At 41.3% G+C, this 72089-nt stretch overlaps 1 long non-coding RNA gene across 1 annotated transcript; it reads left to right on the top strand.

The window, feature by feature from the left end:
• Positions 1 to 22400: 22400 nt before the first annotated feature.
• Positions 22401 to 59403, top strand: LOC138443750 (uncharacterized). The gene is made up of 3 exons (XR_011258292.1): positions 22401 to 22511; positions 55274 to 55398; positions 59091 to 59403. It is a non-coding gene; the product is annotated as an uncharacterized lncRNA (long non-coding RNA).
• The last annotated feature ends 12686 nt before the right edge of the window (positions 59404 to 72089 follow it).

The following is a 72089-nucleotide window of genomic DNA, read 5'->3' on the forward strand; positions in this document are numbered from 1 at the left end:
TGAATATATTTATGACACAGATGTTTCAGAGATGGATATACCTATGGCTAAAATAAGTTAAGGTTCAGTATCAATTCTATTGCCATTATTGCTTTCATTGCTATAAGCTCAGAAGTAATACTAAATTTAATATTACTATTATCTAATACTAATATGGAGAAGGCGATGGCACCCCACTCCACTGCTCTTGCCTGGAAAATCTCATGAGTGGAGGAGCCTGGTAGGCTGCAGTCCATGGGGTTGCTAAGGGTCAGACACGACTGAGTGACTTCACTTTCACTTTTCACTTTCATGCATTGGAGAAGGAAATGGCAACCCACTCCAGTATTCTTGCCTGGAGAATCCTATGGACAGAGGAGCCCGGCAGGCTACAGTCCATGGAGTTGTAAGAGTTAGGCATGACTTAGTGACCAGACCACTACCATTATCCAGGCAGACTCTGGGGCCAGTCTACCTGAATTCAAGTCCCAATTCTATCACTTCTTAGCTCTGTGACCTTGAACAAGTAGTCAATGTCTCTGGGCTTCCTTTTTCAAATGTGAATTAGGAATACTAGTAAAACTTACCTTACAGGGTCATTTTAAGATTTGAACACCGTTAATAAACCTCATAAACCCATCCCTGGCATACAGTAACTTTCTCTTCAAGTATTTAAGCAAAGCACTAAATAAGGTAGATGGAGAAGAAAGAAATTTGCTAGAGTGTAGTCCCCGGTTGTGTTCATTCCTTGGGCCTGTTTTCTGCCCCCGCCCCCATCACATGATGATCTACCATCAAAATTATTTTTAGTCATATATTCGGTGACAATTCCTCCTTTGTTTCTGTTGAAAGCAAACAGTTGGAAGCCAGCTGACTTGAGGAAGGAATTGTTACCCAATCATCAAAATCATTTACTTTTTCAGTTCCCACCCTAATGTCTCTAACTTCTCTTCGATTGGTGACCCTGAAGTTTTTATACCCCTAGAGCGTCCTAGTAAAGCTCTAAATGAAAAAGTGATAAGGCTTCTCTTTCTCCAGTGGCAAAGGCAGATTGTGAAATGGATTATTTTGTGTATTAGCAAAAATGCTGCAGTTTGCTCCAGGGCTGGGGGCTTAGCCAAGTCCTGGGCTCCCAAGAAGGTCAGTTATAAGTAAGAGTTTACCTCCAAGTCAAATATCTTCATATTGGCCCCAGAGAACTCCCTGGGTATGTGGCCTGGACAGCCTTACGACTCCCAGTGTCAGGCTGTCCTGTCAGAGGTCCTCTGGCAGCTGCAGCCAGGGACTCAGGTCAGTCTACCCCAAGGGAAATGGGAGTGACCGAATTTCTCAGTAGCCTGGAGACTTTAGATACCAACAATCTGATGCAAAGAACTGACTCATTGGAAAAAAGCCTGATGCTGGGAAAGATTGAAGGCAGGAGGAGAAGGGGATGACAGAGGATAAGATGGTTGGATGGCATCACCGACTCGATGGACATGAGTTTGAGCAAGTTTCAGGAGTTGCTGATGGACAGGGAAGCCTGGCGTGCTGCAATCCATGGGGTCGCAAAGAGTCGGACACGACTGAGACTGAACTGAACTGAATCTGGTCTGCAGTTTGGAGCAGGAGGAGCCAAAGCAAGAAGCCATTTTCTCCAGATCCAAGAAAAATGGGATGCTCCTCAGAAAGAGGAGTCAGGTAGACTTGACTCCTAAACCAGGTACAGTCAAACCCACCTCCTATCCCCCCAACCCCCCCTGCCCCCCTCCCCCCCGCTGCTGCTACCTGTAAGAGGATTTTTCCTCTGACTCTTCCTCGCACAGTAGGAAAGGAGCTTTGACATATTAGCAAAAATGCTGCTGTTTGCTCCAGGGCTGGGAGTTTAGCCAAGTCCTGGGCTCACAGGATGAGCGCCCTAGGATAGTTGACAAACTTCTGAACTTAAGAGAGCTAATCTGACATTGGCCAATGCTCTCCTGGTGGGGCCCTCAGGTTCTGGGGTCACCCCCCACCCCGGAGCTGCATGAAGCCCAGAAGGGAAAATCCCGGCTCTGGTTGGAGGAGTCATCGGCCTGGACCAGTTGGTGGGTTTGCATCAGAGATACGGCTCTTCCCATTCACCTATTAAAGGAAAATTCTCAAAGACACAAACCTCCTTTTTGTATTGTCTGGAAATAGGATTTTATCCCTACACATATTTTTACACCTACAAGTGAACCCAGTTGAACAGCCAGATATTTTTTTAAATTATGAGTTATGTTTAAAATTCCAGATCAGATCCTGCCAGAAAGTGCGTCTATGCCTTCATGAGGTGTGGGTGGGTGTACGCAGGGTGTGCGCACGCATGGCCCATGCAGTCAGGTGCCCATTTGGGGGTCTTATTACCCAAGTAATACATCTAACCTGTTTCCAACCTCATGTCAGTAACACACACCAAATACCCATTCGGAATCACCTGATACAGGGTGCTCTGAGGCTATTAAGTTATATGTTGCCCACTTGGAGGAAAGGGGGCTAGTGAGTAGGCAGGGAAGAAGTGCACAGAGAATCAGGGAATATGTTGAAATTTGGTGTAGATGTAAGAGGCTTTGTTTAAGCTCCACAGGCTTTAATTTTATAAAGGCATTCTGTAATCAAAAGCCAAGATTTAGAATGGCTAAAACTTTACCATAGAAAGAACCTATGAGAAAAGATAAAAGATATAAAGTTAGACTTCAAAAGGCCCTAGAAATTATTTATAGAAACAGCACCAGACAATGAGAGCTGACAAAATTATTTTCTAATGTTAGAGGGGCTGGTATCAGGAGTGAACTTTCCATCTGATTAAAATTAATTATTGCTGGCATTAAATCCAGTTGGAATCACCCAGCACGATTTATCTTCTGTCTCATGCTGCTACCCATATGCCCAGCATTGTAGAGCAGAAACATTCACTTTCAATCTGATAAACAGTACTTTGTAAATATTTAGAGATGGGAGCTCTGGATCGCCGAACAATTCTGACAGGGAACATGTGGAAAGGAGCCGGTTATTCATGTTCCTGACAGAGACTCTGAGGTGTGGGGCTGCAAAGCATTTGTGAAGCCAGGTAGGTTTTTCCCAAAAGTCTTGTTCAGAATTAACGGCACGTAGAGGAGTGTGGCTGGGCGCTCTAGCATAAGCTGTGCTTTCCAGAAGTGCACACACCACTTTGGAGTAAGACATTTTGCTGTCTGGCTAGTACTGTATACGTTTTGATAAACTGGCATGTTTATTAAGTCAGCTTTTTCTGGAACACTTGATTCATGAAAGAAACCATACCCAGTGTGACCTTATTCGGAAGGGGGTCTTTAAAATGAGGTCATTAGGGTGGGTCCTCATACAGTATGGATGGTGTCCTTATAAAGGGGAGAAATTTGGGTACAGAGACATGTGCAGAGGAAGTCAGTGAGAAGACATGGAGAGAAGAGAGCCGTCTACATGCCAAGGAGAGAGGCCTGGAACAGTTCCCCCCTTACAGTCTCCAGACAGAACCTTAATCTGAGACTCTGGTCTCCAGAACTGGGAGATGATACATTTTTGTTGTTTCCGCGCCCCACTCTGTGGTACTTTGTTTTACAAAAGTCTTAGCAAACCAACAGAGAAGGAAACCATACCTAGTGCTCTTTGGGGGCTTCTATTTGGGGAATCTGAGTCCCCTAAGAGACAGGCCTTCTGCCTCCCTCTCCAGGTAGGAGCACCATGGAGGAAATCCCGTTCCTCCCTCCCTCCTGTGAGAGCAGCTCATCGGATCACTGACTGTGCATGGCCCAGCCGCTTGTGTCTTGCTGTCTCTGAGACTGCTAAGCCCTAAGACTCAGCCTCCTTTTTTGTCCACCCTGCTTCCCTGTAGCAAGTAGCCCAAGCCAGGCTGCACATTCCCTGAAGCGGAACTGCCACTTTCCTCTGAGGCTTTACTTGGGCTCCAGTGGAGGAAAGGAGTAAGAGGGCCGGGATCTGTCTCATGCTCAAGCTGGCTCTGTGTCCATCATCTGCAGAGACAAAAGTCAGTAACTCGATGTTGGTTGTCTCAGTCCCGCGTGAGGATACTCTGTGGGCCAGGGCTCTGGGATTCTGCATAAATCCCTTATAGTTTACTTGTTTGAATATCACTTTGTGGGGTTCTCTGACTCTTTTGGTGACTAGACTTGGGCTGTCTGCTCTCCCTGCTTGTTTCTGTGCAGTGTGCTCTCCCTCCCTTCCCCCATCAACCCTGCAGGCTATGGAGACTTCTAGAGGAACATAAATTTTGGACTGTATGATGCAACGGAAAAACTGAACGAACATTTTGGCCAACCAATAGTTGTAATTGTAACATTCAGTTACCGATTGGATGCAAGTTGGAGTTTTCTCTTCATGCAGAGTCAGACACACCGAGCAACTACGCACACACACGTGGACGTTTGACGTCACTCCCCAAAAGAGGAAACTTCTTAGATTAGTGTCCCCTCTGTAATTGTTGACAGTATTTCAAGACAGACGTCTTAAAATACAGAAAAATCATTCTTTCACGATTTCTAGGTCATTTCTGATGGACTTTTTTTTTTTTTAATTAACATGTCGCCTGTCCTGTGTATATTCTGCCCCATTCTATAGTCTATAGCTTTAAACTTAACACCTGTCAGGAGCAAGGATGAACATCTTAGAACACTAATTGACAGCTTATCTGATCATTGTTTAAAATTATTTCTATTCAATTGAATCGCCAGTCTATGTCTATAGTGAATTGAATCGCCAGTCTATGTCTGACGCAGGATGCAGCATGCTTGGGGCTGGTGCATGGGGATGACCCAGAAAGATGTTATGGGGAGGGAGGTGGGAGGGGGGTTCATGTTTGGGAATGCATGTAAGAATTAAAGATTTTAAAATTTAAAAAATAAAAAACTAAAAATTAAAAAAAAAAAGTTAAAAAAAAAATTATTTCTACATCTTCAATGTATCTCCCTATATGTTTATCATGTGTAATTTATTAGGGTGGAAGAGTTTCTACTCAGCCAAGTCAGGGATTAAATGAACTATGCTGAAAACAGTGTCAATTGTCATTAGAAACAAAGAGCAAAGGGGAGAGATAAGCGAGAAATATAGGGCAAGGAAGCAAATTCATTTTTATTAAGGTGCCCAGAAAAGATGCTCTAAGGAGTTAGAGAGATTGCTTTGCTTGTTCCCTTGAAACTGTGGATCAGAGCCTAGACATGTAATCAGAGGATGCGGGAGTGAGGGGGGAGAAGGATGTTAGCAGACTTGGGAGACAGAGAGACAAAAGTGTTTGTATTTATTAATATTTTCTCCTGATTTAACATGGACAGATAAAACTAAATACCAGGACTTTTCCAAACAGTCACCAATTCCTGTAGCTAAATACTAGACTTAATTGTATTTTAAAATAGCATTTATTTAGATTACAGGTCTGTGGCACTTTATCCTCTATCAAGAATACTTTACATGGAAAAATTAGGGTTTCACCAGTTATGTACCCAGCTGATAACGGGTTACGGAGAAGGCAATGACACCCCACTCCAGTACTCTTGTCTGGAAAATCCATAGACGGAGGAGCCTGGTAGGCTGCAGTCCATGGGGTCGCTAAGAGTCAGACACGACTGAGTGACTTCACTTTTCACTTTCATGCACTGGAGAAGGAAATGGCAACCCACTCCAGTATTCTTGCCTGGAGAATCCCAGGGACGGGGAAGCCTGGTGGGCTGCCATCTATGGGATTGCACAGAGTCGGACACAACTGAAGCGACTTAGCAGCAAGCAGCAGATACAGGTTAATAGCTTCCGAATGGAAACAATGGATGGATGGTTTGGAAAGAGCAGTTTCAGCTTTTTTAACTAACTGGTGAGAAGGAAACGTTGTTTACCTTTGAATAGCAAAAGAATCCATGCCCAAAGAAGGGATACAGTTGAGAGTTGTTATTAGAGGCTGGGTTCAGCTCAGTTCAGTTGCTCAGTCATGTCCAACCCCATGGACTGCAGCACGCCAGGCTTCCCTGTTCATCACCAACTCCCAGAGCTTACTCAAACTCATGTCCATTGAGTTGGTGATGCCATCCAACCATCTCTGTCGTCCCCTTCTCCTCCTGATTTTAATCTTTCCAATAAGTCAGTTTTTCGCATCAGGTGACCAAATTATTGGAGTTTCAGTTTTTGCATCAGTCATTCCAATGAATATTCAGGACTGGTTTCCTTTGGGATGGACTGGTTGGATCTCCTTGCAGTCCAAGGGACTCTCAAGAGTCTTCTCCAACACCACAGTTCAAAAGCATCAATTCTTCGGCACTCAGCTTTCCTTATAGTCCAACTCTCACATCCATACACAACTACTGGAAAAACCATGGCTTTGACAAGATGGAACTTTGTTGGCAAAATAATATCTCTGCTTTTTAATATGCTGTCTAGGTTGGTCATAGCTTTTCTTCCAAGGAGCAAGCGTCTTTTAATTTCATGGCTGCAATCACCATCTGCAGTGATTTGGGAGCCCCCCAAAATAAAATCTCTCATTGTTTTCCCATCTATTTGCCATGAAATGATGGGACTGGATGTCATGATCTTAGTTTTCTGAATGCTGAGTTTTAAGCCAACTTTTTCACTTTCCTCTTTCACTTTCATCAAGAGGCTCTTTAGTTCTTCTTCACTTTCTGCCGTAAGGGTGGTGTCATCTGCATATCTAAGGTTATTGATATTTCTCCCCACAATCTTGATTCCAGCTTGTGCTTCATCCAGCCTGGCATTTTGCATGATGTATTCTGCATATAAGTTAAATAAGCAGGGTGACCATATACAGCCTTAACATACTCCTTTCTCGATTTGGAACCAGTCTGTTGTTCCATGTCCAGTTCTAACTGTTGCTTCTTGACCTGCATATAGATTTCTCAGGAGGCAGGTAAGGTGGTCTGGTATTCCCATCTCTCTTAGAATTTTCCACAATTTGTTGTGATCCACACAAAGGCTTTGGCATAATCAATAAAGCAGAAGTAGATGTTTTTCTGGAACTCTCTTGCTTTTTTGATGATCCAATGGCTGCTGATCCAAGAGGCTGGGTGCGCAATTCATTTCTGACGTGGGTATGCATTTTCTGGTTTTAACCATGGTGGCTGACAAGAGAGGCAGAGGGATACTGGACAAGCCTGTGCTCACTCTGACTCCTGAAGAATATGGCAAGGTAAGGTGTGGAAACTAAGGAAGAGCAGCTGCTTTTTCCATCATTGGCACCTGAAGAGAACGTCTCAGGGGGTGAGGGTTGATGCATGATGACAAGTTAAACCTGCTGTTCCAGCATAAATCACGCCAGTACCTATTGAGAAGTATTGGAGACTCTTGAGAAGCAGATACGAGCAGTTCTTGTTGAAAGCTTCAGCACCAACTCAAAGCTATGGCTGTTAACATCGTCTTGAGTGCTTTTTGAGAAGTGCCTAAAGGATCTCATCTTCCTAGGAGCAAAAGGTACATCTCATCTTTACGATTTTGTACCATAGTTTATTGGAATGTTACCCACTCCCTCATTTCATTTTTCTCATTTTTATTGTCTCTAAAGATTCTACTATGTTTCATCTTTTTCCCCCATGAAATTTCTTGACACACCCAGGCAGTAATGATTTTGACGTAAAACTTAGTGCTTATATTACCCCTAGTTGGTATGAGTTTTGCTCCATTATGATACTGGATTGAAGAAAAAAAACAAACAAACACTGATTAATGAATTCATCCACATTGCTGCAAATGTCAGTACTTCATTCTTTTTATGGCTGAGTAGTATTTCATTATATAAACCACATCTTCTTAATGCAGTCATCTTTTGATGCACACTTGGGTTGTTTCCATGTCTTGGCTATTATAATTAGTGCTGCTAGGAATGCTGCGATGCATCTATCTTTTCAAATTAATGTTTTCATTTTTTTCATACATATACCCAGGAGTGAGGTTGCTGGATCATATGGTAACTCTATTTTTAGTTTTAAGGAACCTCCATACTGCTTTCCACAGTGGCTGCACCAATTTACATTCCCACCAACCATGTAGGAGGGTTCCCTTTTCTCCACACCCTGAGTGAGTGAGTGAAGTGAGTGAAAGTCACTCAGTCATGTCTGACTCTTTGCGACCCTGTAGACTATACAGTCCACGGAATTCTCCAGGCCAGAATACTGGAGTGGGTAACCTTTCCCTTCTCCAGGGGATCTTCCCAACTCAGGGATCGAACCCAGGTCTCTTGTATTGCAGGCGGATTCTTTACCAGCTGAGCTATCAGGGAAGCCCTTCTCCACAGCCTCCCCAGTGTTTATTGTTTGTAGATTTTTTGATGGTGGCCATTCTAACCAGTATGAGGTGATAACCTCAGTGTAGTTTTGATTTGCATTTCTCTAATAATTAACGATGTTGAACATCTCTTCATATGCCTGTTAGCCATCTGTATGTTTCTTGGGAAAATGTCTATTTAGATCTTCTGCCCATATTTTGATTGGGCATCACTTTTTTATATTAAATAATTTGGAATCGCATTGGCCAGGATAATACACAAAAAGTCAACCCAGTTCTTACTGAAAATTTCCACCAGCACCATTACTCAAATGCCCCAGAAGTCCTACAAAACTAATATAATGTCTTTTGTCCTCACTGGGTAATGCTGAGGTGCTTCTTATCAAGACCCACATGGTCTTTTGATAACAATCAGCTTGGAAAAGAAGGAGGCATAACTTTGTATCATGTCACTCCATTCAGTTGCTGGCAATTCCTAGAGGGTAACTGAGCTGTGAGACTTCATCAGCCAACACTAGAAAATTGAAGAAATGAGTGTCCAAGATCCTGAAAGTAGGAACCGGGTGACACACCACTGCATCCACTATGCCACACAAAAGTGACTACCATTCATATGACTTGATTTTTAGGAGATGATATAAACCCTGGTGTTGTTCAGTTGCTGTCATATCTAACTCTTTGCGACCCTGTGGACTACAGCATGCCAGGCTTCTCTGTCCTTTACCGTTTTCTAAAGTTTGCTCAAACTCATGTCCACTGTGTCAATGATGCCATCCAACCATCTCATCTTCTGTCCCCCCACTCTCCTTCTGCCCTCAGTTTCTTCCAGCATCAGGATCTTTCCCAATGAGTCATTTCTTTGCATCACGTGGCCAATGTATTGGAGCTTCAGTTTCAGCATCAGTCCTTCCAATGAATATTCAGGCCTGATTTCCTTTTAAGATTGACTGGTTTGATCTCCTTGAAGTCCAAGGGACTCTCAAGAGTCTTCCCTAGTGTCACAATTCAAAAGCAGGAATTCTTTGGTTCTCAGCCTTCTTTATGGTCCAACTCTCACTTCCATACATGACTACTAGAAAAACCATTGTTTTGACTATATAGACCTTTGTCCGCAAAGTGATGGCTCTTCTTTGTAATACACTGTCTTGGTTTGTCACTGCTCTCCTTCCAGGGAGCAAACACTTTTTAATTTCATGGCTGCAGTCACCATCCACAGTGATTTTGGAACCCACGAAAATAAAATCTGTCACTGTTTCCACTTTTTCCCCCCAACTATTTGCATGAAGTAATGGGACTGGATGCCATGATCTTAGTTTTTTGAATGTTGAATTTTAAGCCAGCTTTTTCACTCTCCTCTTTCACCTTCATCAAGAGGCTTTTAAATTCTTCTTCACTTTCTGCCATTATGTTGGTATCATCTGCATACCAGAGGCTGTTGATATGTCTCCCAGCAATCTTGGGATTGAATCCAGCTTGGGATTCATCCATCCTGGCAATTTGCATAATGTACTCTGCATAGGAGTTAAATAAGCAGGGTGATGATCTACAGCCTTGACAAGCTCCTTTCTCAATTTTGAACTAGTTCATTGTTCTATGTCTGGTTCTGACTTTGCTTCTTGACCTGCATACAGGTTTCTCAGGAGACAGGTAGGGTGGTCTGGCATTCCTATCTCTAAGAATTTTCCACAATTTGTTGTGACCCACCTTGGACTGCAAGGAGATCCAAACAGTCCTTCCTGAAGGAGATCAGCCCTGGGATTTCTTTGGAAGGAATGATGCTAAAGCTGAAACTCCAGTACTTTGGCCACTTCATGAGAAGAGTTGACTCATTGGAAAAGACTCTGATGCTGGGAGGGATTGGGGGCCAGAGGAGAAGGGGATGACAGAGGATGAGATGGCTGTATGGCATCACTGACTCAATGGATGTGAATCTGAGTGAACTCTGGGAGTTGGTGATGGACAGGGAGGCCTGGCGTGCTGCAATTCATGTGGTCCCAAAGAGTCAGACATGATTGAGCGACTGAACTGAACTGAACTGGACTGAACACAGTCAAATGCTTTAGCATAGTCAGTGAAGCAGAATTAGATATTTTTCTGGAATTTCCTTGCTTTCTCTATGATCCAATGGATATTCGCCATTTGATCTCTGGTTTCTCTGACTTTTCTAAATCCAGCTTGTACATCTGAAAGTTCTTGGCTCACATACTGACTAGTAAAGAGTTACCTCGATCTGTTTTTAACAGAATATTCATGGACTACCCCTGTTGCTTTAATTAAACAGTCTCCCAAACCTTTGTGGTCTCCCCCCTCTAGAGCCAAAGGAAGAGTTCACCCATCCCTTACTTACTGAATTTGCCTTGATTCTCCATGGACAAGAAAGGAGGGGTGGGTGGTGGTGTCAATTATGTGGACAGTGAAACTCATGGGATATTTCTCTTTTCCATCAGGTCTATACTCAAAATGAGAAAATAGAAGGGTTCTGCCTCTGTGCTGGGAACTTGTGCACATCTTACTCCCTCATGGTGTCATAATGCAGTGCATTTGTTTCAAATCTGATTAAAATCCAGGAGTAAACAATGCATATTAATTGATCCATGCATTTCAATGAACAATAAATTTGAGTCCTTAGATTGATTTTCCTGAACAAGCCAATAAAGTGAGTAAACCTTGCATTATTTATCACTGGTCATCCACTGTATGTTTAAGTCAACAGAACTGGTGTGCTTTCCATGGGAAAGCAACAGGCTTGTTTGGGAAAGATCAGGATACAGCATCAGATTTTTATTCTGATTCTTTCAAAACTTGACAGAAAGGCCATCGACAACTTTCTGTCTTCTTTCTTGTCAGATGAGTACATATGTGTACAAGGAAAGACAGTCCATCTGTAACCTTAGAAAGAATACAGTAGACCATGAAACCAAGTGTATTTTTACCAGTTGGATGAGTCATTTCCCCCATGAGGTTAATTATCATTAATGACTTTAATTAAGGAGGCATGCAAAGTATTTATCTTGGAAAGTGTGGATCCATGTGGTTTGCACTATTGGATTTTCGCTCTCCGCTGTGATTGCATTCTTTCAAAACACCTTATTAATGTTAAATCTCTTTAGTGCTATATGCTAAGTTGTGATGCCTGAGGGCATATTTTACAGTGACATTGACCAGGTTTAGCCTGACATTTAACAAACTGTGGAGATAGAATTATTCTTGTTCATTGGAGGCTTCCAAGTTGGAATTTGTAAGATAAATGAGTCAGTTGCATCTATTCTCTAGCAATTAACTGATAATTGGGGCATTTAATCAGAATACTGACTTGAAGGACTCTAGCTTGATTAGATGCTGTTGGCAGGAAAAGAAGATTCAACTACTTGTTCATCTCATTCAAGTACTACATTCACACCCTAAATCCAGATCAAGCCCAAATCTAGCCTATGAATATTTTACAGGAAAATGGATACTTTGCCAACAAAGGTCCATCTAGTCAAAGCTATGGATTTTCCAGTAGTCATGTATGAATGTGAGAGTTGGACTATAAAGAAACCTGAGTGCCAAAGAATTGATGCTTTTGAACTATGGTGTTGGAGAAGACTCTTGAGAGTCCCTTGGCCTGTAGGGAGATCAAACCAGTCCATCCCAAAGGAAATCAGTCCTGAATATTCATTGGAAGGACTGATGCTGAAGCTGAAACTACAATAGTTGGTCACCTGATGTGAAGAACTGACTCATTAGAAAAGACACGTATGCTGGGAAAGATTGAGGGCAGGAGGAGAAGGGGATGACAGAGGATGAAATGGTTGGATGGCATCACCGACTCAATGGAAGAGTTTGAGTAGGCTCCGGGAGTTGGTGATGGACAGGGAAGCCTGGTGTCCTGTAGTCCATGGGGTCGCAAAGAGTCAGACGTGACTGAGCGACTGAACTGAACTGAGATGACAGATAGGCTGGTTTGGAGGACTTGAGATATCTTAATTAAGTTGCTTAAAATTAATGATAAAAAGAAAAAACTTAAAAGCAGCTAAAGCAAAAAAAATATCATTTTCAGAAAATCAAAGACTAAAAATTACAACAGATTCAGTCATCAGAAACAGTGCAAGCCAGGAAACAATGGAGCATCATCTTTGAAGTACGTAAAATAAATACTGGACATCTAGAATTCTTTAGCCAACAAAAATATTTATCAAAAGCAAAGGTGAAGCAGAGACTTTCAAACATATAGAGGCTAAGAATTGCACCACAAGTCAGCATTCTGGAAATGTTGAAGGAAGTCCTTCTGGCAGAAGAAAACCAAAACCAGATGGAAATCTGAATTTATACAGAAGTATGAGGCACACCTGTAAATGCAACAAGTTTTTTTCATTTTTAATTATTTTAAATGATAACTGACCATCTAAGACCAGAATCATAACAAATATATTGTGAGATTTATAACATCTGTAGAAGTAAAATGTATGAGAACAAATAACGCCCAAAGGCCTGGAGGGGGAAATGGTAGTATGTTGGTGTAAGGTTCTTATGCTCTACATGAAGAGGTATGCCATCACTTGAAGTTGAACTGTGACTAATTACAGATATGTATTATAATCCCTAAGAAGGTGAAAGTGAAGTTGCTCAGTCGTATCCGACTCTTTACCACCCCATGGACTGTAGCCTACAACGCTCCTCTGTCCACGGGATTTTCCAGGCAAGAGTACTGGAGTGGGTTGCCATTTCCTTCTCCAGAGGATCTTCCCAACCCAGGGTTCGAACCTGGGTCTCCCACATTGTAGGCAGATGCTTTACCATCTGAGCCACCAGGGAAGTTCGTATAATCCCTAGAGGGACCACTAAATAAGCCAACAAATCTAACTAAATAAATAACATAAATAAAAACTGCAAAGGAAGAAGTAAAATTGCATTTGTAGACATCATGATTATGTATGGAGAAAAATCCACCAAGTCATCAAACTACTAAAATGAATAGTTAAAAATAATTATGCTTCTTCATATTAGCAATGCATAATTATATATTGAAAATATTTATGACATTTTAAAAAATATGAAATACTTGGAAATAAATTTGACAAAAGATACAAGATCTGTACATTGAAACTAAAAGAGAAAAATTACTGAAAGACACTAAAAAAGTTCTAAATGTGAAAGAAAAACTCAATAGCCTGGACATCATCAAAATTAAAACTTCTGTTTTTTGAAAGACAACCTAAGACATTCATGAAATGACAATTCAAGAACTGAGAGAAAATATTTGAAAATCATATATTTGATATAAGACTTGTATCTAGAATATACATTAAACATTTTTTTTAAACACTCAAGAGCAAAAGTAAGAACACCAGCAGCCCAGTTTGTACAATGGCCATAAGATTTGAATAGGCACTTCATCAGAGAAGATGAGATGATGGTAAATAAGTACATGAAAGGACTCAACATCATGAGTCAACAGGGAAATGAAAATGAAAACCACAGTGTGATACCACCATGTACCTATTAAAATGGCTAAAATTAAAAAGACTTACTGCCAGTTGTGGGCAAGAATACGGAATAGTTAAAATGCTCATCTATTGCTGGTGTAAATGTAAAATGATACAACTACTTTCAGAAAACACTTTGTCAATTTCTTAAAAGCATACACTTACCACACAATCTAGCCATTCTATTCCTGTGTATTTACCTAAATGAAACGAATGCAAATGTCCGCACAAAAACTTGTAGCAAATATTCATAGTGGGTTTATTTGTAATACAAATGTAAAAGAACCCAAATGTCCACCAACATTCCATAGGTGAATGAATAAACAAATTTCTGGTATTATTAATGTAACAGATACTTTTCAGCATTAAAAACAAATAAGCTATTGATATATGAAACATCATGGATGAATCTAGAAATAAATATGCTGAGGAAAAGAAGTCATACAGAAAAAAGTATATAGCATATATGATTCCAATTACATAAAAGCCTAGAAATGAAAAACTATCTATAGTGACGGAACGGAGAAGGCAATGGCACCCCACTCCAGTACTCTTGCCTGGAAAATCCCATGGGCAGAGGAGCCTGGTAGGCTGCAGTCCATGGGGTCGCGAAGAGTCGGATATGACTGAGCGACTTCACTTTCACTTTTCACTTTCATGCATTGGAGAAGAAAATGACAACCCACTCCAGTGTTCTTACCTGGAGAATCCCAGGGATGGGGGAGCCTGGTGGGCTGCCGTCTATGGGGTCGCACAGAGTCTGACACGACTGAAGCAACTTAGCAGCAGCAGCAGCATAGTGACAGAAAGCAAATCAGCGGTGCCTGGAGTAGGGGGAGGAGCAGGAGGGAGAGATTACAGAAAGACATGAGAAAATTTGGGAGGTGACAGACATGTTCATTATCTTGACTACAGTGATGGTTACAAGAGTGTAAATATGTCAAAACACCAAATTGCGTACTTTTTGTACAACTTGATATATGTCAATTATACTTCAATAAACTGTAAAAAGAAGGAAAAAATCAAATGAGATATAATTTCAATCTCATCAGACTTGCAAAATCCAAAAAGATCTTAACAGTATCAAGTGTTGTCAAGGATCTGATTGTACACTGCAGAAGGCAGTATAAAATTCGCACAGCCTCTTTGGAAAGCAGTTTGGCAATATCATGTTGAAAATGAACAGATGAACGTACTTTCAACTTTGCATTTCTGCTTTCAAGTAATTACCCTGCAAAACTATTATGCATGTGCACTTTAAGGTGCATAAGGATATTCATTGCAGCATTGTTTCTGATAGAAAAAAAAAGAAACAACTTGAATGTCCATCAGTAGGGGAACAATAAACGTATTTACGCATATATTGGCTTCCCTGGTGGCTCAGTCGGTAGAGAAACTGCCTGAAATGCAGGAGACCTGGGTTTAATCCCTGTGTCAGGAAGATCCCTTGGAAAGGGAACTGGCAATCCACTGCAGTGTTATTCTGGAAAATCCCATGGACAGAAGAGCCTAGAGAGCTACAGACCATGGGGTCACAAATGAGTCAGACACAACTTAGTGACTTAACCCCACCACCACACCTATATTATAATGTTTGTTTATTATACAGTATAAGCAAGTTGTGGCATTGTCAAATAATGAAAAACAGCAGTGTTTCTTTTTCTTCCTGAGTTCATGTGAAAACTACCTGGGGATCTTTAGATATAGAGTAGGGTTTGGGATTCCGCCTTTTGAAGTCCCCTAGTGATGCTACTACTTCTGAGCCATGGTATGTCGTGCTACAAAACAGTGCCGCATGAATGAACTAGAGGTATATGTATCAATATGGATAAGTCTAAAAACGTAGAGAAGAAAAAAAGCAAATTGCTGAAAGATTTGCATAGGATGATAGCTATAGTGTAAAAAGTTTAAAAACTCAGAGCAGTATTATACGTTGTCCATGGGTATGGATGTTCATAAAACATTTTAAAGATTTAAAACCATGGACGTGGAGGATAAGCAACAGGGAAAGCTGATTGCAGAAGAGAAGGATAGGGAACAAATAGTGCTGGAGAGGGAAAGGAGAGCCTCCATTTAACCATCATGCTCTATTTTGCTTCTTTAAAAAAAAAAAAAAAACCTGGAGATAAAATCTAAAACAGTAACATTTGCTCCTTGCTGGATGTGTATACAAATGTTTAATAAGATTCTGAGAACTTTGACATATTTTGAGCTTAGAAAAATAAATACAAAAGGAAATCAATACCTATAATCTATTTCATAGTTCAACTTCCATGTTAATAGTGCTAGAAATTGACACATTCAAAGCTGAAATGGTTATGTCACCACTGGGTCTTGAAGTCAGAGAGCCTCCCTGACACCTCACAGAAGGAGGGAGAATCTCCTTTGGGTTAAATGTAGCATCTTGATAGAGACTTCGCACTCTTCCCTCTTAGTGGCTTTAGTCTCCCTAAGCAAATGCCGCTTTGTAATCAGATTTTCTTTCTTTGGACACCAGACTGTGCTCTAGTGTAGGAGGTTGATGGGATGTATATGGCTGATGAACTTGGTTATAATATGTATTTTGAACATTGGTGGTAATGCTGTACTTGAAGTGTAAGCATGGGAATGGCTGTAGCATGATTGCAAAAGGTGAGTTATCTTCCTTCAGTCACCTATGATGTGGCAAGACCATCTAGACTCCATGACTGGCTGCTCTTCTTTAGAGACGCACCGCATTAGCTGGCCCCCTGAACGGAAGGGCCCCAGAGCTGTGTGAGGAGTTAAGACAGTCACTTGGTCTGTCCCTACTGCTATCACAGCTTCTGAGACCTCAACACTCAGACAGCTTCTTCTCCCAAGTGAATGAAGACGGACCCAACTTCCCAGGAGTCCAAAGGCCATGAGATCATCCCAGACTTCACTGTTAGATTGCACCCAGCCCTGCCTGTATTGGTGAAAAACCTTAGCCCTTTTATTTAATATGAACCTTCTTTTTGATCACAGGAGGACAGCAGGTAGCATTAAACTGTGCTTGTTTTGGGCGTGTATTCTGAGTCTCTTCTTTCGTGTAGCGGAAAAAGATTGCACAGTATGTCCAACTAGAAAACGGCACAGCAATGATGAGTGGGCCTCAGAGTGTGACCCACCTTTCCACCAGTATTCTTGCCTGGAGAATCCTATGGACAGAGGAGCCTGGCAGGCTAAGTCCATGGGGTCACAAAGAGTCAGACACAACTGAGGGACCTTTCACTCTCTGACAGGTTACTGTGAGCAGTGTCAAGGTGAACTGGGAATCTGCAGCCTGGGGCCCTGGCAGATCCACAGAAGCGTTTCCTCTAGGGGTAGAACTTGGCTTCTTTCCCGCTAGCCACCTGTGGAGGTGGGAATCCATGGCACTTATTGTTTGGGAAACTGGAATGATGCCACTGTACCCTGAGGCCAGAGATCTTATCACCATTCTGGCAAAGAAAGGAGAATGCTCTTGTGTATTTAGCCCAGGAAGGGGACTGGGGAAACAGAAGAAGGGTTGTCAGTGGGGTTCACTGAGCCCCAAAGTTCCACAGTGCTTAATACACAGCTCGTTCCACTTCACACAACTGAGCCCTTTTTCTACAATGACAAGTGCTGTCACTTGGACTAGGTCAGAAAGATTCTGGTATCAACTGTTGGGCCATTTCTGAAACTGCTTCTCCAGTCTGGATCACTGGGCCAGATTCCCCCTTCCCTGTGATAACTTCTCTCTAAAGACGCTGTTGTCCTTCCTGGCTCCTGTTGGGGCCAACCGCGTCCATCAGACACGGCCATGTGGTCTGATTCCCAACAGTGAGCAGCATTCATTTCTTTTGCTTTCCCCAGGATGCTCTCAGTCCTCCTGTAAATGAGTGGCCATAGAAGGAAATGTTTAGTGGGGGAACAGAGTCCAAATCTGCTTCCCAGGGGCCTCAGGACTCAGTTCCCATCAAATGGGGCCTCTGTATTATAAGCATATTGACTTTTTAAAACATGTTCTTCAATTTGATTATCATGAACTCTGAGCTGGATGGTATTATATGTAGATATTTCAAATGAGGCTCAGTGAAAAATAAGAGAAGCAGTGAGTTGAGTTCAGTCCCTCCATTGTGTTTGACTTTGTGACCGCATGGACCACAGCATGCCAGGCTTCCCTGTCCATCACCAACTCCTGGAACTTGTTCAAACTCATGTCCATCAAGTTGGTGATGCCATCCAACCATCTTATCCTCTGTTGCCCCCTTCTCCTGCCCTTAATCTTTCTCAGCTTCAGGGTCTTTTTCAATGAGTCAGCTCTTCGAATTAGGTGGTCAAAATATTGGAGCTTTAGCTTCAGTCCTTCCGATGAACATTCAGGACTGATTTCCTTTAGGACTAAGAAACGGTAGTTTAGGGGAAAAGGAAATTTGTTGTTGAAGGTAAGGTGACCAAGTTCTGAAATAGAAGAATTTAAAATGTAACCACGAAAGGTGGGCATTTTAGGTTGTGAGTCTTTGAGGAGAGTCAGGCTTCCGTGGTGGCAATAAAGAATCTGCCTGCAATGCAGGAGACCTGGGTTCGATCCCTGGGTGGGGAAGATCCCGTGGAGAAGGAAATGGCAACCCACTCCAGTATTCTTGCCTGGAGAATTCCATGGACAGAGGAGCCTGGTGGGCTACAGTTCATGGAGTCACAGAGTTGGACACAGTTGAGCAAGTAACACTTAACACAGTAGCCCAAGCAAAGAACTCAAAAACAGTGTGAGCTTGGACACATGGGGAGAGAGCCAGGAGACTGACTTTCTGGAATGGAGCTCATGTTGGAAGAGAATCCTAATAGGTGGGGTGAAGCCTGTCTCCAGGAGTCTTCAAAGTCAGGAGGTGTGGTAGGCCAGTACGATTCAGTGTAGATTATTATATACAGAAAGGTCTGCCTAGTGTAAAAAATGATGTGGAATTGATGACACTGGAGAGTAGAGGAGAGAAAGACTATGGGGAGAATATATTAGAAGTTACAACAGTAATTTAAGCAAGCAAAGTCTGGTTTAAGGTGGGAATGGAGAAAAAAAGGACAAATCTTAGGCATTTCATAGTAACAGCTAGAGGATAATGAGGATGTAAAAGTCCAAACTGATGTGAACTGGTAGAGATGGGACAATTCAAAAGGAGTGCCAGCCACTTTGGAAGGAAAACAGCTTCTCTTTGGGACATATTGAACTTAAGGTGACAGGACAGTTTAAAATCCATCAAAAGATAAATTGTTAAAGACTCTATTAATTTTAAAGTTGAAGTTCAGCTTTTAAGAAGAGCAATTTAAGGTTGAATTCTTTATTTTACCCTAAAATGTCTGGGATTTCCATAGGTAGACATAAGTGAAATGGTCTCAATTAGAGACCAGTGGAAATTAGAAATAAGAGGAGTAGTCACTGGCCTCTAGGATGATTACGTTAAATGTCATTAAGACCAGAAGACGGGGTTTTAACATGGAGAGAGGTAGCTTGTTCATGTCTTATTCAGCCACATCACGTTTTACTCAGAAGTATGGATTCAACAGGTAAAAAGAAAAAAAAAGTGTCTGAGGTCTCTAGGTGTTGAAGGTTTGGGGTGAAATTTCAGTAAAAGAATTTACTTTTTAAAATCCCCAGTTTTTTTCCATTCTAATGGTTATTCCATATGTATAATTTTTTTTAATTCATCTATTTTTATTGAAGAATAACTGCTTTACAGAATTTTGCTGTTTTCTGTCAAACCTCAACATGTATCAGCCATAGGTATACATATATCCCCTCCCTTTTGAACCTCCCTCCCATCTCCCTCCTCATCCCACCCCTCCAGGTTGATACAGAGCCCCAGTTTGAGTTTCCTGAGCCATACAGCAAATTCCCATTGGCTATCTATTTTACATATGGTCATGCAAGTTTCCAGGTTACTCTTTCCATACATCTCACCCTCTCCTTCCCTCTCCCCATGTCCATGAATCTGTACTCTATGTTTCTCCATTGCTGCCCTGTAAATAAATGCTTCAGTACCACTTTTTAAGATTCTGTATATATGTTAGAATATGGTATTTATCTTTCTCTTTCTGAGTCACTTCACTCGGGATAATAGGTTCTAAGTTCACCCACCTCATTAGAACTGACCCAAATGTGTTCCTTTTTATGGCTGAGTAATATTCCATTGTGTATATGTATCAAATTATCCATTTATCTGTCGATGGACATCTAGGTTGCTTCCATGTTCTTGCTATTGTAAATAGTGTTGCAGTGAACAATGGGATACATGTGTCTCTTTCAATTTTGGTTTCCTCAGGGTATATGCCTAGGAGTGGGATTGTTGGGTCATATGGTGGTTTTATTCTTAGTGTTTTAAAGAATCTCCATACCATCTTCCATTGTGGCTATATCAATTTACATTCCCACCAACAGTGCAAGAGCATTCCTTTTCTCCACAGCCTCTCCAGATTTTTTTGTTTGTAGATTTTTTGATGAGGGCCATTCTGACTGGTGTGAGGTGATTTCTCATTGTAGTTTTGATTTGCATTTCTCTAGTAATGAGCAGTGTTGAGCATCTTTTCATGTGTTTGTTAGCCATCTGTATATCTTTGGAGAAATGTCTGTTTAGGTCTTTTTCCCACTTTTTTGGCATTGAGTTGTATGAGCTGCTTGTATATTTTGGAAATTAATCCTTTGTCAGTTGTTTTGTATGCTATTACTTTCTCCCATTCTGAGGGTTCTCTTTTCACCTTGCTTATAGTTTCCTTTGCTGTGCAAAAGATTTTAAGTTTAATCAGGTGCCACTTGCTTACTTTTGTATTTGGCACCCCATTCCAGTGCTATAAAACACTATAAAACACTGATGAAAGAAATCAAAGAGGACACTAATAGATGGAGAAATATACCATGTTCATGGATCGGAAGAATCAATATAGTGAAGATGAGTATACTACCCAAAGCAATTTACAAATTCAATGCAATCCCTATCAAGCTACCAGCCATATTTTTCACAGAACTAGAACAAATAATTTCAAGATTTGTATGGAAATACAAAAAACCTCGAATTGCCAAAGCAATCTTGAGAAATAAGAATGGAACTGGAGGAATCAACTTGCCTGACTTCAGGCTCTACTACAAAGCCACAGTCATCAAAACAGTATGGTACTGGCACAAAGACAGACATATAGATCAATGGAACAAAATAGAAAGCCCAGAGATAAATCCACACACATATGGACACCTTATCTTTGACAAAGGAGGCAAGAATATACAATGGAGTAAAGACAATCTCTTTAACAAGTGGTGCTGGGAAAACTGGTCAACCACTTGTAAAAGAATGAAACTGGATCACTTTCTAACACCGCACACAAAAATAAACTCAAAATGGATTAAAGATCTAAATGTAAGACCAGAAACTATAAAACTCCTAGAGGAGAATATAGGCAAAACACTCTCCGACATAAATCACAGCAGGATCCTCTATGATCCACCTCCCAGAATTTTGGAAATAAAAGCAAAAATAAACAAATGGGATCTAATTAAAATTAAAAGCTTCTGCACAACAAAGGAAACTATAAGCAAGGTGAAAAGACAGCCTTCTGAATGGGAGAAAATAATAGCAAATGAAGCAACTGACAAACAACTAATCTCAAAAATATACAAGCAACTCATGCAGCTCAATTCCAGAAAAATAAACGACCCAATCAAAAAATGGGCCAAAGAACTAAATAGACATTTCTCTAAAGAAGACATACGGATGGCTAACAAACACATGAAAAGATGCTCAACATCACTCATTATTAGATAAATGCAAATCAAAACCACAATGAGGTACCACTTCACACCAGTCAGAATGGCTGCGATCCAAAAATCTGCAAGCAATAAATGCTGGAGAGGGTGTGGAGAAAAGGGAACCCTCCTACACTGTTGGTGGGAATGCAAACTAGTACAGCCACTATGGAGAACAGTGTGGAGATTCCTTAAAAAATTGCAAATAGAACTACCGTATGACTCAGCAATCCCACTGCTGGGCATACACACCGAGGAAACCAGAATGGAAAGAGACACATGTACCCCAATGTTCATCACAGCACTGTTTATAATAGCCAGGACATGGAAACAACCTAGATGTCCATCAGCAGATGAATGGATAAGAAAGCTGTGGTACATATACACTATGGAGTATTACTCAGCCGTTAAAAAGAATTCATTTGAATCAGTTCTGATGAGATGGATGAAACTGGAGCCGATTATACAGAGTGAAGTAAGCCAGAAAGAAAAACACCAATACAGTATACTAACACATATATATGGAATTTAGAAAGATGGCAATGACGACCCTGTATGCAAGACAGCAAAAAAGACACAGATGTGTATAACGGACTTTTGGACTCAGAGGGAGAGGGAGAGGGTGGAATGATTTGGGAGAATGGCATTCTAACATGTATACTATCATGTAAAAATTGAATCGCCAGTCTATGTCTGATGCAGGATACAGCATGCTTGGGGCTGGTGCATGGGGATGACCCAGAGAGATGTTATGGGGAGGGAGGTGGGAAGGGGGGGGGGGGTTCATGTTTGGGAGCGCATGTAAGAATTAAAGATTTTAAAATTTAAAAAATAAAAAACTAAAAAAAAAAAATAAAAAATAAAAAAAATAAAAACTAAAAAAAAAATAAAATAAAAGGAAGGACTGGAAGAGAAAAAAATAAATAAATAAACTTTTTTTTTTGCAATAGAAAAATAAAAAAAGAAAATCCCATGGATGGAGGAGCCTGGTAAGCTGCAGTCCATGGAGTTGCATAGAGTCAGACACGACTGAAGTGACTTAGCAGCAGCAGCAGCGGAAGGTGGGTCATAGAGGATCTTGCTTTGATTTATGTTATCAACTGTTCTGCCTCTGTTTTCCTCTAAGAGTTTTATAGTTTCTGGTTTTACATGTAGGTCTTTAATCCATTTTGAGTTTATCTTTGTGCATGGTGTTGGGAAGTGTTCTAATTTCATCCTTTTACATGTAGCTGTCCTGTTTTCCCAACACCATTTATTGAAGAGGCTGTCTTTACCCCATTGTATATTCTTGCCTCCTTTGTCAAAAATAAGGTACGCATAGGTGCATGGGTTTATCTCTGGGCTTTCTATTTTGTTCCATTGGTATATATATCTTTTTTTGGACCATACTGTCTTGAAGACTGTAGCTTTGTAGTATAATCTGAAGTCAGGAAGGTTGATTTCTTCAACTCCATTCTTCTTTCTCAAGACTGTTTTGACTATTTGGGATCTTTTGTGTTTCCATATGACTTGTGATATTTTTTGTTCTAGTTCTGTGAAAAATGCCATTGGTAATTTGATAGGGATCACATTGAATCGGTAGATTGTGTTTGGTAGTATAGTCATTTTCACAATATTGATCTTTCCTACCCAGGAACATGGAATATCTTTCCATCTGTTTATGTCATCTTTGATTTCTTTCATTAGTATCTTGTAATTTTCTGTGCACAGTTCTTTTGTCTCCTTAGGTAAATTTATTCCAGATATTTAATTCTTTTTGTTGCAATTGTGAATGGGATTGATTCCTTAATTTCTCTTTCTGATTTTTCATTGTTAGTATATAGAAATGCAAGTGATTTCTGTGTATTGATTTTGTATCCTGCATCTTTGCTAAATTCACTGATTAGCTGTAGTAATTTTCTGATACTATCTTTAGGGTTTTCTATGTACAATATCATGTCATCTGCAAGCAGTGAAAGATTTACTTCTTCTTTCCTGATCTGGATTCCTTTTATTTCTTTTTCTTCTCTGATCGCTGTAGCTAGGACTTCCAGAATTATGTTGAATAATAGTGGTGCAAGTGGACACCCTTGTCTTGTTCCTGATGTTAGGGGGAATGCTTTCAGTTCTTCACCATTGAGAATAATGTTTGCTGTAGGCTTATCATATATGGCCTTTATTATGTTGAGGTAGGTTCCTTCTATGCCCATTTTTTGAAGAGTTTTAATCATAAATGGGTGTTGAATTTTGTCAAAGGCTTTTTCTGCATCTATTGAGATTATCCTATGGTTTTTATCTTTCAATTTCTTAATATGGTGTATCACATAGTTTGATTTGCATATATTGAAGAATCCTTGCATCGCTGGAATAAACCCAACTTGATCATGGTATATGAGCTTTTTGATGCATTGCTGAATTCTGTTTGCTAAAATTTTGTTGAGGATTTTTGCATCTGTGTTTATCAGTGATATTGGCCTGTGGATTTCTTTTTTTGTGTTGTTTTTGTCTGGTTTTGGTATCAGGGTGATGGTGGCCTCATAGAATGAATTTGGAAGTGTTCCTTCCTCTGCAATTTTTGGAAAGAGTTTTAGAAGGCTAGGCATTAGCACTTCTCTAAATGCTTGATAGAATTCTTCTGTGAAGCCATCTGGTCCTGGGCTTTTGTTTTTTGGGAGATTTTTGATCACAGCTTCAATTTCAGAGCTTGTAATTGGGTTATTCATAATTTCTGTCTTCCTGGTTCTGTCTTGGAAGATTGAACTTTTCTAAGAATCTGTCCATTTCTTACAGGTTATCTACTTTATTGCCATATAATTTTTCATAATAGAATCATAATCCTTTGTATTTCTGCCTTGTCTGTTGTAACCTCTCCTTTTTCATTTCTAATTTTGTTGATTCGATTCTTCTCTCTTTTTTCTTGATGAGTCTGGCTAAAGGTCTGTCAATTTTATCTTCTCAAAGAACCAGGTTTTAGCTTTGTTAACCTTTACTGTTGCTTCTTTCATTTCTTTTTCATTTATTTCTGCTTGGATCTTTATGATTTCTTTCCTTCTACTAATTTTGGGGGGGTTTTGTTCTTCTTTTTCCAGTTGTTTTAGGGGTAAAGTTAGGTTGTCTATTCGATGTTTTTCTTGTTTCTTGAGGTAGGATTGTGTTGCTATAAACTTCCCTCTTAGAACTGCTTTTGCTGCATCCCATAGGTTTTGAGTTGTGTTTTCATTGTTATTTGTTTCTAGAAATTTTTTTATTTCCCTTTTGACTTCCTCAGTAACCTGTTGGTTATTTAGAAATGTGTTGTTTAATCTCTGTGTGTTTGTGTTTCTTACAGTTTTTTTCTTGTCATTGATATCTAGTCTCATAGCATTGTGGTCAGAGAAGATGCTTGATAGGATTTCAGTTTTCTTGAATTTAAATTTAAATTTTGATTTATGACCCAAGATGTGGTCTATCCTGGAGAATGTTCCATGTGCACTTGAGAAGAAGGTGTATTCTTTAGCATTTGGATGGAATGTCCTGAAGATACCAATGAGATCCATCTCATCTAATGTATCATTTAAGACTTGTGTTTCCTTATTAATTTTCTGCTTTGGTGATCTGTCCATTGGTATGAGTGGGATGTTTAAGTCTCCTACTATTACTGTGTTACTGTCAATTTCTCCTTTTATGTCTGTTAGTGTTTGTTTTCTGTATTGAGGTTCTCCTATGTTGGGCGAATAGATATTTGCAATTGTTATGTCTTCCTCTTGATTTGATCCCTTGATCATTCTGTAATGTCCTTCTGTATCTCTTGTAATCTTCTTTATTTTAAGGTCTATTTTGTCTGATATGAGGAGTGCTACTCCAGCTTTCTTTTGCTTCCCATTTACATGGAATATTTTCCCATCCTCTCACTTTCAGTCTATGTGTGTCTTGAGGTCTGAAGTGGGTTTCTTGTAGACAGGATATATATGGGTCTTGTTTTTTTTATCCATTCAGCCAGTCTGTGTCTTTTGGTTAAAATCCCAAAATTTTAATGGGAAACTTGGGCCAGAAGTTTGAGTTGGTTCAATAATGTAAAGAAGAGGAAAACTGTTATTACAGTCACAACTGTGTTCTGGAAAATTCTTCTGACTTGGTGGACAGCTTGTAGGTTTTAGTCATGCAAAGATTATTCTGGAGCTTTAGAAGTTCACATAGCTCTATTTTAGAAGGAGAAGAATCTGGAGTTTAGGACTTAGAGTCAAGAGCACCTGGATTGTGTGGGTTTGAGGAGCCAGGGGGTGGCGTTAGTCTGAAGCATCTCTGCATGGAGTGGCCAGTGTGAAATCTTGGTGGAGGGGAGGCTGGAAGGAATGTCAAATGTTCAACTTAAAACTGCTTGAAATCTGATGTTAAAAATACCTCTTTTTTTGGAGTAGACAAAGACATTTAAGATAGGACTATAAATGTATGAACCACAGAGGAAAAAAACATAAATTTGACTTTATCAAAATAGAGATTTGGACCTCTATGAGACACAGATCAAAGCTGCAAGCCAAACATGTCTAGATCTCAAAAGGGTAGGGGGATCTCAACTACTATGTGAGTTATATCAAGCTTTACTTGGGCTGTTCTGATAGGGCTAGTTGGGTTTGGATAAGCATTTGACAACTTTGTATCAGGGCCTGAAGGATTTTTTTTTTTTTAATAAACTCTGGGTCTGTTATGTTGTATTCACCAACACCATCCAATGATAAGTCCACTCATTAAATTCTTTTTTTTCCCCATTCCTTTTTAGGTACTCATATAACCAATATAATCTCTGTCTGTCTCTCCTTCTCCTTCCCTTTCTTTTCTATCTCCTCTATACATCCTTCCCCTTAGTTTCTACTTCTTCACAAATTTTCTATATTTATTGGCTTCAGTATCATTTTATGTAAAACATTTCTACTCTTCCTCAAAAGGCCACTAATAATGCAATTCAGTTCAGTTCAGTCACTCAGTCGTGTCCGACCCTTTGCAACCCCATGAACTGCAGCACGCCAGGCCTCCCTGTCCATCACCAACTCAGAGTTTACTCAAACTCATGTCCATTGAGATGGTGATGCCATCTAACCATCTCATCCTCTGTTGTCCCCTTCTCCTCCTGCCTCCAATCCCTCCCAGCATCAGAGTCTTTTCCAATGAGTCAACTCTTCACATGAGGTGGCCAAAGTACTGGAGTTTCAGCCTCAGCATCAGTCCTTCCAATGAACACCCAGGACTGATTTCCTTTAGGATGGACTGGTTGGATCTCCTTGCTGTCCAAGGGACTCTCAAGAGTCTTCTCCAACACCAAAGTTCAAAAGCATCAATTCTTTGGCACTCAGCTTTCTTCATAATCCAACGCTCACATCCATACATGACCACTGGAAACACCATAGCTTTGACTAGACGGACCTTTGTTGGCAAAGTAATGTCTCTGCTTTTTCATATGCTGTCTAGTTTGGTCATAACTTTCCTTCCAAGGAGTAAGCATCTTTTAATTTCATGGTTGCAATCACCATCTACAGTGATTTTGGAGCCCCCCAAAATAAAATATGACACTGTTTCCCCATCTATTTCCCATGAAGTTATGGGACCAGATACATTGATCTTAGTTTTCTGAATGTTGAGCTTTTAAGCCAACTTTTTCACTCTCTTCTCTCACTTTCATCAAGAGGCTCTTTAGTTCTTTTTCACTTTCTGCCGTAAGGGTGGTGTCATCTGCATATCTGAGGTTATTGATATTTCTGCCGACAATCTTGATTCCAGCTTGTGCTTCTTCCAGCCCAGCATTTCTCATGATGTACTCTGCGTAGAAGTTAAATAAGCAGGGTGACAATATACAGCCTTGATGTACTCCTCTTCCTATTTGGAACCAGTCTGTTGTTCCATGTCCAGTCCTAACTGTTGCTTCCTGACCTGCATACAGGTATCTCAAGAGGCAGGTCAGGTGGTCTGGTATTCCCATCTCTTTCCACAGAATTTTCCACAGTTTATTGCGATCCACATAGTCAAAGGCTTTGGCATAGTCAATAAAGCAGAAATAGATGTTTTTCTGGAACCCTCTTGCTTTTTTGATGATCCAGCGAATGTTGGCAATTTGGTCTCTGGTTCCTCTGCCTTTTCTAAAACCACATTGAACATCTGGAAGTTCACAGTTCACGTATTGCTGAAGCCTGGCTTGGAGAATTTTGAGCATTACTTTACTAGTATGTGAGATGTGTGCAACTGTGCAGTAGTTTGAGCAATAAAAGCTAAATTAAGATTTGTTTTAAAATATTAGGCTTTTTTGTTTTTACCTGCCACACCCCCCAACAGTGAAATCCAGACTTCAGATAATTTGTTTAAATGGTAGCACTATATGCAGGTCAGGAATCAACAGTTAGAACTAGACATGGAACAACAGACTGGTTCCAAATAGGAAAAGGAGTACGTCAAGGCTGTATATTGTCACCCTGCTTATTTCACTTATATGCGGAGTACATCATGAGAAACACTGGACTGGAGGAAGCACAAGCTGGAATCAAGATTGCTGGGAGAAATATCAATAACCTCAGATATGCAGATGACACCACCCTTATGGCAGAAAGTGAAGAGGAACTAAAAAGCCTCTTGATGACAGTGAAAGAGGAGAGTGAAAAAGTTGGCTTAAAGCTCAACATTCAGAAAACGAAGATCATGGCATCTGGTCCCATCACTTCATGGGAAATAGATGGGGAAACAGTGGAAACAGTGTCAGACTTTATTTTGGGGGGCTCCAAAATCACTGCAGATGGTGCTTGCAGCCATGAAATTAAAAGACACTTACTCCTTGGAAGAATAGTTATGACCAACCTAGATAGCGTATTGAAAAGCAGAGACGTTACTTTGTCAACAAATGTCCATCTAGTCAAGGCTATGGTTTTTCCAGTGATCATGTAAGGATGTGAGAGTTGGACTGTGAAGAAAGCTGAGCACTGAAGAATTGATGCTTTTGAACTGTGGTGTTGGAGAAGACTCTTGAGAGCCACCTGGACTGCAAGGAGATCCAACCAGTCCATTCTGAAGGAGGTCAGCCCTGGGATTTCTTTAGAGGGAATGATGCTGAAGCTGAAACTCCAGTACTTTGGCCACCTCATGCGAAGAGTTGACTCATTGGAAAGGACTCTGATGCTGGGAGGGATTGGAGGCAGGAGGAGAAGGGGACGACAGAGGATGGGATGGCTGGATGGCATCACCGACTTGACGGACATGAGTTTGAGTAAGCCCTGGGAGTTGGTGATGGACAGGGAGGCCTGGCGTGCTGTGATTCCTGGGGTTGCAAAGAGTCAGACACGACTGAGCGACTGAACTGAACTGAACTGAATTGAATGGGAACATTTACTGAGTTAACACCTGAAAAATAACAAAAACAAAAAACTAACCTAAAGGTCTAGCTAATCTATAGAGGAGAGCCTTGAATCAATCTGCCTAAACACAGCTATCCTCACAGTATCCTCCCACTGTTACTTTTAAGTTTGTAGCATTTCACCGTAAATGCCAACATGCAATGTGCAGTGTTACCCCCAAGCAGGCACAAGTGCTGAGCAGACTCGCTGATATGCACAGAAAGGATGATAAGTGTTATTTTTATGTTTTTTTTGTTGTTGTTGTTGTTGTTGAGAGGTTTTTTTTTAAAGTCTGAACTTGATAAACTTAAAAACACATAATCAGTTTTGAGACAGAGGTAAAAATCTTCTGCAATTCTCTCTCTAGAGACAACAAAAATAGGCAGCTTCCAAAGCAAGAAATAACTGTGGTTACATGGAAACCTTTGACATTCAGTTTTCTCTTTGCACCCTTTCCAGGGCTCCAAGAGAAACTTACAATCATGGGGAGAAAACCTTTGAGAACTGGTTCTAAAGGAGGTTATTTTGAAGAAAGTGTAATTGAAAAAAAAAAAATCATGGCTGGCTGGTTTAGAATTTGCTCATGTAAAATGCATGTGTGTTTGCCTTCCACAACGCACAAAGGATTCCAGTTATAAACCTCCCTCCACCAGTGAGGAAAATTGGTTTACTGGCAAATATATCAAGGGAGTTCTCAGCTTAAGTACTATTTGTCTGTGAAATCTTTTGCAGATAGGGAAATTGTTTTAATTCACTCTGATGTCCTCCAGATTACTTTAAAAAAAAAAAAAAAGGACTTATGAGTTGTCGACAATACCGTGATCTAATTAGACACACTAGATATTTTGCAAGAAGCCATAATATCTAGCTGATACCAGCAATTCTTACATAGAAATAAAGATGTCCCAAATAATTCAGTGATTTCTGGCAGCAAACTGGCAAAGAGAAGAAGGGAAGGAAAGAAGGAAGGGAAGGAGAGAAGGAAGGAAGGTGTCTTTCACTTTGAAAAGAGCAATTTTGCTGCCAAATGAAATCCATTCATGTGTAGCCAGAGGCACCCATTTTCAGCACATGGGCCACTGCTTCTGAACAGGATGCCAGCTGTGTGCCATATATGTTCTTGACAAGGAAAGGCTCTGCTTTGAAACTTCAGGTTGGTGTCATATCACCAGGAAATCAACCAACCTGGAAGGCCAGGGGTGTCATTTGTCTTTAAAGACTAGATGAACCATGGAGGGAAAAGGTGTTCTCCAGATCCTAAATCATGTTAAGGAAAGCACTTGACCCCTATTCCCACACTCTCACCAGGCACTTGATACAGCATCCACGGTTGGTGAAACACTGGGATAACAGTGATGTCAGCATGCAGCTGAGTACTCTTTCCATTTCAGTGCAAGCTTCTGGAGGGTAGAGCTCTCATCTTTGTCCCCGCAGGGGATAATAGCATAACTAGAGTGCAAAGACAGAAACCCATGCTTTGAGAGGTTAAGTAATGTATCAAGGTCAGAAAAGGAGTTGAGGCAGAGTGGGATTTAAACCTGAATCATCTGACTGTGTTCTTAACCTCTATTAGGTATTACCTCCCACTGTCTGAAAGGAGGGCAGCATTAGGAATATTTGTCATTAACTGTTTCCAATTTCTAGAGTTTTTTTTTCCCATGATTAATTAGTCAACTTCCCTTGCTTTACCACTGTCCTCAAATGTTAGTGCAGAGAAAGGCAAAGGTTTCCCCATGGATTAGACAAAGAAAAAGTAACTAAATGCTGGTCTCCCCAATACCAGCCCCTTTTTGTTTTAACAAAAGCATGACTCTGAAGAGAGCTGTGAGGATGGACTGGGAGGGGTAGGTAGAAAGAGCAGAAATGAAACCATCAGGATGCATTTTCCTGTTTACCAAGGAATTTCTGATTTGGTTTTATTTGGGCAACTCTTTTGTGTTTCTTTTAATGTAGAGAAAGGAAGCTGTGAAGCAGAGAGCTGCAGAAAACTCCAGAGTGATTGGAAATAACCAGGAGTCTAAGAGATTTTGGCTAACAGGAGAAAGGGAGAGAAGGTCATTATTTATGCTCCCCAAGCTCTTGCAGGGAGAATCTGCTCTGTGTGTCTGACTCCATATGGCTAGCTTTCCAGCCCACAAAGATGGATGAATACAGGGCTGTGTCTGAAGATGAGCCACTGTGGAATTAACTGAAAGAAGAAAAAAAATTCTTTCCTTTCTACTTCAGTATGTAGTTCTAACCTCAAGGGAGCATATCTGCTATGTATTAGATATTCAAGAAGGTTAACAGATTGTTATAATGGGCTACAAAGCACAAAGGCTACAGGCCATCAACCATAAGGACTAAATACACTGACACAAGAAACCCGGTGGAAGGGAGTGGTAAGCTGTGAAAGGGCAGCAGCTGGGAGAGGATGTCCCTGGGGCAGGGACTCAGATGTGCCACCACCAGCCCTGAGTTGTTCAGTCTGCCAGTCTCCACCTACCTCTGTTTCCAGACTCCAGCCCCGACCCTCAGTCTCATTTTTATCAAGAGACATTTACAGTTTTAACAGCTCATTGAAACCTGTCCACCATGTGGACAGGTAATGGGCATAACAGCTCATGCCCACCCTTGTAGACTTGACTTTTCCTAATCATTTTCATCTAATCATTTTGCTGATCTAAGTCTACCTCATTCATCTGAAAAATGCCAGCAATAATTTGTTATGCAGGTATTTGATTAGAGTTTTTGCAGAGAAACATCCTGGATCAAATATCAATAAATCAGGGTAGCCAGTGCCTTAACCCTTGATCCAAAGCATTACTTTTCCAGGAGACCAATTCTAGGCAAAAAATGTCTTTGTGAGTGTGGAATAAAAATCTTTAATAGTGGTATGCAAAATCATAAAAATTTGGAAAGAAAAGTTTTTAATATTTGATTTAATTACATATTCAAGTATGGGATTATATGGTAGCCCTGAGAATGATATTTTTTAATAGCCTTCTTTGTCATGAAGTCAGTTTTGGTTTTGGTTTTGTTTTGTTTTTCCACAAGGTTTGTTTAAATATGAGAAACCCTAATAGGAAAAGTGGGATTAAGGGAAGGTTTTGAGGGAATTCCTTTATGTACTTCCTACCCATGTTATAAACTGGTAACAGAGTGTGGATGGCCAGAAAACCACAAGTAAAGCTAAGCCTGTGTTTTCCAAATCAATCTGATGAGTGTCAGCAAGCATTTTTTCAAGCAAAAAAGAAAAAGGGAGAGAGAAAGGAACGGAAAATATCAGAGTTCATTGCATGAAGTAAGTATTTTTTAATGAAGCATTTGTTTCAATTGTGTCTGTGTGTATTTGTTCTTAAAATTTATTTATTTCTATGGACCTCACAAAAATTTTTTGGGGGAAAACTACTGGACAGACATGAGAGAAAATGGCAGTTTCTTTAGATTGAGAGTTTCCGAATGTTAATCATCAAGCTGAGGAGTTTGGCTTCCTGTGGAATCCTTTGTACTTTCTTAGGCATGTAGAGTCCATTTTACCTTCTTAAGCATGTATTAAGAAATGACATGATAAAGGTGAAGTTTTAAAAACAGTTTGGCAGTACATGAGTGATAGCTTGAGGTTAGGGTCAGATATAGAGACTGGATAATCATTGAAGAGTCTCAGACTGGAGACTAACTCTTACTATCTTAATTAAGCATGGTAGGAATTTTTCAAGTGGATTATTGTATAACTCACCAAAATGCTGTGAAATTTAGGGAATCAGGATGAGGAACAGAGCAGAACTGAAGGGAGCTATGCAGCAAGAACCATTGTCTAACACCCCCACCAACCTGGTCAGGGGAGGACACTGTCAGCACAGATGCTGAACACTGAGTACCATGGCTTGGCTGACTCAGCACTCTAAGGGCTTCTGGATGGCCCTGAAGACACCCACTGCCACTGCAGTAAGGGATTTTTCAACTGTTTCCATTCCTGTGCATTATAGCACCAGATTTAATGTCTGGGATGGATACCTCTGATCAGCCAAGCCAGGTGCAGGCACCTCTGCTCTAGCTGCAAGAGAGGCTGAGAGACAACTCATCTGCCCTTTTTGGTTTCTATGAAAGGAAGTAGTCTCTGCCTCTCATGATTCTGAACCCATTTCCAACAGGTAAGCGTGGGTCAGGGGACTGAGGAGCTCCCGTACACCCCTAAGCAGTTCTTCAGACCAGCTGGGTGTCTACTCCATTCTGACACTATCTACCCAAAAGCATCAGATTCCACAGGTAAAGAGCTCAGTCCCACAAGACTGTCTTCCATTTTGGATGCCAGTGCAAAGTCCAAGTTGTCACCTGTGCTTCTGACCAGCTGGCTATAGAGTAGAGGCTCCTATGAGAGCTTTCTTAGGTTCAATTAATTTGCTCGAGTGGCTCACAGAACACAAAGAAATGTTTTACTTATTACAATACCAGTTTACTATGAAGGGATATAACTCAGGAATAATCAGATGGAAGAGATGCATAGGGTAAGGCTCAGGAGAAGGGTGTGAAGCTTCCACACCCTCTCTGAGCTTGCTAACCTAGAAGCTCTCTGAATCCCCACCCTTTTGGGTATTTATGGAGGCTTCAGTACAGAGGCACAATTGATTAAATTGTTGGTCATTGGCAATTGATTCAACCTCCAGCTTGTCTTCTCTCCCTAGAGGTCAAAGGGGTTGGGGAGGGGTGGAGAAGTGGGAACAAGAGAGGAAGTGGAAGTTCCAACCTCCTAAACACATGGTTGGGTTCCCTAGCAACCTTTGGTTACCTAGGGGTTTTCCAAAAGTTCCCTAATTAACATAACAAAAGATACCTTTATTTGCTCTCATCACTTAAGAAATTCCTTGAGTTTTAGAAGCTCTATGTTAGAAATGCGGACAAGGACCAAATATATTTCTTAGTATAAATGACATTATCACAGCCTTCCATTGAGAGTCACACAATGAAGAACTCCTTAAACACAGAAAAGGAGTTGGTTAGTCATAGACTAGCTAGATGATTGCAGTATTCCAGCTGAGGTGATGAGAACATGAAGTTGTAAAGAACCTCACAGAACTAAAACAAAAGCTTAGTGGAAGAAAGAAGCAAACACGTGATGATGGATTGTGTACAGATGATTAATGATGGGGAATGGAAAAAGCTAACCCTGGGCTTCTGTGCTAGAGGAGATGAGAGGCTGACAGACAGATATCTGCAGATGTATTAATGTAAGGACTGAGACAAGAGAAAAATAAAGAATGCTGGTGAAGTAGTATGCAATGGGCCATATGGCTTAATCATTTTGGAGTTAGTGACCGAGAATCTTGGAGTTACAAAATTCCCGCAGCTAGATTCATTCGTTAAGACCATCTCTGTAGACTAATCGCATGATTACATCACTGTCTTTTGTGTGACTCATCTGTACCTTGTCCCTGTGGTCTAATATCCTTATGGGTTCAGGCTTTCCTAAACTAATGTTCCCATGTAGCCTATATCATACACAATTTCAAAATGTACTGTTACATGCATTTTGAACACTTGGACTAGAAAGATCCCTAAAGAATGTTTTAAATCTTTTGCAACTGAAGTAGTTAATACCCACATGAATCATAATATCCCATGGAGATTTACCTTGTTTAAAAAACTCAAGAGCATATGTATAATGCAAACTCAGAAGCACAGAAAAATATGAGATAATAAATCCATATGGCCATAGACTGCCCATACTTTCCCCTCCCAAGACAAGAAGTTGTCAACTATCTGTCACAGCTCCAATTCCCTTGATTCTCCCCATTTGGAATGACAAGTAGAACTCCATATCTATGGATCAAGTTGATGTCAAGACTTTCTCTTTTGTATCTGATGTCTCACTACAATTTCTAACTGCTCTAGACTGTGTAGTTTAGAATGTGCGATGGGTTGAGCTGTTAAGAGAAGATGGAAAGAGCAGACATGAGAGGCACTCAAATCAGTTTGCAGTAAGTTACATCTAGAAGAATGACTGAAAACCATTTCCAGTTCTAACAGCATTACTTCCCTGGTGCCCCCTTTCCTCATTCCTCTTTCCCATCTCCTTCTATAAGCAGAGCTCACTTACATGGTTCAGATTTCCTTGCTTTTAAGATGAAACCAAGATAATGAAGTCTTCCTAGTAATTCTAAAGCTTGTATTTCCCATCTGGCATCATGATCTCTATGCTTCCAGAATTACGCTCTTTTCCTTTTATTTCAGGAAAACAAAGTATAAGTAAGGAGTTGAAATTAATGGGAATTAGGTGAAAATCAATTGAGAAACATGTATGCAGGTCAGGAAGCAACAGTTAGAACTGGACATGGAACAACAGACTCGTTCCAAATAGGAAAAGGAGTACGTCAAGGCTGTATATTGTTACCCTGCTTATTTCACTTATATGCAGAGTACATCATGAGAAACGCTGGGCTGGATGAAGCACAAGCTGGAATCCAGATTATCGGGAGAAATATCAATAACCTCAGATATGCAGATGACACCACCCTTATGGCAGAAAGTGAAGAAGAACTAAAGAGCCTCTTGATGAAGGTGAAAGAGGAGAGTGAAAAAGGTGATTTATAGCTCAACATTTAGAAAACTAAGATCATGGCATCCGGTCCCATCACTTCATGGGAAATAGATGGGGAAACAGTGTCAGACTTTATTTTTGGGGGCTCCAAAATCACTGCAGATGGTGACTGCAGCCATGAAATTAGAAGACGCTTACTCCTTGGAAGGGAAGTTATGACCAACCTAGATAACATATTCAAAAGCAGAGACATTACTTTGCCGACTAAGGTCCATCTAGTCAAGGCTATGGTTTTTCCTGTGGTCATGTATGGATGTGAGAGTTGGACTGTGAAGAAGGCTGAGCGCCGAAGAATTGATGCTTTTGAACTGTGGTGTTGGAGAAGACTCTTGAGAGTCCCTTGGACTGCAAGGAGATCCAACCAGTCCATCCTAAAGGAAATGAGTCCTGGGTGTTCATTGGAAGGACTGATGTTGAAGCTGAAATGCCAATATTTTGGCCAGCTGATGTGAAGAGCTGACTCATTTGAAAAGTCCCTGATGTTGGGAAAGATTGAAGGCAGGAGGAGAAGGGGACAACAGAGGATGAGACGGTTATATGGCTTCACCGACTCAATGGACATGAGTTTGGGTAAACTCTGGCAGTTGGTGACGGACAGGGAGGCCTGGCTTGCTGTGGTTCACGGAGTCACAAAGAATCAGACATGACTGAGTGACTGAGCTGAACTGAGGTCAAAATCAAGAGACATGGAGTGAGGTGAATCTTTTTCACTTCTGACAAAATATGAAAGACTAAAAACGAATGCTTTGATGAGTTTAGAATGTGTGTGTTAGTTGCTCAGTCGTGTTAGACTCTTTGTGACCCCATGGACTGTAGCCTGCCAGGCCCCTGTCCATGGAATGGTCCAGGCAAGAATACTGGAGTGGGTTGCCATTCCCTTCTCCAGGGCCTCTTCCTGACCCAGGGGTTGAATGCAGATCTTCTGCATTGCAGCAGATTCTTTACCATCTGAGATATCAGGGAAGCCCATATTATTAAATTAGATCTACTTAAATCAAAGGAAAGATTAAAAATAAGACGGCTAGGAAATAAACTGCATGTTTTACAGTTCATTGGTCAAGAAGTACTAATATTCCTTGATTCTTGAGCAATATGCACGGATCCACTTATATATATATTTTTCAACAAATATGAACTAAGCACTACCGGCTTTCCAGGTGGTGCAAGTGGTAAAGAATCCACCCCCCCTCCCCTGTCAAAGCAGAAGTCATAAGAGATGTGGGTTCAATCCCTGGGTCAGGAAGATCCCATGGAGGAAGGCATGGCAACCCCCTCTAGTACTTTTGCCTGGTGAATCCCATGGAAAGAGAAGCCTGATGGGCTACAGTCCTAGGGTTGCAAAGAGTTGGACATAACTGAAGTGACTTCAGCACACATGCACACACACACAGCACTACACAGTCTAAAGTCAGCTATATCCATGTTGGATGAGGATCCTCAGATATGGAGGGCTGGTTTTTGATTGCGCAGAGCAGGAATCTGTGCCCCATTCCCTCTTCCCCTCCTTCCCTCTATCCTCCATTGTTCAAAGTTCAACTGCATACTGGAAAACACTTAGGATCTTTGCATTTGTAGTCCCTTCCACCTGATAACTTCTCCTCCTCTGCCAGGCCACACCTGTTCATTTTAGTAACTCCTACTCATCTGGCTCTTAGATTTCAGCTCAAATGCCGTTTCAGCGGGGTAGTCATCCTTGACATCCCCAGACCAGGATAAGTACCCTGTTATTTTTTTCATACCATTTGAGTTTATACTTGTAGATCTATTTTCCTACTACACATGAGGGCAGGTGTGTACCCTTTTGACTTATTTGTTCTAGTATATTGCATAGTGCTTGGCACTTAGTAATTGTTTAATAACTATCTTATGTATGCATGTATATATTTATTTACAAGCAATCATGAATTGGGATCCTGGGTTCTAATTCTAGCCTTGCTTCTAACTGGAGAAATTTTCTTGTGAACGTGGAAGGATTTTCTTCATTTTGTTGTGCTTGATTTCTTCACTAAAATTAAGGTTGGGGGTTGGCTCTTAGGAATTTCTGCTCCAAATTTCATGTTTCTGAAATGTTTTGTACAAATATTATGAAGTATTATGAAGTATTATGAAGGTGTGCCTCTAATAAAAATTCTATAGTAAACTCTGAATAATCGGTGAAGGTAAGATGCCATCTCACCAGTTTAAGCATATTATCAGGATAGACAGACTGATTATTCTGAGCCGGGAGGGGCTGCTTCTTTTGAAATGTTTGAAGATTTCCTGATTTCCTTAGGTTATCAGGTTTGGGGAAATTCATGATTGAATAAATTGCTGAGAACAGGGGTTCTCATCTTGAATAAATTGCTGAGAACAGGGGTGGGAAGGTATATATTAAGAAGAACCAAAAAGTCTGGTACAGCACTAACTGGTAGGAAAAGAAAGAAAAGAAAATATTTATATCTGTACACTCACACACTTGCATTCTGCCCTGCCTAGGTGGATAGTGAATCTTTCGGAAAAGTAAATATCTGCATACTGATGGATTTTGTAAATTCAGACTTTTATCTAATGAGATCCTGAAAGCCCTGTCCAACTGCATTTTGATCTCTCTGCTTGCTTCTTTGTGTCAAGCTCCTCATCCCATAACCTTAAAATCAGTTTTAGAAAAATGCTCTAGTTGAACATTAGATTCCACAAGAGGCCCTAAGTGGGAATGCATTTCTGCTTCTGATAATGACCAAAGAAAATATTCCCATGCTAATATCTGAAATTCAGACAAAGACTTTTGACATTTTTGCCAATATCATTCATAGAATGTCTAAAAGAGAAACTGCTGCCCAACCATGTTAGAAATGTATCTCATTTTGCTCTAGGACGTTTATCATTCTCTGTTCCACTCTCAGCTCTGCTTTGATCTCACGGGAGTTTTCATTAAAATCTGATCTGAAGAGCAGAAGCCGTGTCAGTGTTATGAATGGGGACAGGTTTCTGATAGCATCTCCTGGCTGAACTGGGATGCTGGGTGAAACGCAAACTCTAGCTGAGAAATAGTCCTGGAGGAGGAGGAGATGGCGATCAGGTGCTGAGCTGGGATTGTGCCCATCCTGCAGTCCAGTGCTCAGTTAGAGGGACAAGAGAAGGCTTAGTAGGGCTGCTGCCCCCCAGAATCAATACCTAATGTACAGTATGCTCAGTAATACTATATTATTTATTTGAAAGTTGCTAAGAAAATAGAACTTAAAAATTCTCATTACAAGAAAAAAATGTGAAACTATGTATACTGATGGATCATTTCCCAGTATTCACAAATATTGCATCATTATTTTGTATACCTGAAACTAATATAATGTTACACATCAATTATATCTCAATTTTTAAGAGTAATGCAGGTAATACTAGTGTTTCAGAAAGGTTTTCTATAGAACACATTTTTACAAGCTAACAAAATTTCTAATGATTAACCATGTTAGAATTGTGTACTGTAAAAACCGTAATTCAGAGCTAACAAAATAGCCTTATTTAAAAATGACATGTACACACTGGTATATATATATTTTTAAAGATTTATTGTTTAATTTGTTTTTTGGGGTCTTTGTTGCTGCACACAGGCTTTCTCTAGTTGCAGTGAGCGGGGGCTGCTCTTTGCTGTATTGTGTGGCCTTCTCTTTGCAGGGTGGCTGCTCTTGCTACAGAGCACAAGCTCTAGGCATTCAGGCTTCAGCAGTTGCAGCAGACGAGCTCAGTAGTTGTGGCACATGGGCTTAATTGCTCCTGGCATGTGGCATCTTCCTGGACTAGGGCTTGAACTGGGGTCCCCTACATTTCAAGGCAGATTCTTAACCATTAGACCAAAATGGAAGCCCCACACTGCTATATTTAAAATGGATAACCAACAAGGACCTACTGTATAGCACAGGGAACTCTATTCAGTATTATGCAACAACCTACATAGGATAAGAATTTGAAAAAGAATAGCTACATGTATATGTATAATTGAATCACTTTGCTGTACACCGGAAACCAACACAACATTGTTAATCAACAATACTCCAATATAAAATAAAAAGTTAAAAAGACAAAATGAATCAATGGCATTCCCTGCGAGAGGAAGAAGTTGTCAGCCCAGAACCCACTGCTGCAGGCTTTCTCTGGTGTGTTGCCCTTGGGCGTACCCCTGGGGTGCAGTGTAGCTTCTTCCTTGTAGCTACTGATAATCCTGGAGGTGAAGGCAGAGACTTCAGGTCAGAATGCTCAAAGGCTGACAGTTCCTGGTCCCTCGTCACTCAAATGTCTCCTCTCGTCTCCCAGCAGGATTCAAGTGAAGAGACAGGCTCATACAACAAAACAATAATAGCTAATTGTTGAGAGATTTTGCACCAGCCAATGGGCCAAGCTCACTCTGTACATTACCTCTGTCATTTGCACAGCAACGTTAAAAATACTTTAATTCTTTAAAACCGAGTGGTGAAATAACTTACTCAAGATCTCAGGTTGGTCAATAGCGGGGCCAGGATTTGAACTCAGTAAATAGGACTTCCCTGTCCACCGCATTATTCTATGACCAATCATCTAGACAAAGCATTGAATGCTTATAGACTGATTAATGGTCATGCGACCCTCAATCAGGCCCCATGCTTGATAAATATTAGACACAGTGCTTCCTGTCTTTATAGAATTTGCATTTCTGTATCTTATCATAAGGATTCTCCCTTTATTTTTTAGAAAATACTGAATGCTAGGGCAATGTAAAGAAATAATTTGCTAAAGATCAAGGATCAATTAGACTTATGGATAAAATCATGCCTTATAAGAATCCTGTCTCTTATGAGATTTCAGCCACAGAAAAACCTTCATTATTTCTGTGGCTCATGTTTGAGGCAGAGAAGGCACTGGCGACCCCCTCCAGTACTCTTGCCTGGAAAATCCCATGGACGGAGGAGTCTGGTAGGCTGCAATCCATGGGGTCGTGAAGAGTCAGACACAACTGAGCAACTTTTCCCTTTTCTCTTTTCACTTGCATGCATTGGAGAAGGAAATGGCAACCCACTCCAGTGTTCTTACCTGGAGAATCCCAGGGACGCGGGAGCCTGGTGGGCTGCCGTCTATGGGGTCGCACAGAGTTGGACACGACTGAAGCGACTTAGCAGCAGCAGCATGTTTGAGGGCTTATGAAACAGGAGTGAGGAAGTCCTGAGGTCTGGAGCATGACTGTGAAAGCTCTGTGGTGTGAACATCGAAGAGACCTGAGTCGTCAACGCGTTCCACCTTTACTCAGGTGCCCGGAGCTTGGGTTTCTCTTCTGAAAAGTGAGGAGTGGTGACACCGTACAGTGACACCTCAGAGTCACCTGAGAAGTTTCTAAAACTAGAAATGCCTGATTCCAGCCCAGGAGATTCCGGCTGAATTTGTTTTGTGGGGGGGAGCCTAGAGAGTCATTGCTTTTTCAAGTTCCCCAGGTGATGCTAGTGTATAGTCAGGTTGAGAAGCTGCATCAGATAATCTCTCATTTCTCTGATTGACCTAAAGTCCTGAATCTGTGCTACAGAATCACTAGGCCTGGAAATAGGAAACTTCCTATGGAATTCTATGGAGTTTCAGTCTCAGAAGTACAGAAGGTTAAATTTTATATATATATATATACACATACACATATACACACACATATATGCTGGCATATGCTTATCTGTTCATATATATGTGAAGTGATGTCAATTTTAAGCACCAAATCTGGTGCAGTATGAGGACTGGGCAGTGCCTCTGCATGAGGCAATCTTTTCATTCTCATAAACTGACATAAAAAAGTTAGCTAAAATCCCTAAAATACTCTAATTTGATTTAGCCTGTTTTGGCAAGCTATGAAGTGCACTGTTAAGAGCAGAAGTAAAGCCTAAAAGCATGTAACAGTGAAATCTGTGAAGGAGCCTAAACAAGAGAGTGGGAAGAAGTATTTACTTTATAAATGTATAGCTCTGAGTCTTTCTTGGTAAGTGATTCTTTGAATTAAGCCTGGTCTAGAATTCTGTTAGGAAAGAGGGTGGGCAGGACAGGTGGGCAGTAATGTGAACACATTATGTCACCGGTGGTTATACTGGTAAAGGTTTAGCAAATGGCTCTTAAGAAAAGAAGGCCCTGATTTGAACTGGCAGCATTTGCCAGCTCTGCTGGTATAAGTACTCCCACCATGGCTGCTTTCAAGCTACCAACCTGCTGTCACTGAATGCAGAATTAAAAAGAGATGCACACAATTGGCTCTTATAAACCATTGTAAACTGTTCCAGCACCCCGCTGCTTAGGTCCATAAACAGAGTAGTTGGATTAAGCAATCAGATCGACTTTCTCTGTGACTGAGACATTTGAGCAGCCTGAACATTCAGGACTGACAACTGGGGGTAACCAAATGGATGGGGGAGGGCGGGATGAGATTAGTGAAGAAAGATGGGAGGTACAACCTGATCAGGTGTCAGTCATTCAGTGCATGTTTATAAGCAGCTGTTACTTGTGAGCTTCTTGGGCATGCACTTGGTTGTGGGTAGGTGAACTGTCCATACAGTTGGGAAAAGAGTAGATCCTTTCCTTCGATTGGTTTACAATCTGGTTTTGCCCAGAGCTGATTACTGAATCTTGGACAGTGTTGATGGTGATGGAGGAGGATTGCTACCCACCTTTTTGCACTAATGAAGCACTAAATGGATCCTTTATAGCTGTATAAAGACTTGATGGGCAGGGTTACTGTCTGGTCTGATGATCAGATAATCATTAACAAGTGATTGTCCTGCTGTTAGTGTTTATGGGAAAAGAGCAGCAATCAATACTGCCATCTTAGGAGGAAGAGGAAAAGGGAAACCTCCCAAATGTCAACCCCTGCCACTCATTCAGAACCATTCTGTGACCATATTGCAATTGATCATTCTGTTTAATCTTCGTTGGGCCAACTAAACCTTATTTTGGGGGGGCACATATACTTTCGGCCAGCTGTTCAAAATGATTTGAAGATGCTTGTTCTAAAACTCCTGTCTTGTATCAGCAGAAAACCTAGCTGGCTAAATGATGATGCATTGTAATATCTGCTGCTTTCAAATAGGCAAGATGTTTTATTTCTAAGCAGTGCCAGATAACTGAGCTATATATTCATTCATTCATTTATTCATTCATTTGCCAAATGTTTATTGAGGGTATTCTCAGTGCCAGGCCCTGCAGTAGAAACTAGAGCTACAACAGAGAACTAGAGAGTTATTCACTCCCCTCATTATGTTCAAAATCAACTGGAAAGAATAAGGCAATAAAAAGTCAGTAAGCCAATGATTACCAACTGTGGAGGTATAAGAAGATAATAAACAAGGAGCTAGTCTTAGATAAGGTATCCAGGAAAGCCCTGAGTAGATTACATTTTAATTTCAGCATGAAGGAAGCCACACAAGGTTTGGAGTGAAGGGTGCAGGGAACCCTGAAGAGCAGACCATGGAGATGTCCAGGCAGAGGAAATAGCATGTGTATGCACCTAATACAGGAAAGAGCTTGGTGGATTTGAGAGCTAAAAATAAGACCAGACACACCTATAAAGACAGGAAATAGATTAGTGTTTCCTTGGTCTGAGAAGCTGGGGGGAAATGGGGAGTGACTGCTAATAGGGGAGAGGTGATAAAATGTTCTAATATTGATTGTGGTGATGGTATATATTGAGAGATATTCAATTGTACATTTTAAATGGGTGAATTATATGATAGGTGAACTACAACTTGATTAAGCTGACTTTAAAAAACAACCAATTGAATGTTTGGAGATTAAGGAGCAAGAGTGATGGAGAGTAAGTGAGATGAAATCAGAAATTCTCAGGCAGGCTCATAGCACCTGGGGTCTGTGGTAACAAAATTGGTTTTTACTTTGGGTTCAAGGGAAGTCATCACATGGGTCGCTGAGTGGATCTGAGGTGGGATGGGAAGGCAAGGGTGGAAAGAGAGAGCACTTGGGAAATATTGCAGTAATGTAGGTGAGAAATGCAGGCTAAGACTGGGTGATTGAAGTCAGTGTGGAGAGAAAAGGATGCAGAATACATTTGTGGGGGTATCTGTAATTGATAGGAATTGAGGAAGAATTAAATGTGCGGGATGGGGAGAAGTGATATATTAAGAATCTCTTCTAACTTGTGTGCTTTCCAAACTGCAACTTCTAGATCCTGAAACTGAAGCCACAAAAATAACCAAGGCCTGTGGCCATCCAACCCAGACCTTCCTTCAAGAATTTCTGTCTTGTGTGTGTAGCTATTGCTACTACTGTGTGAGAGTTAATAATCTTGGTGTGTGTTAGTCCCTCAGTTGTGTCCAGCTCTTTGCAACCCCATGGACTGTAGCCCACCAAGCTCCTATGTCCATGGGGTTCTCCAGACAAGAATACTGGAGTGGGTAGCCACTCCCCTTCTCCAGGGAACCTTCCCAACCCAGGAACAAATCGGGTCTCCTGCATTGTAGGCAGATTCTTTACTGTCTAACCCACCAAGGAAGTCGATAACCTTGGTTGTTGTTTGGTTGCCTAGTCATGTCTGACTCTTTGTGACTTCCCTGTCCCTCACCATCTCCCAGAGTTTGCCCAAGTTCATGTTCATTGCATTGGTGATAATATCCAGCCATCTCATCCTCTGATGTTCTCTTCTCCTCTGCCCCTGGTCTTTCCCAGCATCAAGGACTTTCCAATGAGTCATCTGTTTGCATCAGGTGTGCAAAATACTAGAACTTCTGCTTCAGCATCAGTCCTTCCAGTGAGTATTCAGGGTTGATCTCCCTTAAGATTGACTGGTTTGATCTCCTTGCTGTCCAAGACACTTTCAGGAGCCTCCTCCAGCACTATAGTTTGAAGGCATCAATTCCTTGGCATTTTGCCTTCTTTACCCTCCAGTTCTCACAACCGTGTATGACCACTGGGAAGACAGTGGACTTGACTATATGGACCTTTGTCGGCAGAACAACGTCTTTGCTTTTCAACACACTGTCTAGGTTTGTCATCGCCTTCCTGCCAAGCAGGGATTGTCTTCTGATTTCATGGCTACAGTCACTGTCCACAGTGATTTGGAGCCCAAGAAGAGAAATCTGTCACTGCTTCCACCTTTTCCCCTTCTATTTGCTGTGCAGTAATAGGGCCGGGTACCATGATATTGGATTTTTTTTTAACATTTAGCCTTAAGCCAGCTCTTTCACTCTCCTCCTTCACGCTCATCAAGAAGCTCTTTTGTTCCTGTTCACTTTCTGCCATTAGAATGATATCGTCCACATATCTGAGGTTGTTGATGTTTCTCCCGCCTATCTTGATTCCAGCTTGTAACTTATCCAGCCCAGCATTTCTCATGATGTGCTCAGCATATAGGTTAAACAAACAGGGTAACAGCAGACAGCCCTGTCATACTCCTTTCTTGATCTTGAACCAGTCAAGATTTCATACAGAGTTCTAACTGTTGCTTTTTGACCCACATACAGGTTTCTTAGGAGACAGGTGAGACGGTCTGGTATTCTAGTATTTCCAAGAGCTTTCCACAGTTTGTCATGATCTACACAGTCAAAGGCTTTAGCGTAGTCAATGAAACAGAGATAGATGTTTTTCTGAAATTCCCTTTCTTTTTCTATAATCCAGCGAATGTTGGCAGTTTGAACTCTAGTTCCTCTTCCTTTTATAAACCCACCTTGGACATCTGGAAATTCTTGGTTTGCATAATGCTAAAGCCTAGCATGCAAGATTTAAGCAAGACCTTACTGGTATGGGAGATGAGTGCGATTGTCTGGGATGTTAGCACACTCTTTAGTGTTACCCTTCTTGGGAATTGGGATGAGGATTGACCTTTTCCAGTCCTGCGGCCACTGCTGGGTCTTCCAGATTTGCTGACATAATGAATGTAAAACCTTCATGGCTTCCTCCTTTAAGGATGTGAATAGTTCTGCTGGAATTTCATTGTATCCACTAACTTTATTAATATGGATCACTGCTTTGTCATGGTGGAGGGGCTTGTGTAACTCAATGAAGCTATAAGCCATGCTGTGCAGGGCCACCCAAGACGGACAGTTCATAGTGGAGAATTCAGACAAATTGTGGTCCATTGAAGGAGGGAATGGCAAAGCACCCCAGTATACTTGCCATGAGAACCTCATGAACGGTATAAAAAAATAACCTCGGTACACACTGCCAAATAGTTTTCCAAATAGTTATCACAACTTCTATTTCCACCAACACTGTGTGAGACATTAGATGCCAGAGGGAATAGGGAGAGCATCAAAATACAATAAGTTAAACTGACAGTATGTTAGAAGATGGTAAGTGTTATAGAAAAATAAAACAGGGAAAGAAAGACAACTTTAAAGACCAAGTTCATTTATGTGTTCGTATTTGTCTTCTTCTAAACATATTTCTATTTAATCTATCCAGGGATGACTTAATCATCTTAAGGGGATTTATTGAGCATTTACTAGGTATCCAGCACTGTGTTAGAGATACAGAAGTACAAGGCAACATCCACAGTCAGACAGAATCAACACTGTGGGTGGAAGTCACAGTGAGCACCGATCTAACCACTCACGAGAGTGTGTGTTCAGTGTTGCCCTGGGATGGACTGTCAGTGTCAGGGAGAGAAAAGTGTCAACTCTAGTAACTAAGGGACTACAGGTGGAAGAGAGGCTGGAGAGAGGTGGAAGCACTTGCCATGGTGTAATCTTATTTTTTCACATTTTCCTCCCATTTAAAGGCCCTCCCACTTTGTATTCAAAAGGGCCTCATAATATTCTTGTGCAGCTGTAGCCTGCCTTTTTTGGAAAGATGAACAAGTCATGCATTATTTCATCTTGCAATACTGTTTGGTGCACTTGTTCTGTCAATGGACATCAAGCCTCAGCCTCATGCCAGGCCAGATACCAAAGACACACAGATGCATCGAAACAATCCCTGCCCCCAAGAAGTTTATGATCTAGTAGGAAAGATGAAGTAGATGCACAAATAACTACAACAAAAGAGAAAGTAGATTTCAGCAGTTCCACTTTGGGGTATGTAGCTGAAGGAAGTGAAGTCACTGTGTTAGAGAATTATCTACATCCCCCACGTTCACAGTATCCTTATTTATAATAGGCAGCACATGGAAACAAGCTAAGTGTTCATCAGCAGGTGAATGGATAGAGAAAATGTGATACATATACAATGGAATATTATCCAGCCATTAAGATGGAGATTCTGCCACTTGTAGCGATGTAGCGACTTGAATGGCTCTTGAGGATAATACGCCAAGTGAAGTAAAGAGAAGGACAAGGACTGCCGGATCTCACTTAAATGTGGGATCTGAAGCAAACAAAGTCTGGAACAGAGAATAAACTGACAGTTGCCAGAGGTAGGGGTAGAAGGTGGAGGATGAAGGAGATGAGTGGTCACAAGATACAAACTTCTGCTCCTGGGGATGTAATGGTCCAGCATGCTGACACGGAGAAGGCAATGGCACCCCGCTCCAGTGCTCTTGCCTGGAAAATCCCATGGACAGAGGAGCCTGGTAGGCTGCAGTCCATGGGGTCACTGGGGGTTGGACACGACTGAGCGACTTCACTTTCACTTTCCTGCATTGGAGAAGGAAAGGGCAACCCACTCCAGTGTTCTTGCCTGGAGAATCCCAGGGACTGGGAAGCCTGATGGGCTGCCGTCTCTGAGGTAGCACAGAGTCGGACACGACTGAAGTGACTTAGCAGCAGCAGCAGCAGCAGCAGCATGCTGACAATACTCTTTTGTATGTTTGAGAGCTGCTCAGAGATTACCTCTTAAAATCCCCCACCACAAGATAAAAAACTGAAACTACGTGAGGTGATAGATGTTAATTCAGCTTGCTGTGGTGACCATTTTGTAAGGCCGTTGACCCTTAACATGGGTTTGAACTGCATGAGTCCACCTATACATGGATTTTTTTTCACTGAATATGGACTATCCGTAGATGGGTGAATGCCAAACCATGCATGGAGAGAGCCAAAAGTAAAGTTGCACATGTGTTTTCAGTTGTCTGGGGGGGTGGTACTCCAACCCCTGCATTGTTCAAAGATCAATTGTATATGCATATATCAAATCATTATGTTGTGTCCCTTAAACTAATACAATATTATATCACAATTCTATCTTGATAAAATCAGGGAGAAAAGAGAAAGCAAAATGTCATAAGAAAGGTGTTGGCAAAACATTTCAGGAGTTTGAATAATAGATGTTGAGAATGTGTGTGCATGCTAAGTCGCTCAGTCATGTTTGACTCTTTGTGACCCTATAGACTGTAGACCACCAGGCTCCTTTGTCCAAGCGATTCTCCAGGCAAGAATACTGGAGCGGGTTGCCATGCCCTTCTCCAGGGAATCTTCCTAACCCAGGGATCAAACCCAGGTATCCTGCATTGCAGGAAGATTCTTTACAGTCTGAGCCACTAGGGAACCCAGGTCTCTTACGTCTCCTGCTTTGCAGGCAGGGTCTTTACCACTAGTGCCATCTGGGAAGCCCAGATGTTGAGACCAAGCAGCTAAAATTTCACATAAACAACACACACATGCACACACACACACGCACACACTCACGCACACACACACACACACACACACATACACCTGGTTAGCTGTTTCTGTGGCCAGCAGCAGAACCCCTACTTGGCTGAACAAACTGTATCTTTTCTCTTTTGTATCTTTCTCACACTCTGAGAGTTAATTCTAAAATTCTGCTTGGAAAAAGAGCTTTCATTTGTGAATCCTGCCATCTTCCTGTGGGATCAAGCAACCCCCAGTGCCACCTCAGCAGCAGCAAACCCTTTAGCTCTGAGCTGGGCCTGCTGGACCAAAGGCAGTGTGATAATGAGGGCAGGAAATGCAGAAGGAGAACAAGGAGGTGAGTGAACGAAGAAGAAAAGCAGTCCCTGAGAGGAGGGCTTCAGGCGCCCATGTCTCGTCTAGAGTAGGCAGGGAGGGGTGTCTCGAGATTTCTTGTGTGTATCACGCTCTCATGGATGTGAGAGCTGGACCATAAAGAAGGCAGAGCACCAGGGAATTGATGCTTTTGAACTATGGCGTTGGAGAAGACTCTTGAGAGTCCCTTGGACAGCAAGGAGATCAAACCAGTCAATCCTAAAGGAAATCAACCCTAAATATTCGCTGGAATATCCCTAAATATTTGCTGGACTGATGGTGAAGCTGAAGCTTGAATACTTTGGCCATCTGATGCAAAAAGCTGATTCACTGAAAAAGACCTTGATTCTGGGAAAGATGGAAGGAAGAAGGAGAAGAGGGTGACAGAGGATGAGATGGTTGGATGGCATCACCGATTCAATGGACATGAACTTGGGAAAATTCCAGGAGATGGTGAAGGACAGGGAAGCCTGGCATGCTGCAGTCCATGGGGTCATGAAGAGTTGGACACAATTTGGCGACTAAACAACAACAATAATCGCACCCTCACACGTAGAAAACACACACTCTCATATTGCAGGCTCACTGTGTGTGACTCTCATGGAACATAGAGGCCAGTGGTTTAGGGAAAAACATGCAGAGTGGAACCAAGTCTGCCTTCTTTGTCCCTTTCTCCTCTAGCTTCTGAGGACAAGGGTGAGACAATTGCTGCTCCAGGCTCTGTCTTAGACCACCAGGGTGAAGCCATTCTCTCCATAGGGAGGAGCTGCATGGGAACACAGCTGCCAAATTAGCCCTGGACTGTCTACCTCCAAAGTACTGCCCTTGCTTGTCTGAAACACTGTTATTTTGGGTATCTGTTATTCACAGTTAAGCCTAATTCTGAGACAGAATTTTTTCTGATACAGCATGGTTTCCTTAACAAATTAAAATTCGAAACCCAATTACCAGACGATTTCCATTACATATGATGAGAGCTGATGTGATCTTTCAATTATATTTTAAATCTCAAAGGCAATTTAGTACTTCAAACAATAAAGGGATATTTTAGGAAAGAGTGAAAATTTATCTTTGAAACGCTCGTCTTCCTCCTTCCCCTCTACCAAATTCTGCTGTCTCCAAAATAAGTACTGTTTAGTTCATGATCATCTTTTTAGGTCAGTCTTAGCTGGACATTTATGAACATATGTGAGCATTTTACAGAAACTTTTTAAAAAATGGCCCTACTATGTATATTATTGGGCAGCTTTTTTTTCACAGTGGTGAAATGTAGAGTGAATATCTGTTCATATGGGTGTATTTTTTTTCAACCACTTTGAAGTATTCCATAAGTGTGGGTGAACCTCATTAATGAACCTGTTGCCTGTTGATAGACTTTTAGTTTCTTTCTAATTTTCAGAATCATGAGCCATGTGCATTCAGCAGTCTTGTAAGCATGAATGAGATTTTGGTGGGATAGATTTCTAGAAGGGAGTCTGCAGAGTTTTCGCCTTCTGAAGTGGACTTCTACGTTCTTTAAGGATTGGAAGTCGCATGGCGGTTTTCGTTGTTTTGCCTCCCAAGAGCAGCTACCAGATGCAGAACTAGAGAGTGAAGGAGGATGGCATGAAGATCAAGTGTCCATTTCATCTTCTTGTCCTTTTGAACTTTAGGAGACTGAGAAAGGAGCTTGCTCATGACCAGAGTGAGGCTCGGTGTCTCCAGTGAAAGAACAAGGCCTGTGGTCAAATATGGCCGGTGGCTAGCTGAGCAGGTATTCACCCAACTGCAAACGTTGTTCTTTATGGCCTATTGAACATTAGGATTGGGATTCAGGAAAGGAGAAGACCTTCCTAGGTATAGTTCTACACTTTGCTTGACATTCCTCTAGGCTGAACAGATTTTGAGACATGCAAACTCTGCTGAGTGATGTTCATTTTAAGAGTGTCTAAGTCATCACCTTGACTCATGGTTCTCATCTGCACAATTTCCTCAAGACCAATAAATGAAACCAGCCCAGAGCACATTTTAAATGAGAGCTGGATCTATAAAGGCCAACCACGTCAGGGAGAAGGCCAGGGTGAGCACAAACCTTGTTTCTTTTTGCAGTGAACTGTTTCCTTTCAGTCCCATTCTATTTAAGGAGCCCCTGGAATAGGTCATATCCTTCTCAGTGTAGCATTGCTCAGCAGAAATCCGGGAATTATTGACCAGTCCCGAAGGCTTCAAACTCTGGACTAGAGATTCTTGACCTTTCTTTGGTCCATGGATGTATTTGGCAGCCTGCCGAAGCCCATAAACTCCTTCCTCCATGTGTTTAAAATGCTTCATATAAAATACATGAGATTACAAATGAAACAAGTCCTGTTGAAAGACAGTTATTAAAATTATGAAAAATACTCAGCCATAAAAAAGAACAAAATAATGCCATTTGCAGCAACATGGATGACCTGAGTGAAGTAGGTCAGATGGAAAAAAACAAAAATCATATGATAGCGCTTATATGTGGAATCTAAAAAAGGGTACAAGTGAACTCATTCACAAAACAGAAGAAGAGACATAGATGTAGAAAACAAATTTATGGTTACCAAGGGATAATGGGATGGAGAGGGATGAATTGGAAGATTGGGATTGACATATACACACTAACATATATATAATATAACTAAAAGGGACCTATTGTACAGTGCAGGGAACTCTACTCAATACTCTGTAATGGGCCACATGGGAAAAGAATCTAAAAAAAGAGTAGAGATATGTATACGTATAACTGATTAACATTGCTGTACACCTGAAACTAAGATTGTAAATCAAATATACTCCAATAAAAATTTTAAAAAATTATGAAAAATAAATGGTATATAATGAGTATGCATGCTAAGTCGCTTAAGTCGAGTCCTACTCTATGCAATCCTATGGACTGTAGCTCACCAGGCTCTTCTGTCCATGGAATTCTCTAGGCAAGAATCCTGGGGTGGGTTGCCACGCCCTTCACTAGGGGGTCTTTCCAACCCAGGGATCAAACCTGCATCTCTCGCATCTCCTGCATTGGCAGGCAGATTCTTTATCACTAGTGCCACCTATGCTTTTTTGTTAATAATAAATAATCATCTTTTCCAGCATATTGAGTAACTACTATCATTTTGAAGAAATAAATGTAAACAATATTTTAACATGTCTGCACTAACTGAAAAATGGCATGAAACGGTGATTTCTATCTGTGACGGAGGCAGAGGTGCTGCTGATGCCACTGCGGTTTGTTGCCCAGGCACATAAAGGAAATACAAAATTTGAGCTAGAGGTTAGTGAAAATAAAGTTGTAATTTTTTTCTGCTCAAGTTCACAGGCCCTAAAGTCTTTTGTATAAGAACCCCTGCTCTAGATGCAAGTATCTTGCTCACTGGACCGCTCCCTGGAATCCCCCAGACAATACCAGTTCAGCAAGTGGAGTGAGCTGGTCCTCTTCCTCTCTGTCCCCATTGCCTCCCTCTCTCCACACTCACCACCCCTCACCCAAAGCCCAGACCTGGGAGTGACCCGCTTCCTCCTCCCCTCACACTCTCCTCCTGTGTGGCTCCTCTCCTCTCTGCCCCTGTCCTCTTAGTGGAGTCTCAACTGGATGTGCCCTTGTGGTAGTCTGTCTGTCTTGACCCCCTGCCCTCCAGTCCGTCCCACAGGTGAAGAGGTGACTGTTCCAGAACTCTTTGCAGTTTGCCTATGCTTTAACCTTTGCCTGGCCATAGAGTCCAAGCTCCTTAGTGCAACACAGATAGCCTTCTGGCTCCTCCTTATGCAACACAGAAGGCAGTCTGGCTTTCTGCAGTCTGGCCCCCGCCACTTTGTCATCCCTGTCACTAATTCCCTCATCAACTCTCCAAGGCCCCACTTTATGGAAAGGCTTATACTCCTCTCTGTCACATCCTGGTTGCTTTGCACTTCCATGGACCCCTCCTTGAAATGCCCTTTTCCACCCTGGCATCCTGGTTTATGCCAACTCATCTTGACATGTCTAATCAACCTGCAACACCCATCCCCCACCACTCCTGGCCACCCCTCCATGCACACACATATACATACAATTGATACACTATTTTCACCTTGGTTTCTTAACTGCTTCCAGTAAACACTTCCATTAATAGCAACTGCAAGATCTTATTTCTCTCTCTCTCTTTTTTTAATCTATCATTTTCTGCCAGGTACAAAGAATATTTCAAGGGTTGATATCATGTTTTTGTCTGTTTTCTCTCTTGATTCTTTAACATTGAGCATGGTATTCCAAGGAATCTTCTCGACCCTGGGATCGAACCCAGGTCTCCCACATTGCAGGCAGAGTCTTTACTGTCTGAGTCACCAGGGAAGCCCCAAGAATACTGGAGTAGGTTCCCATTCCCTTTTCCAGGGTATCTTCCCAACCGAGGGATAGAACCCAGGTCTCCTGCATTGCAAGCAGATTATTTACCATCTGAGCTACCAGGGAAGACGTGTAGCATGTAGAATATGCTTAATAAATGTCTGTCTTTTTGAAAGCTAACCAAAGGGCCAATGAATTAATTAGTGAGAAGAAAAAAATACACTTGTAATTTCTTGTCTTTAAATAAGACTTCAGTCGTAGCACTGACTCATAATAAAGAATACTGTGGGGCTAAAAACACAGAGACCCTGTTATCTCATTTCTTCTTCAGCTATTCTGTTGTGCATGCTCTTCAGAGATGAAGGAACTAAGAAATGGAGAGGGTCTTTTATTCTGCTTTGTATCTGAGGTTTGGTGGAGAGAATCCAGGACGCCATCTTTGGTAAAGCTGCTGATTTGCTAGGAAATATGTGCTAAGGAGTATAGGCATTGCTGGTCCCAGGAACTTGTGTTTTCTTGCCAGCCAGGGAGTGGAAATTTCCAATTCCTATTTGAAATGAATTCCAGGCTTGGAGGTCATTGAGCAAAAGTCTCATGACCTCTCACAGAACAAAACTGTACTTTCGGCTTTCTACTTTATTAGGTCTATGCTTATCGCCTTCTGGGACCACTGCCTGACAGTCTTCTTTAATGGCCTGGTCCCTCACTCTTGAAACCCGTATTCCTTCTTAAAACTGTGTTGTTATTCCCCATCTACCATGTTAATTTGTAAATAGCCACTGGACAGCACTAACCTGTCCATGTGATTACCTACTGGTACTACAGAGCTTCTTCCCAAATGGTGTGCAGTAGGGATGGGTGGGGACAACTCCAGTTTCCTAGAATTCTTCTAAATGAGGAAGCAAATTTAACCTTGCTTTGTTCAGTTCTGCTGTGCTCAGTATATTATTATTCTTTGGGTTAATAAAGAAAAGAAGATGTTTGTGAGTTTTTGTAATCATTACTTAGAAACTGCTATTTTTGAAAGCATTACTGTGTTAGTATGTTATTACTATGTATCCCAAGCCAACAGGGTTCTCCTTGGCTGAAAATGTATGCAAGATAGGTGGACAGAAGCAGTGGCCTTCAACTCAGGCACCAGAGCATTTGACTTTCTTGTTAGGAAGACCCTCATTATCACTAACTTGAGAATCGTTGCCAGTTATAAGACAGATGTGGTGTTGCTATAGTTATTCATCAAACGGAGGGATAGAGTGACCTTTGACATCTATTAGGATGAGATGGAAAGCTCTGGTATTGGCTCAGTTAAAATGGTGCACACGCCCATGCTGACCCCTTTAAGTCCAGAGTCAGGGCACTGCCTGTAGTCACTTGACTAAGCTCTCTGCTTCTGCATAGAGGAATCTTTACATAATTCAGACTCTAGTTCCAAGAGACCAAAGCCTTTCATTGCCACCTGCCCTGGGACAGACCTCTCATTCAGTGCTCTCCATATTTTTAAGGACAGGAGACAGCTTTTGCTAAATGCTGATGGAATACATAGACATTTAGGTGCAACTTAAAAAAAAAAAAAAAAACTCCCACCAGAGCTAGCTATCTTTAGCGAGGTCTCCCCTTTTTCTTTTTTTGGAATCACAAAGCATACGTTTCTCCTGCTAATTAGTATTTCAAAAACAAGCTCGGAGACAAGGCAAGGAATCCAGAAAGCTTTTAATTTGTAGAAATGTGTTGTTTTTAATGCAGCCAAGGCGGCTTAAACACAAGCTTTGTTAGAAACAGAAGGTGACTGGGAAATGAATCTGAGGTCTCAAAACTTCTTGGGCACACAGTCTGCAGAGCACCTAGAAATCCCCACAGGGACGTGGTCTCAGGGGCTTTGGAGGCCAACTCAGTGAGGGATGTCACAGGAGTGGACCCTGGCAGCTCAGCTTCCTGTACGGCCACCTTCACATTTGTCTACCTTACTCCCCTTCTGCCAGTACCCTCTCCATCCCACACAGGGTTGGTTGCCCTAGAGACAAAACTAGGACCAGAGAAAGTAAAAGTGCCAACTGGGCCAGGGTGTTGTGTACTCCGAAAGAAGCAAAAAGGAGGTGCTGGGCCATAGACTGAAGCTGTCAGGGCAAAGCCCCTGCCAGACCCTGGTGTCAGGGAGAGAGGGAGTTCCAGGTGTCAGGAGCCAGAGCCAGACACAGAGTCACCACCCACAAAGGAGGGAAGGAGAGGAGATCCCAGGTCACTAACTGCAAAATCCAGGGATATCAGACATACCAAAGAAAAGTTCAGAGGACAGCATATGCACTAAGATGAAATTGGGGGAACTTACTATTTTTTAAGCTGCACCTTGTATAAATTAAAGTAGTCTGGGCATTTGTAAGTAGAAACCAATCCTCTTTCCCATATCATAAGGAGGCATCTCTCACCCTCCATCCAAACCTAAGGCCTCCATCAGAAAACCGGGTTCCCCGTCTCTTCACCTTCCCTACAGCTATGCTCTAAATTATTCTGTCCCTGGTATCCTCAGTCTTTCTTTTATATCAACTTTATAAGTCTATTCCAGTTTTTCCCATCATAGGAAAAACATGCTTCCCCAAGTTCTGGCTTCCCTATAGTGATAAAGAAAAAATGAAAGGAAGGAAGGAAGGAAGGGAGAGAAGGAAGGAAGGGAGGCACCTTTATGTTTGAGAATGTATACATTGTTTGTAAATCTGTTTTTCAAATCCAGGAAATGAATATTACCAAGGTCAAGATGGAATATTACAAAGGTCAAGATGAAAGGACAAGAAGAGAACTCTGCCTTCTGGGGACCTGATAGTATTCTATGTCTTGACCTGGACAGTGTTTATTCACGTGTGTATTTTCTTATTATTTTGTTAACTGAATGTATATATATTGATTGGGATTTCCTATAAGTATATCACCTTTTAAAATTTTAAGAATTTTTTTTTAATTGAAAAAATGAAAGAGCAACAAAGTCTGTGCTTAGGGTTCTGTCCCTTCTTCATCTCTCATCCTACGTGGATTGAAGTCCTTCTAAGGCTGCTCTGATACACAGTAAGAACATTCAGCATGGGCACACTTCACAGTTTGCAATCCAGAATGAAAACGAACACCTCTTCTGAGACCTATATGTCAAGTCTGCAGGACAGTGTTCCTCATTTTGCCCACATCCACCAGTGTGCCAGTAAGCTGACTTTTCACAGGGACAGCAGGTAGGGCTTGATTGGCAATGTTTGCCAATTTCTGTGGTGTAAACATCTCCACTGAGGCTGACTTTAAGCTACAGATGTGATGCCACTTGTGGGCTGGAAGGACCTGGCTCCAACATATCACTGCCATGGTGCTGATCAAATCTCTGTGGTCAGGGTGATGTGAGGCATACTCTGTTCATTTTGGGGCAGGAGGCAAGCAAGTGTGGACAGGATACCCGAAGTTTGCTTCACCAGTGCTGCATAGAGTCGGGGAGGGTGGCTGGTTAAATGATAAATGAGGAGGTGGCACCAGAAGACTGGAATGAACACTCACACTTGAAAATAACACATGCCTATTAGACTGCATCTTTTCCTCTCTCCTTTCCTCTTCTGTGTGCTTCCTCTGTGATCTCATCCATCCCCGTGGCATCAATGCTGATGAAATAATGATCTCCACAATCCACATCTTCAACCCTCACTTGACTTCTGAGCTCCAGTCTTGCCTTTCATCTGTCAGTGGAGTATCTCCATCTGATTGGCCCAGCAACCACACACTGGGCATGCCCATAATCAAAGTCATTCTCTCTCTAGTTCACTAGTTAGAAACTTCAAAATCATCTCACTCTTTTCACTCTCCCTCACTCCCACCCACCCTCACCCCACAGAGCTGGTCTGCAAAAGGTGTTAGTTGCTCAGCTGTGTCTGACTCTTTGTGACCCCCATCTTCCCAAACCAGGGATGAGACCCAGGTCTGCCTCATTGCAGGCAGATTCTTTACCATTTGAGCTCCCCGGGAAGTCAGCAAGCCAAAGTTCTTTTGATTTGTATCTCTAAAATATCAGATCAATACACTTTTCTCCCTTCTAGTGTCATTGCCCTAAATCAAACCCACAATCTTACCAGATTTTTACCTTTGACTGTATATATGGTTTCCAAGCCTTCTCCCATTCATCCAAATTTCAAACAACATAATCTTTAAAAATAGAATGCGATTATGTCCTTTCTCTCAGTCAAATTCATTTAAAGGCTCCCCATTGCCCATAGGATAAAGTCAATAAGCTCTATCTCCATCCCCAGGTCACATCAATTCTCACACTTTGGGGCCTTCATATGCTGTTTTTTCTGCCTAGAATGCCTTCTTTACCTAATTGTCTGACTGGTGAACACTTACTCATCCTTCAATGCCCAACAAAAACATGAGTTTCCCCTCCTTACTCTACCCCAAGCTCTAGAACTAACTGCTGCATTATCTGTGTTCTCACAGCTTATGGTCAAAACCTTAGTAACAATGCTTTATACTGTATTATTAACTGTTTATTCATAAATGTTTTTGAATGAATGATGCATTCTAGAGGCATAGCAAACAGGAGAGACACATGATCACACCTTCCAAGCTCTGTAGTCCTGGTCTTTTTTTCCAGTGATCCAAATATCTGTTCTGCCTTTCAGACAGTAAAAAGTTTTATTTCAATGTTAAAAATAATAATATTAAGCCATCTAGGCAGAGTCTTGACAGTTAAGACCATAAGCTCATCTAACAATTGGCTGAAAGATGTTGATAGCTCAAGAACACATTTTCATTAAGAAAGAAATCTGTATTTACATCTCATATACAGATAAATGCATTTCCTTTTACTTCATTTGTAATCAAATATATTTTAATGTTAAAGAATTATTTTTGAGTCAATCTTCCACTGCATCTGTGTGTTAGAAGGCACCGTGCTGCATGGTATAAGAATGAAATCTTTCCGTAGTAAACCTGGGATCAACAGGAGCATGGAGGTATCGTCAGCTTTTTGTGACTCAGGCTATTAAAGTGCAGAGGCAGTAACTCATTATCACTCATTTTGCCAAAAGACGAATTTAGGCACAAAAAAGTTGAGTTTGACTTAAAGGAAAAGAATTTGATCGGTATACTGTATTATTTGCTCTAGTTTCTAGGACACACTTGGCCTCTTAAAGAGGATTAAATGGCTTCAAGTGGGAAATTAAGAGATTACGAAAGAAATCAGATTACTGATTACTGAAGAAATAAAGATCTTGTTGTTATATACATGGGAAGACTTGAGAAAAAACACAAAAACAGGGACAGACTATGGAACAAAAATTGAATCAATTTTAAAACTATCATCCACTGGTTCTAAGTTCTATAGGACAACATGGTTTTAAAGTTGAAAATATTATTGTACTTGAAAAGCATTCCCTTTCTTGATATTGGCATTGACATTTGAATATATGCAACATGAAAATGAAAATCACCGATAAGCCTCAACTAAATTTTATTTATTTATTTTTTAATTTAAGGATTTATGTTTTGTTTTGTTTTAATTTTCATCTTTACTTTATTTCACTTTACAACACTGCATTGGTTTTGCCATACGTTGACACGAATCCACCACGGGTCAACTAAATTTTAAAATCAAAGACCTGATGCTAGAATGAAGTTACCCTTGGCCCTTTACCTACTATGATAAACATCTATGGCAGGAAGAGGAGGAATTTTTTGCTGGTTTTTCCCTTGCTTTCATGCCCAAGGTCAACAGCAACATAGAACGACAGCACATGTTATTATAATCTGTGTGCTAGTCTTCAGTACAACATCACTGGGGGAAGCCATCAGTAATCTGTCACTGTTGACCCACACATGGTCAGCTCGGATGGAACACTCAAACCAGTAACTTTGGGGGTGTTTAATACAGGGATGCTTGCTCTGCTTTGCCACTCCTAGGCCTGAAGTACAATTGGTTTGAAGAATCCAGACAGAGTGGCTGTATGGAGAGGGCATTTGAAAGGAGCTGTGGCCTTTGGTGGTGCAGCAGCCAAACCCTTGCAATCTGGCAGCGGGTGGGACCGGGAAATAAATACCCGGGCCTCCCTCTTCTCACCCCCTCAATCTCCTGCCAGTGTGCTCCATTAATCCGGCCCAGTTGGTACGGTCTGTACTGGGCAGCCCTTGTTGCATGGAGTGGAACAGAGCAGAGTGGAGAGTAGATCTAGATGGCACAATGGCATATATCTGATTGAGGACAGATTGAAAACATGTCATTTATAGCTACCCGATTGTGCTGTCTTCTGCAAGGGGTGCAAAGACAAAGTAAAATTGGATGGGCTGCTAACTCTAGGATACCACTGAATTTCACGTCTTCATTTTCCCACTGGTTAGGCAGGAGTGAGCCTGTAGCCTTCTGAGGTAGATGATGCAATTCTCTAAGTTTAACATTCTGAACCAATTGAGTTGTTGGCAAGAGAGTACCAGCCGATGTTGTTAGAAAGATGTGATAGACTATTTTGTTTCTAACGTGTCTCAAGCAAAGCACCCAAGGAAAATTCCTCTTTCTCATCTGTCTGCAGGTGGGATCCTTGTTTCTCTGGAGTCATCTGTGAGTGTTACTGATCCCCGCTCTGAATCCCCAGCCAATAGAGAAGCGTGAGTTTTCAGGAGGGTTTATTCATATCCCATCTATATATTTTTGATGGAAACCTGATATCTTGATTCCAGAGCCAAGTGTCTTGTGATCTGCCATCATCCAAATGTGTTTTAAGACCTCATCTCAATGGTGTTTTCTTCTGCTGCAAATAGGGTGTTGTTGGTTTCTTTTCTGTTGTGGAAAATGTCTTGTATGCCAGTTTTCAAAAATAAAAAATTCTAAAACTGTCCATGGAACATTCTAGGAGGACTCTCAAGAGTGGAGAAGTTCTTGTTCAAGTAGTGTTTGTGTTAGCATCTGGCCTGTGTTTAAATGATCACATTAGGAAAGCAGCCTGTGGGATTTCAGCTTAATTACCTATAACATACACTATTCGTGCAAAGAGGAATGGGGGGAAGTGAGGGAAACTGATATGAAAAATGAATGCAATGTAATGGATTGCTCCCCATCCCCCAACCTTTTGGTACAAAGATAAGTAAAGCAAAGAGGTGCAAATATATAATTATATATAATTTATCACTATTTCTCATCTGACCATTTAAAAATTTATTCAATACCTGTTGATCGTCGGTGTGGTCAGTGTATCTTATTTACGTTTCATCAGGAAAACTAAAGGAGACTCTTGTATGTTTTCTCTTTGCATTTAAAGGCATTTGTTCACTTTAATATTTAAAGAGTACATAGGAAACAACAAAATCCTTTTCTTTCTTATACTTCATGTTTGACAATCATCCAAATCTTGATAAATAATAAGCTTCCAAGTACTGCTGTGAGATTTATTTTATTCTCCTTGGGCCTGGAATCTACATGAGAGAAAGAAAGGCTCAAAGCCACGGGACAGGCTGAGGCTGCCCTCTCTTCTGTCACCTGCCCTCCCCTCTTCCTGCTGACTCTCTGATTCACTGGTTCCCTAAGCACTCCTGGCCACTCCTGCCCTCCTCCTCAACCCAGGTGCTGTAATCCCCATCACCCCGCCCTCACACCATGTAGTTCGTGTCTGTGCTCTCCTCCTTTGCTTTCTCTATAACACTCATGCCTCCTGCCTTTCCTGAGCCATCCCATAACTTAGGGCTGACTTTGGGAGGTGCTTGAGTCTCTAAATACTCAGCAGACCCTACTTGCCCTTCCTGTCAGTTCAAATGGGTCCAGCCTACCCAGAGAGATATATCACATTAGCAGGTAAAAGGGTGATTAAAATATAGTTCCTGACCTATGGAGCTTACAGTCTAATGAGGGAGTTAGAAATACACACACCCAACCAGAGTTCAAAGTAATAACGCATATAATAATAAGTGCAGAAATGGGAATCTTTTTAAAAGAGAGGCATCCAAGGAAGAGTTCACTTCTGACCAAGGATGGATGAGACTGGAAGGCTTCATGGAGAAAGTGGCATTAAGGATGGGCCTTCACTAGAGGAAGGAGAGTGAGGAGGCCTCCAGCTAATCAGAACAGTGCCGGGGGTTAGAGATGCACCCATCACCCAGGGCAGAGGGAGGGCGGTGGAAGAGTCAGACTTCTGAGGGAAAGAACACAATAGGAGAAGGGAAAAGTGAAAGGCAGCAGCTAGGAGCCTGCTGATGGTTAAGAAAAAGAGGCCGGAGAGGGGGTTAGAGAAAACCATCAGCAACGGAAGGAGAATCAAGAGCTCAGTGGCCGGGAAGCTAAGGGATGAAAGAATTTCTAAAAGAAGGGATGGCTAATAATAGTCATGTGGAGAATAACAACTAACTCTTTACCATGCGCCAGGAATTGTATGGAAACTCGAGTTAGGACTTGTATCCAGGTCCAGCTGATGCCAATACCCTTAACTCTACAAACGCTGGATAGAATGGAGTCGTAAAGCATGTCATTAACTGTGGTGATGGGGAAACTGCAGTGCGGCAGTCGGGACAGGCTGCAGCCGAAGAAAATAAAGGAGTCCGATTTAGCATTTCTTCTCAAAAGTCTGGCAGTGAAACTTTAGAAATGGGGCAGTAACTTAAGAAAATGGGAAGGATTTTTTTTCCTTTAATGGGAGCTATTTAGAAATTAGCTTGAATATGAGCTTGAAAATGTGAGAGGAGATTCCCAGGGAGATGGGAGGAAGTGGAATCAGGGACACATGGAAAAAGATTACTGTGGAAACATTGCTTCCTGCCTCTGAGATAAGGGAGGACAGGGTGAGCATTGAGCAGATCTGCTGCCCAGAGTGGGGAAACTGAGGAAGTTGGCTGAGAACGGCCTCCATCTTCCTACAGTGGTGCTGATGAAATGAGCCAGGAACTCTGCAAACAGAAAATAGCTTGGCCACTGTAGATCGTGTGCTCAAAAAAGATGATCTGTAAAAAGTCATAAATGTCCCCTTGGAATGCCTAAGGAGTATATTTGGGACATAGAATGCATAGCAGGCAGACATCACCACCATGGGGTTAGATGGAAAATGTTTTTGAAAGTAAGGAATCCCAAAGACAAAAAAAAAAAAAAAAATCAGATTCACATTCCATTTGAGTGCCTAGACTTCTTCCCTGACTGGCTCTTTTGGCTATGCAAACAATAACCAAGCAGTTTGGGGACCCGTATACCAAAGGCTGAATGACAAATGAAAAGTTACCTTGGCAGAAGGCAAGGTTCTGAATGCCAGTGTTGTAATAAAAGGTCCTTGGTAGCATAAACTGCACAGCATGAAGGTTTGAAGTGGGAGTTTCTGAATTGCCTGGGGAGTCAGCGAGGGACAGCACAGGAGAATCCTTTCTCATTGCCCTGACACACCATTTGCCTTTCCTAATTGACTGCGGAGCAAAGTAGAGTGAGAAGAGTGTGACCCTGAGCCCTGAGAGACCAGGATTCAAGTCTGAGTCCTCTCCTTACCAGTGCCTGGCTTTGGGTAAGTTACTTACTGTCTCTGAATCCCATCTATATACTGGAGATAACAACACCTGCCATACAGAGCTGTCAGGATGGGGTAAGGTCACCTATCCGTTTTCTGCTCCTTTTCCCACCTGCCTGGAAAATCTCAGATTCTAAGTAATGGAAAAGGATATATTTATTACATCCATCAGAGTTCTATCAGGTCCCCTCTCAGAGATTTAAGCATCCTTTTTTTTTTAATGGTAGAAAATATTTTTGTTAAGCAGAGGAAGAAATGATTAGGGTCAAGTCCAGTGAAAACCTGGGGAATCCGTGGAGATGCAGGCACTTGCCTGGGATTCCCCAGGGGTCTCTTTTTGGTCCGCTAATCACCACTGCCATCTCCAGAGCATGTTCTCCTGAACATCTGAAAGGAGATTTGACAGAGAGGGGGAGCCTCATGGAGAAGAGAAATGGCAGGCGCTCATGAAATCAAGGTTTTGTGTCTCTCCTCCAGGGAGTGACAGAATCGGGTGTGTGAGGCTTCCATGGAACCAACTGAGCCACTTGTGAGGAATTTGTTTCCAGAAAGACAGGCCTAGTCTTAACATAGAAGAGCCTCTTCTTCAGAGTGTGATAAGTTTGGCATAAACTAAGAAGAGAAGCACAACCTTTGTCAGATTTCCCAGCCACAAAATTCTCAACATTGACATTCCTGAGCTTCATAGAGATGTTGAGAAGTAAGCTTTTTGCAAGAAGCACACACTACTTCAGCAGGAAAATGGGAAGGATCAGAGGAGACCTATCCCGAGGCATTACCTTACATTTGCCAGCCCACCTGCCTTCCCTCCTGCGGCTGTGACGACGTGACTTTGCACCTGCCTGTGGCCTGTGTCTCCGCCGGGGCACTACACCATCCCTTCAGCCTCATCTAAGGATGTCTTCTCCAGCAATTCTCCCATCCCCTACTCCTTCAAGTCTCCCCTCTCAACAGAATCATTCCCTCCAGCGGACAAATATGTTGTTATGCTGAACAACTTAAAAATAATCCACTTCCTCTTCTGGTTATACTTTCTCTTTCCCTTTAGAGAAAAACCTCAGGGAAATAGGCATCTGTTGCTGCAACCTCCAGCTGCTTCTCTCTCCCTCTCTTCTGAACTCACTCGAGGCATTATTTGAGCCCCACTCCTCCCCTGACTTTGCTCAAGGCCACCATTGAGCTACAAGCTGGCAAACTCTAATGTAACCTCTTAGACTTCAGCTTGATTGACCTACAAGCAGCCTTTGACCAAGTCAGTCCCCCTTTCCTCCTGGAAACACTTTCTTCTCCTGGTATCCAGATTCTCCTGGTGTTCCTCCTACCTCACTGGTCAAGGTCTTCTTCATTTCTCCAAACACTTAATGTTGGATCTCCCCAGAGCTCAACCCTTGGATGTTTCACTTTTTAATTACATTCACTCTTTTAGTAAATGTTTCCAGTCTTAAGACATTAAGTACCAGCTTTGTGCTGATGACTTCCAAAATTGTATGTCCCATAGGAGCAGAGAGTTTTCTGGAGTGTTTTTCACAATATTACCTCAGCATTTGGAAAATAATAGCATCTATTGAAAGTTTGAATGAATGGATTTTATTGAATGTATTTGAATAGCAAAAGAAATAGTAGTTAAATTTTTTAAAAGGTGTTTGGAGAAAAGGTGGCAGAAATCTAGTGTTCTGGAGTATCTACACTCATGCCAACGCTATCACTCCTAGTAGTTCAGATGGTAAATAATCAGCCTACAATGCAGGAGACCTGGGTTTGATCCCTGGGTCAGGAAGATCCCCTGGAGAAGGGAATGGCTACCAATTCTGGTATTCAGGCCTGGAGAATTCCATTGGACAGAGCCTGGCAGGCTACAGTCCATGGGGTCGCAAAGCATCGGACACAACTGAGTGACTAACACTACATTTCAGAAATATCACCCAATATAAACCGAACCCATGGTCATCGAGAGAGAGATTAATCAGAGGTAACCTTTTCTTAGCTGCATGTCGATGCAGGTCTCCCTCCAGAGAGCTTCTTCCTGCTGCCAGTGAAGAACTAGCTTTACGGCTCGAACATTAAGAATAAACCTGTGATGGTCACGTATACCAAGCGAGGACTCCTGGGCAGAGTGGCTTCGTTCCTTCATGATTTATAATATCAAAGCGATGGAATAATGTCTCAAGGCAGTGAGGAAAGGCACCATGTTACGATCTCGGTTATGGTTATGGCTGTGGATGGGAAAATCTGTTCTGTCACGCTTGTGACCCAATCACATTTCCGGGGCTCAGAAATGTGAACTGAATTAGACTAAATGTTTCTTTTTGTATGAGAGAAACATGGCCTTTTTTTTTTTTTTTTTTTTTTTTGAGGAAGGAAGTTATACTTGAAGCACCAGGTACAAGAGATTTATGGATAATAAATACGAGGTAGTAGCTGAAGTTATAAAGAAATTCAAACTTTTTTCTTCAAAATATTCATTAAATGACTATCTTGTGAAGTTAGGTAAGTTTCTTGACTTTTTGGAACGACAATGTCTGCATCCATAACACAGTATGGTCTCTAAGGTCAATTCCTATTCCCTGAACATGGTATCAACTAACCCCTTTTCCAGTAAAATAAGACAAAATTTGTCCTCTATGGTTCATCATTTGCTTAAGATGCTCAAATGAGTTATTTCTGAAACTACTTGGTAAATTAAAACACTTTGGTCATGCAAAGCTTTGACTATTACTATTCCCCACAGCCTGGCGGGCTACAGTCCACAGAGTCACAAAGAGTCAGACATGACTGAATGACTAACACATACACATTATTTTGAGAAGTTGTGTTTAGATTGTTATTTTCCCCAAAATATTTTTAGGAAAAAACTCTAGTGAAGAGCAAATTTGGCTATGCTAATACATAAAGCACTTAGATAACTGTCCCTTGAGTGTTTTTAAAGGAAGGTAATTCTTAAAGCTATATTAGTTATGATTATTTTGCCTCTTGATAAGGGTGAAAGAGGAGAGGAAAAAAAACTGGCTTAAAATTCAACATTCAAAAAACTAAGATCATAGCATCCAGTTCCATCACTTCATGGCAAATAGAAGGGGAAAAAATAGAAGCAGTGACAGATTTTATTTTCTTGGCCTCCAAAATCACAGCAGATAGTGATTGCAGTAATGAAATTAAAAGACACTTGCTCCTTGGAAGGAAAGTTATGATAAACCTAGACAGCATATTAAAAAGCAAAGACATCACTTTGCCAACAAACATCCATATAGTCAAAGGGACGGTTGTTCCAGCAGTCATGCACAGATATGAGAGTTGGACCATATGGAAGGCTGAGAGCCAAAGAACTGATGCTTTCAAACTGTGGTGCTGGAGAAAGTTCTTGAGAGTCCCTTGGACAGAAGGAGATCAAACCAGTCAATCCTAAAGAAAATTAATCCTGAATATTCATTGGAAGGGCTGATGCTGATGCTGAAGCTCCAATACTTGGCCACCTGATGCGAAGAGCTGACTCACTGGAAAAGACCCTGATGCTGGAAAAGATTGCAGGCAAAAGAAAAAAGGGGTAGCAGAGGATGAGATGGTTAGATAGCTTCACTGACTCAATGGATATGAATTTGAGCAAACTCTGGGAGATAGTGAAGGACAGAAAAGCCTCATATACTGCAGTCCTTGGGGTTGCAAAGAGTCAGATACAACTTAGCAACTGATCAACAAAAATGTTTATTTATGTGTGATAGATGACATAAATCATCCCATGTGAAAATGTGAATGAAAAGTAAAGTCTGAAAGGGCATGGACTTCAGGTGTGGCTTGATCAGGCTTACGTGATGGTATTATATACTGATTACTGATATCAGCTTTCTCCATATCGGGGCTTCCCTGGTGGTGCAGAGGTTAAAGCGTCTGCCTGCAATGTGGGAGACCTGGGTGTTATCCCTGGGGTGGGAAGATCCCCTGGAGAAGGAAATGGCAACCCATTTCAGTATTCTTGCCTGGAGAATCCCATGGATGGAGGAGCTTGGTGGGCCACAGTCCATGGGTCGCAAAGAGTCGGACATGACTGAGCGACTTCACTTTCACTTTCACTTTCTCCATACCAGGTCTAATCTCAAGCCTTAAGTATTACAGTCATAAAGTATCTTCCAGCAGTCCCCAAGGCTATATCCTTCCAAGTTTGAATTAAACAGAAAACGGCAAAGCTTTTATACATCCAGTGATTCACACATAAACACCCTAAACCAATTTCTGTGATCAGGAGAAATATAGTATATTGATTGATTTAGGCCTAGATATATGCTCTATCCTGGGCTTCCCAGGTAAAGAACCCACTTGCCAATGCAGAGGATGTAAGAGACATGGGTTCAATCCCTGGATCAGGAAGATCCCCTGGAGGAGGACAGGGAAACCCACTCCAGCATTCTTGCCTGGAGAATCCCATGGACAGAGGAGCCTAGTGGGCTACAGTCCATGGGGTTGCAAACAGTTGGACACAACCGAACTGACTTACCACTCATGTACACACACATAAGTTCTATCCTAAGACCTTGACTGAAACCCTGTTTAGCCCTTCTGGACTAGATGTGAGTAGAAGTGGATCCCCTAACCAAAACTGGCCCATTGACTCAGCAAGAGAGGGGGCTGGCCGAATGTAGACATTTCCTAAGAAAAATCTAGGCATCAAGTCTTGCCACTGCTGCTATTACCTCTCTAGCTGCCAAGAGAACAACACATCCTTCGGCCGAACCAACGAGCTGGCCATTGAGAGATGATGTTAACTTTTGTTAATAGAAAGCTCTGAGCCTGCAGAGGAGAGTCAAATCTCCCTCAGGAGCCTGTGCAGTCAGCAGTGTTTATCTTGTCCTGGCTTTCAGGTAGTGCTGCCTGGAACAGATCAGCCAGGCCACTAACAGCCGTGAAAAGTGCAGTGTCTCTCACAAGCTTTGGTGTGGACCTTTTCTGGGGCTCTGCAGTTAGGCATCCTTCTCGCGTGGCTCAAGGGGGAGAACTCAGTCTATCTTCCAAGAACAAATTAAACACAACTTTGTGGGTTTGGTGGTTAGCTGCCAACAAGAAGACTGATTCCTGAATTAATAGCTCGTGACAGGATGACTCCGGAGTTCTTGGCAGAAAGCAGGGTTTCCAATACTGCTGCTCCTTATGGCAAGAAAAGGCATCTATGCTAAGTGGTCCATAGTCACTGGTAGTATTCGCATAAAGAATCAGCTCTATTATTTTATTCAACACCAAAAGTCCCAAGATGAAGGAGATGGTCGATACTCAGCGTGAATATGGTAATGTAGCTGAGCCCCTACAAGTCCTGTAAACAGTTTAACTGCGGAGGATGTACCATCAACGTGACAGGTTTTCACAAGAGATTCCGCTCTCCTATGAATATGAATTTCCCTCTGTGACATATGAGAACGGAATCTTATAATGGAAGCTCGGCTACAAGGAGATTTGGTTAAGCTGTCAGATGGTTAAATAAATGGTCTCTTACAATTTGTTTATACCTTTACCGAGTGCATTTCAATAAAGAAGGAAAATTTTAACAGCCTGAAGAGAGATAGGAAAGAGATTTCTGAGTCTGTGTTGGTGGCCGGCCTTTATCTCATTTCAGGAACTTAATTTTTGGGGACATTGAGAAGAAAACAGTAGCAGAGTTGTTCTAAAGCTTCAGGAGGGGGGAGCCCATACATCTGCTAAAATAGCTAAGTGAGCTCTTGTTAGCCAAATCAGCATCTTTCCCCCAATAATTTGTATTGGAAATAGAAATCAAAGTCTGTACTGTCAAAAAAGTTTTTGTTTTTTTCCTGCCTTCATTGTGATGCTTCTGGATTTAAAATGACACAAAACTGTCCCTCATGTGGAGATTAAAGAACAGAAAAGAATGAAAAATCCTAAGGTTAGAAGTTCACATTATTTTCCTTGCAAACTCTTTGCCTGCTTTAAAATTTTTCCATTTTTGGTTTGTGAGATTGCTAAATTTTATCCCAGGATATTTACCACCACAGGAAAGCTAGACTAACAATGAAGTCTCAAAAGCAACTGCTCCAGTTAATTCCAAAGTTTTCAACAACCAGAACCAGCTGCTCTCCAAAAGAGACTCGTCTCTGGCCATGTCTCTGTTCCTGTATACAGAACTCATGGGAAGAGGTTGGCTGAGGCATGCCAGTGTAGCCCTTTATTTATTCACAATGGGACTAGAAAACACATCCAAAGCAAGCTTTTCCTTGAAAAGTTCCAGAGGTACAATTATTTGCATCTGTCAAAGACAGACAGGTGAGTGTTGTGATTAAGTGTTCAGATGCCAGGATCGGATCTACCTAAGCTATGTGACTTTATACAAGTTACTAAATCTCTCTGATCTCCAGTTTTATCATCTCTAACATGATGATAATATTAATCTCTAACACAGCATTGTCTTGAGAATTAAATAAGGTACTGGGCATAAAGATTTTAGCATAGGTTCACACTCAATTGCTCAGTAAATGTTAACTATTATTACTCAATTTATCTTAAATATTTGCTTTTGCTCTTATGAGCTGAAAGCTATAAAGACAGAAAAAAAACTATAATAATGCTGGAAGATGCTTATGTTCATGTTTTTAGAGATGGAGATAACCAAACTTTTCTTTAAAATATCACATATTAGAAATCTAAGATTTTAATCCCAGAGGCTAGTTAGATGTAGTGTGGGATTTTTAATTTAAGAGATAACATAATAATATAGGAGATAACATAAGGCTCATTCTAGAGTTACTCTAATGGAACACAACAGGTTATTCACTTTTACTTTGAATATACTGTTGCAGGAAATACTTCTAAATATTGGATACTGCTGTGAAGATAAAGTATAAGTGCAAAGTTTTCCTGATCATCACACACACATTCACATACAATCTGAAGGAGAATCGGATTTTATGACCGGAACAGTTACCCCTTTGTGGTACTTTTGGATTTGCTGAAATGTTTCTCTTGATGGTGGTACATCTGAAAAAGGGGTTTTAAAAACATAGTTTTGTCTTCACGGACTTAACAAAGCCAGTAATATCTTGGGGTCACATGGAAGGGCCGAGGGCCTCTGTGGTCGAGATGAGCCTTGAAGGACCCAATTCCTAAGGATCCATCCAGTAGGATCTGCAGCTGATGAAAAAGGAATGTCAGGCAGCTGCTGCCAGCCATGCCATTCCATTTTGCCCACCTAAAGGGTTGACCAGATATCCTCTCCCCAAATAACCTAAAAGAAATTACAAATACATACTTACACTTTGAAAATTATCATGTGAACACAGGGGGGGGAAAAAAAAAAAGAAGTTTCCCCTTTTCCTTATTTTAAGAGAAAAATATCCTTCCCATTTCTTTTTTGTGAGACAGATGTATCAGTAAATTCTCTAGGTAGTGAGACAAAACATACTTTTATTTCCTTGGCTGATGTGTTTTGGAATTGAAATTTGGGGGGGAAATATTAAAATGGAAAATAAGTAAAAGGTAGAGCCTCCTCTGGTTTCCTTTGTTACCCTGCACATTCTCAGCCATTGACAGGGTAGCCCAGGCAGGACGATTGATGGGCAGAGATGGTGGAGTCCTGGTCTCAGGTGGTGCGTTGCGGGTCACCAAGGCTATGGCCTGCAAATGGAAGGCACGGGCCATTTAACAGTGTGGGGCATTGCTAATTAGTGGCAAATTTGGCTGGTGTCTGTCGTGAGAAGCTTGAGCTGATTCTGGCCCCATCTGCTCTGAAAATAATGATGAAAAAATTTTATGCAAAGGCTATTCTTTCACAGGGAACTCCTATTTGGTCTTTCATGGGAAAATGAACTACACAAATTTTTATTCTCATCGTTGCAATTATTTTGTTGTTGTTTTAATGTACAGAGGATGTTCTTTCATGATGTTTTTGTCTTGAGGCTGGTATTAAAAGCCCGCCAGTTTGAGATGATTCTCCATTTCTTTTGTTAAGCTGATTCTCCCTCAAACCCTGAATCTGTGGAAAATACTTTAGAAAAGGAGATTTAAACTTAGCTCTGCAGGATCAAGTCGTTTCCCTATATTCCATCTGCCTCTGTTCCTCTTTTACAGCTATACAGGAGCCATGCCTCCAAAAGCTGATTTATTGGGGGCTGACTTTTCTTGGAGAAAATGCCAGGAGACTCTCCCTGTTCTTATAGCGGTTTCTGACCTGGGAAACTCATTTCCTCTTGTTTCTATGTGTGTGGATTTACTTTTTTTAGTCAGGCAGCAATTGCTCACGTTTTCCTGTGTAATCACAGTTACCTCGGATTAAAAACCAGGAAAAAGTAAGCAAACAAAAACAAACACACTAAGAACAATAGCATGCAAATTTTCTCAGATCCTGTGTATAGATTCCAAAAAATAAGTGAGTAAGCAAGATAACAGACTTGTTTCATTAAAAAATTATTTTATTGAAGTATATATAGTTGATTGACAATGTTTTGTTAATTTCTAGCATACAGCATGATCTTTTTAATTTTTCCTCCCTTTTCTTAAAGGACAGAGCAGAGAAGTATCTGACCCCTTTATGTATGTGTATATCCATGTATGTATGCATTTGTGTACTTATGTGTTTATTTTATTATTCTTGTGCCACCTAATCACTTTCTGGATTTTCTTGGAGCTTTCATGCGTAACCCTCTTTAGCTGGAAGCTAATAATGCCCAGCACCTCATTTCTAGCAACATTAAAAAAAAAATCCAGTAAGAATGCAAGAGTCTGATGCTACTTGCAGCAAGTAACTATTTCTCTGTTAATTATGTTGTTCTAATCTTCTTGCTATGAGAAGGATTTTGCTTGCATATCCATTCACTCTGTAGCCCAGCATAATGAAAATTCTGCATGAACCTTTGCTGATAGGTGTACCTTTGAATTTACAAAGATTAATGATTTAAAAATTGACTCTACAGACCACTAGTAATGAAATTGACCATATCCAATTTTGAAAGCCCTAAGACCTGAAAGAAACCACAGATTAACAGTGAAATGGTAGCAGGTTCCTGGAGATGTGAAGCCCAAGCTGATGTTGCTCCAGTGAAGTGTTGCAGAATGCAGCAGGTTAGGTTAATATTGTCACACTAGGTCGGAGACCAACACAAGAATGAAATGTGTGGGCAGCCTTAGGAGACATTTGCAGTGAAGAACTTGAAATAGGGACAAGTCAGTGACCGTATGATTAGTTACAATGATTAGTTATTATATCCTACTGGCATGGGATTTGAATGAAAAGAAGGAATTAGTTGAGGTGTTTATTTTGCTTCTATTGAGGTAATAATAATGGTGGCCACAATACTAGCTAATATTTATTGAGTTTTTACCATGTTCTGGGCATTTAATATTTGTTATTTTATTTAGTTCTCACCAAAACCCTGGGTAGTACATATTGTTATTATTGTTCACATTTTACAGCAGAAGAAACTAAAACTTAGGAAGGTTAAATAACTTGCTTGGCTTAACTAGTCGTCAAGCAGCAGATATAAGACTTGAACCTCCATCTACTTGATTACAAAGTAAAAGTACTTGGTCTCTATCTTTTGCTGCCTCTTGATAGAACACTGCTGCTGTATTTTGTAAGAATAAAATTGACAGGAAGGGTAGCCAAGATGGCTGCTGTGGGCATAGCTTTAGTCTTTTAAATAACATCTGCAGCTTGCTGTGGGAAATTTTCTTTGTTTAAAACCCAACTTAAATTCCTTATGCTGTCCTCTCAAACTCTTAACTGTCATTTCCTTCCCCTGTGCAATTAGAAGCTCACACAATGGGATCCTCTTCCTTCTTCATAGAAAATAGATCCAAAGATAAGTTTTATGGCCTCTCTACTTCCTTAGTTAGCATCCCCAAGCTCCCAGCCAACTCTCCCTGACACCTTTCCTGTTGTAACATTTGGGCATCTTCCTGGTTGAGGTATGCAACCTGGGCACTCAAAATGCCTGGCCCCTCAACCAAGTGACTGTAAATGCTAAGGTGCCAATCCCTGCCAAGTAATAAGATGCAAATCACTTCCTATTCTGATGTAACTCAATTTCCCCTTCAAATATTACAACACAGGATTTGTAATTCAACTTG

The sequence above is a fragment of the Ovis canadensis genome, chromosome 7 (assembly GCF_042477335.2).
Source record: "Ovis canadensis isolate MfBH-ARS-UI-01 breed Bighorn chromosome 7, ARS-UI_OviCan_v2, whole genome shotgun sequence".
Lineage (NCBI taxonomy): Eukaryota > Metazoa > Chordata > Mammalia > Artiodactyla > Bovidae > Ovis > Ovis canadensis.